The sequence below is a fragment of the Helianthus annuus genome, chromosome 17 (genome assembly GCF_002127325.2).
Source record: "Helianthus annuus cultivar XRQ/B chromosome 17, HanXRQr2.0-SUNRISE, whole genome shotgun sequence".
NCBI lineage: Eukaryota > Viridiplantae > Streptophyta > Magnoliopsida > Asterales > Asteraceae > Helianthus > Helianthus annuus.
The window spans coordinates 137,965,138-138,037,226 of NC_035449.2; the positions used below are offsets into that span (position 1 = coordinate 137,965,138).

At 39.6% G+C, this 72,089-nt stretch overlaps 2 protein-coding genes across 2 annotated transcripts; one reads left to right on the top strand and one right to left on the bottom strand.

Moving 5' to 3' along the window:
- Window positions 1-2,800: 2,800 nt before the first annotated feature.
- Window positions 2,801-4,150, bottom strand: LOC110924342. Its single transcript, XM_022168360.1, has 3 exons — window positions 4,035-4,150; window positions 3,483-3,676; window positions 2,801-3,333 (listed from the first exon to the last, which is right to left on the bottom strand). Exons 1-3 carry the CDS (start codon window positions 4,148-4,150, stop codon window positions 2,801-2,803), a joined length of 843 nt encoding a protein of 280 aa, XP_022024052.1.
- Window positions 4,151-18,868: 14,718 nt separating this feature from the next.
- LOC118488898 (vicilin-like seed storage protein At2g18540) lies at window positions 18,869-22,167 on the top strand. Its single transcript, XM_035986318.1, has 3 exons — window positions 18,869-19,147; window positions 19,469-20,278; window positions 22,078-22,167. The coding sequence occupies exons 1-3, from the start codon at window positions 18,869-18,871 to the stop codon at window positions 22,165-22,167; spliced, it is 1,179 nt and encodes a 392-aa protein (XP_035842211.1).
- The last annotated feature ends 49,922 nt before the right edge of the window (window positions 22,168-72,089 follow it).

Here is a 72,089-nt window from a genome sequence, read left to right on the forward strand (position 1 = left end):
TTTAACTGTTTTCAGTTTTACAACTTCGGGGGTGAAGTACATGTTACAAAATGTTTACAAACAATTACAGTTGGTATGTTTAGCTAAGGATTGCATAGTAGATCATGTGAATGGGTAGGCGCACTCCTAAGACCATTAATCCTCGTGTTAGGACCGAGGGGTATGAGTGATAGATCTATTTGGGTGTAGCGAGCCCACACCTATGTGGACCGGGGATTGGCCAATGAGGTGACTATGTCTTACAGCCGGAGGCCCGGTACAAAATCTGCTAGGTTTGAGCCTTCCTACGCCATTGCACGTATGTTAATGGCCATGCAAACCATTAATTGATCATTTTCCTTGTTTTGCTTTCATACCGGGATTTCCAAAACATACATACATACAATGTTTACAAGGTTTTATACATTCCCACAAACAAACACATGAACTCGCTCAACTTTTGTTATTGTTTTCAAAATACATGTATTTCAGGGAATTAAAAGTGGATCTGTCGGGCGTTGGATCTTTCAAGTTGCATTAAGAATAAAGGATGTCATCCGTTGTCTTAGGGTTTGGTTAGTGTGTCTTATCCTGGACAAGACACATCTACCAAAGCCTGATTTTATTTAGGGTCTTTTGATGAGTCCTTATGGAACTCTAAACAATTCGTATGGTTTGTAAAACTTGCATTTGAAGTCTATGTCTTAAACAATGATGATTGTGATGTTTTCTTTTAAATTTAATTAATGGATTACCATCTATGGTTTTATCATATATTTGTTGTTATGATTGAATGCAATGATATTAAGCAAGTCACACATAATCACGCTTTCGCAAAAGTCAGGGTGTGACAGATGCATAGGCTATCACTTTGTCCCTCTTCATAAGCACACATCCAAGGCCCAAACGTGATGCATCACGATATACAACGAAATCATCACTTCCCTCAGGAAGGGAAAGAATAGGTGCACCACACAACTTTTCCTTCAACAGCCGAAAAGCTTCCTCCTGCTTTTCCGTCCAATCAGACTTCCTTTCCTTCCGGGTCAATAGCGTCAACGGCTGCACTAATCTTGAGAAATTCTCAATGAATCTCCGGTAGTACCCAGCAAGTCCTAAGAATTGTCGCATCTCTAACGGAGTCTTTGGCGCTTCCCAATTACTGATCGCCTCAATCTTCAACGGATCCACGTGTATACCTTTCTCATTTATGACATGTCCGAGAAAATGAACTTCCCGAATCCAGAATTCACACTTAGAGAACTTGGCATACAACTTCTCTTCCTTTAGCAGCTCCAAAATCAACCTCAAATGATGCTCATGATCTTCTTTGGTTCGCGAATATATAAGTATATCATCGATGAATATTATAACGAATTTATCCAAATAAGGTTTGCATACCCTGTTCATGAGTTCCATAAACACTGCTGGCGCATTAGTTAAGCCAAAGGCATGACTATAAACTTGTAATGGCCATATCGTGTTTGAAAAGCAGTCTTCGGAATATCTTCCTCAGCAACCTTCATCTAATGATATCCTGAACGTAGGTCAATCTTCGAATAGTAACTGGATCCTTGTAGCTGATCAAACAAATCGTCAATCCTCGGTAAAGGATACTGATTCTTGATAGTCAACTTGTTCAGCTCTCTGTAATCAATACACATCCGGAAGGATCCATCCTTCTTCTTCACAAACAAAACAGGTGCACCCCAAGGCGAAAAGCTTGGTCGAATGAAACCTTTGTCTAGTAGCTCTTGAAGCTAATTCGACAATTCTTTCATCTCTGACGGTGCTAATCTATAAGGAGATTTTGCAATCGGTGCAACACCAGGTACCAGATCAATTTTGAATTCGATCTGTTTCGCAGGGGGTAATCCAGGTAAGTCTTCAGGAAAAACTTCTGGATAACCGCGGACAATAGGAATCTCCTCAATCTTCCTACCTTCAGCCTTCATATCCACCACGTTAACTAAGAATGCAGGATAACCCTTTCGCAACAACTTGAGCATCTTCATAACACTGACGAAACTCGATTCGATCGATCTCCGTGAACAACTATTGCTTCACCACCATCAGGATGAGGTATCCTCACTTGCTTCTCCAAGCAAATAATCTCAGCTTTGTTCTTGGATAGCCAATCCATCCCCATGACTACATCAAAACTCCCCTGCTCCCTGGTAACAAGTCGATACTAAAACTATGATCATCTTACTGAATACTACAACCGCGAACGACCTCGCTAGTCTCTATCAGTTTATCATTTGTTAGTTCTATCGAGTACTTCTTACTTAGCTTACTTGTTGGAGAACACAAAAATGTTTCAAAGTTTTTCGAAACAAAACTCAAGTCAGCTCCAGTATCAAAGAGTACGAACGCAGAATGGTTATTAATAAAAGACATACCCGTAACAACAGCAGGATCATCACGTGCCTTTCCAGTTTTTAGCTCGAACGCTCTACCCCTGACATTCTGACCCTTTGCTTTAGGACAATCTCTCTTGAAATGTCCCTGTTCACCGCACTGGAAGCATCCCTCTAGCTTCGCTCCCTCCGAAGTACTTTTAGCATAGCACTCGCAGTAACATGCCCAGTTCGACCACACCTGGCGCACCTTTTCTGCTCATCCTCGTGAGTCTTCCTCTCAGAACCACTCCTGCCGTCCCTGGCATTATCCCTTCTAGAGCTGCTAGAACTTGATACATACGCCTTCCCCGAACTGCGTTTCCTGTCACGCTTCTCATCGGTTTCCTTCCTCGAGCTCTCGGACTTGCGCTTCTTCGAATCTCCAAACTTAGACTCAGAACGCCCCGACCATTCAGATTTCACGTCTGCATTGGCCTTGCCCGTGACTTCCCGGTTTCCTTCTTCTTGTCAAGACTACCTTTGCGAGCAGCGTCATCCCCTAATGATTTCGCCAATGTAGTAGCCTCTAGGTAGGTAGTGGGTTTCGCTGATGTAACCATGCTGTGAATTCGTGGCGATAGCCCCCAAATGTAACTCTCTACCTTAACATACTCAGGAGTAACCATCCGTGGAACTAACCTTGCAAAATCGTTAAAACGAGAAGTGTAGGCTCTGGCATTCAGACCTTCCATGGTTAGGTTCCAGAAGTCGGTCTCGATTTTCTGTATCTCACTGCGCAGGCAGTATTCCTTCAGGAGCATCTCCTTAAGTTCGTTCCAGGTTAGACCATATGCAGCGTCTTCACCCAAAATTTGAACTTGCGAGTTCCACCAGGATAGTGCCTCATCAAGAAAAGAGCAAGAAGCGTACATAACCCGTTGATCAGCAGCACAACCATTGATTGCCATGACGGATTCCATCTTCTCAATCCACCTGGTGATATCTAAGGGTCCTTCAGCACCGGTAAATGATCATGGGTTACATCCGTGGAATGTTTTATAAGTACATATGTGCACTGTTCATAAAGTTAATGAAAATCAGGAATACGTTCTGATTATATCATAACATACGAACTACTAAACTTTCCGATCATTATTTTACCTGGAGGGTTTCCAATCTGTGCCCCACCAAAACCACGCCCATGAGCCCCACGTCCGCGTCCATGGCCATCACTATGGTTAGCATCACGCTGTTCCATGGCAGTATTAACGTGTTGGGCTATGAGTTGTGCCAACTCTTCCGGTGTGGTAGGTAGTCCAGAACCCTGTCTTGCTTTTGACGGCATTTCATCATTTCTATTATTACACCAATAATAATCAACATAAGAAGATAAAAAAATAATTCAATCATTAAATGCTAGTGGACCAAACATTGCGCATGCATAAAATCCACATATTAATGAGAACAATTTTTAAAACAAAGGTAATTCACTGATATTCATCATAGAAATTAACAAACTTGTTTTTAGTACACACTGACCACCTTTGGCATGTCTACGTCGACACCCAAAACAAGTTCAAACAAAATTTCTACATAATATCCCAAAACCTGGCACGCAGGCCCCAAATAGAGTGTATTAAAAAGAGACAAACATAACAACCAACGAAAACAAACAACATCAAACATCAACGCTTCAAACCCAGGAAATCTAACATCCTCCTGACAAGCTCCTCCAGATCCACTATCCTCCAGTGCATTTGGTCCATCGAACTGTCATCTAAATCCTTCAACTCATCGTACCAATCCATCTGTCCTTCAAGATCCTTCATCTTACCCTTAGCTAAGTCCAGATCTCCGCGTAGAGTGGCAAACTGTCGATCGCAGTGGCAACATTGGTCTATCCAAACCCCTTTCTACGTGTGACGTCGATGTGATCTAACATCCTCCTTCAAGATCCTTGGAAGCAGATGCCGTCTCAGCGTGTGACGTCGATGCGATCTCTTTAACAGGCCTAGTCCTCTTCTTACGACGATAATAAACCAAAAAAGGCATAGTAGGAGCGTGTGACTCAATAACTGGTAAAGATGACTCAGAAGAAACAGGTGGAGGGATCTCAGCGACAGGCTCGATCACAGCAGCAGGTAGAACGATTGATGGCTCTAACGGTCGAGCCGTGACAATAGTGGCGTCCACCACTGGTGCGATACTGAGAGATCCTCCGATCATAAGGACACCTCTAATCACATCATCGATAACTGGTACAGTGCTAGATGATTGTCCCGTCCCATGAATCGAGAGAGGAACATCATCGTCATCGTCTACCCACCCGTTGCTAGTGAAAGCGTATCGGGGGTCTACCTGGCTGGCAAAAGCAGCAGGGTCGACGTGGAATGATGAAGCAAACTCGGCCATACCAACCATCTGTGGAGTCGTGATAGGTATCTCTGGTAGAATGGATCTGGGTGAAGTCTCGAAATCTGGCTCGCTACCTGAGTTATGGATCTCGATGACCTCGTGTTCATGTGACATTCATGACACATATATAACCGTACAAGTAAGTGTGTGATCAAATGAATAATAACACATAAGGCCCAAATAAACTGAAATCACGTATGCGCATAAACATGCAATGGTTTTCATACATGATAAAATTTTCCATGTTTATTTAAAAATTTTGGCTTCGCGAATTTTGGACTTAAATCTCAAAATTCTTCGGTTGAAGTCTAGAGATTTCCCCGAAAACATCTAGTTCGCTAACAACCATTGGCTCTGATACTAACTTCGGTCACGCCCCAAAAACGTCACAACGGAATATAAAACATAGTGGTGACGGAAGTTGGTGCCCATTAATATCTTGTTGACGATGTGTCACACCCCGACCACGTAGGACAACAAACCGTGGCGGAAACGTCGGGGAGTGTTGTAACAGAAGCTATTGTTTCACAACCATGGATACACAAAGAGTTTCGTTTTATTGAAAATATTAACATTACATTGTCTTGACACATAACAAACACGTTAAATATCGACTATCATTGTTATTATGTCACTAAGGCCTTGTCTAGATCCTATGTGACGCATGCATCCTAGAAACCACATCAAGCAACAACACCTGAAACATATGTAAAAACTTAGTCAGCAAGGAAATGCTGGCGAGTACATAGGTTTTATAGGAGTGTCGGATTCATGCCTAGTTTAAATGTTGCAATACTTCATTTAAAAACTTTGTTTTGAAAAGAGTGTAATATTGCAACTTAATTAACCAACTCAAATCAAGCGGGTTATAGTTTATAAAATCTCGTAGCCATGATTCTTAACCCAAAAACATTTGTTTTAGTAAAGCAATTTGTAAAACATCTCGTATTAAATCGTTAACAAAATCTCGTTAATAAAACTCGTATTATTTCGAAAACCTCGTTTGTGTGATATCGTTCCAAAATCGTTTACCTAAGTGTACTAAATAACGCCACGGTACATAATATGTTGAAAACACTTATATATAAGAAGTACCAGCGGCGTATCTACCATGTTTTCACCACATTACACCCGTCCCGTTATCTAAACACTAGCCAAAAACCAATCGTTTACCCAGATTGTTTAACATCGTTTTCAAATCGTTTACTCGTTTAAATCGTCCTCGTTTTAATTGTGATAACTTATGTACGGTCGTCTCGTTAATAACATTCAAACCTTCGTGACTCGATCACCTCGTTTATCGCTTCTCGAGTTAACAAACCACCAAAGGGTAAGTTAACAAACATCAGATTCAGTCGCTACCCACAACCCCCACACATAACCATGGGTGTAGTAAAGTAACGGGATTTGTCAGATCCTATGGTACCATAACCTAATACTGGTCGGTTGGGCCAAAATTAATGAATGTCATTTGTTATGTAACTACAACCATCAAGTTTCGTTCACATTATTGAAATCGTTATTAGTTTAGTAAAAATCGTTTTAATCGTTTTTGAAATCATTGTTTAAACTTGAAAACATTTCGTACATATGAATCACCCCAAAACATTTAAAAACAGTAACATAGGGGAACTATGTACTCACATGGAGTGCAAAGTATCCTCAATCAATAGAACTTCAACAAACTCGAGCAAACCAGAGAAATCAAACAACACCTAGTAATCGAACCACTAGTCAAACAATAGACGCCTAAATCGGAAGATCGGACAGAATGAGGTCTTGTAAACCAAATGAGTGTTAGAACTCATATGATATGGTTTGACAAAGCCTACATTCTAAATCGGAACCTAACATAAGTGCTTTCGACCCATCGCGACCCATTAAGGTAGCTCATGCTGCTTTAACGCGTCGTGCGCGCAAAAGCGCTTTCGAGACGTCTAACTAGTCCTATGACAAGTATTATATGCCCATACATGTTTAATTATGTCACACAATCAGTTATGTGTCAAAAGTTTGGGTTACATATGCTTAATTACCAATTATGTATGAAAAGGGTATTTTGGTAATTTACCAAAGGCATATAACTATCTATCATGCGACTAATTAAACCTAAGTGACCATAAGGTATAACCTCAGAAGGTTATTCCCTATGCTACTATGGTCACTAAACATGTTTGGTCGGATCCTAACAATCGACCAAACAGGTCGTGTTCGAAAGTCAAAGCGGGTGTTTAGTCCGCTTGACTTACAACTCTATATAAGCACCAAACTAAGAGTGACGAGCTAAACATGCTAGAACATGTTTAGTTAAGTTAGAAAACAGGTTTTGATATCAAAACAAACAGTTTTGATATCCTAGAGTAGTTTGGTTACAAAATACGCATAAACACGCATTTTGACCGAAACTACGACTCGTCACTACGCCTAGTCAACGTGGTAATCAGTAAGTATAGTCACAAGGGACTATAACCATCGTGATTACGCTCACGTTGCAAAGTTCAACGGAACTTTGTGTTGACCATTGACTTGGTCAAAGCTGAAAGTCAAACTTGTTTGACCTTCATGCTTGAAATACAAGAACAAGCAAGAAGAGGACTTACAAAGGGTCCAAGATGGATGTTTGATCTAAAATAGCTTAGGTTTGAAGTGTAAACTCCCCCACTTAGAGCTGAATTCAGATCAAGTATGAAGAACCCAAATGAGGAAGCTTGCTATTTATAGGAAGTGGAGATCAATAGGATGATTCCAAGTGTTTAGAGGGTGTAATCTTGGCCATACATGTGGGTTAATGGTATTAGAATACAATGGGAGTCAAAAACCAGCTCCAGGTATTGCAAATATTACATTAAAACCCCTGAATTCAGCCCAGATTGCTGAATCTGAAGTTTCTGTCTGGCAAGGCCACGCGACCCGCGTAAGATACACCTTTGTCTTACGCGCCCCGCCAGGACTAGTTTGGCAGATTGTCAAAATTAGTCCCTGCAGCTTAGAAACTTGCGTTTCGGCCCATTTTTGACACGTTTAAGCCCCGTTAACCCCATTTCAAGGCTCTAAAATGAAGTTAAAGTATTGGGGACTCAAAACATGCTTAAAAACATCTCGGGTGTCGGTTCGTTTGGTCGTACGGTTGCGTTGTTCGGTTAATTACGACGGAAATCGTAACGAACGCAAAAATGATCCAAATTAAGCGACGAATGAAATTTTATAATGCCAAACACTAAAACATAATATTTTAATGATTACATGAATTTTTGGATGTCCGGATATATTCAGAACGTAAAATATGCGCGAAAATGCAAACTTGTGCACTTTTTGACGCTTTTAGTCCCTATTGGTCAATAAAGTTTATTTTAGCATACCGAACCCCTCAAAGCCTATTTCTAAGCTATGTAAAGGATATTTAGGGTATGTTTAACTTATGATCAAGTTCCGGAATGTCCGTTACTACACAAATCGGTATAGTTTCGCAGTTTGACACAAATAGTCCCTGCGATCGAACAAAGTTGATTTTAACACACCAAACCATCTAAAACTTATTTCTAAGTTATGTGGAGGTTTGTTAAGCCTATTTCACTATTCCGGAGTGTTTGTCGCGTTATACTGACTGCGTTTACGCACCAGTTCGCGTATAACTTTCCAGAAAGCGATTTAAAGCTTGAAATTGGAATCGAATCGAATTATAAAAATCACCAAACACAAATACACACAAAATAACACCAAAACACATATAATAACACCAAAGCACATTGTTTTATTAATAATCAACATTGTTTTACATCGTACAATGATTACAGAGCACAGTTGTCACAGTCTCCCCTACTTCAGGAAATTTCGTCCCGAAATTTTAACTAGAGGACGCTTGTGAAAACAAATGTGGATATTTGGTCATCATTTGGTCCTTACGTTCCCAAGTAAATTTTGGGCCACGTTTGGACTCCCAACGAACTTTAACCAAATGAATCCGTTTGTTCTTCAACTGCTTGAATGTACGGTCCGCTATCTCCACGGGTTTCTCGACAAAGTGCATCGTTTCATCGATTCGGATCTCGTCGAGAGGAATGTGAAGATCAGCGTCAACTAAACACTTTCGCAAATTGGACACGTGAAAAGTTGGATTAAGATTTCCAAGCTCTGGAGGTAGCTCTAGTCGATAGGCAACCTTCCCAATTCATTCCACAATCTTGAATGGTCCCACATATCGAGGTGCAAGTTTTCCTTTCTTTCCAAATCTCACGACTCCTTTCCAAGGTGAAACCTTGAGTAGGACACGATCTCCGACTTGAAATTCTAAGGGCTTGCGTCGTATATCCGCATAACTCTTTTGACGGCTTCGAGCTGTCATAAGATTATCGCGAATTTTCTTGATTTTGTCCGTTGTTTCCAGAACGAGCTCGGGTCCAGTACGCTGAGCTTCACCGGTCTCATTCCAACAGACAGGTGAACGACATTTTCGACCGTAGAGAGCTTCGAATGGTGTCATTTTAATGCTAGCATGATAACTATTGTTGTAAGAGAACTCGATCATTGGCAGATGAGAATCCCAATTACCACCAAAGTCTATCACGCATGCTCTAAGCATATCCTCCAAAGTTTGAATCGTCCTCTCGGATTGTCCATCTGTTTGGGGATTATAAGCAGTGCTTAGATTTAGTTGAGTTCCCATAGCAGATTGCATGGTCTTTCAGAAATGAGATGAAAATCGAGCATCACGATCGGAAATGATATCCAAAGGAACGCCATGTCGTGAAACAATCTCATCAACATAAATCTTTGCAAGTTTATCAGCAGATAGATCCTCGCGAATCGGAAGAAAATGAGCTGACTTCGTTAATCGATCGATAACAACCCAAATAGCATCGGGACCTTTAGATGTACGCGATCACTTAGTGATGAGATCCATCGCAAGGCTCTCCCACTTCCAAACCGGTATTTCTGGCTCTACAAGCAAACCAGAAGGTCGTTGATGTTCAGCCTTGACTTTAAGACAAGTTAGGCATTTCGATACATACAAGGCAACATCTTTCTTCATACCAGGCCACCAGAACTTAATGCGAAGATCCTTGTACATTTTATCAGCACCAGGATGGATAGAATATCGAGACTTGTGAGATTCGTCCATCACTAGGGTGCGAAGATCGTCTTGTTTCGGAATCCACAAACGATCCTTGAAGTAGAGTAAACCATCGCCTTTCCTTTCGAGTTTAAGCTCAAGTTGAAGCGGTAGCTCATCCTTCAATAAACCCTTGATCACATAGGATCGCTGAGCTTGAAGGACACGAGATTGGATATCGGATAGAGCTTGGACAAAGTGAAGCTTGACTCGCTCTTTTAGACTAAGCGCATCAGCTACGACATTCGCCTTACCAGGATGGTAGCGAATCTCGCAATCGTAATCGTTCAAGAGTTCAACCCAACGTCATTGCCTCATGTTCAGCTCTTTCTGATTAAGAATATGCTGGAGACTTTTGTGGTCTGTGAAAATCACACACTTCGTTCCATAGAGGTAGTGTCTCCAGATTTTAAGTGCGAAAACCACAGCTCCTAATTCAAGATCATGAGTCGTATAGTTCTTCTCGTGGATTTTCAATTGTCTAGATGCATATGCTATAACCATACCTCGTTGCATGAGGACGCAACCAAGGCCTAAGTTGGACGCATCGCAATAGACAACAAAATCATCGCTTCCCTCGGGCAGAGATAGAACAGGAGCATTACATAACTTCTGCTTCAGTGTTTGGAATGCTTCTTCTTGCTTGGGTCCCCACTCAAAAGGCTTATTCTTCTGAGTCAAAGCGGAGAGTGGAACTGCTATCTTTGAGAAGTTTGAAATGAATCGACGATAATAACCAGCAAGACCAAGAAAAGATCGAATCTCTGTAGGTGTCGTTAGTGTACTCCAATCCTTAATAGCAACAATCTTGGAAGGATCCACATGAATACCCTGCTCGTTGACTATATGACCCACAAACTGAACTTCTTTAAGCCAAAATTCACACTTGGAGAATTTAGCGAAAAGTTGTTCCTTCTTAAGGAGTTCCAATGTTAAGCGAAGGTGTTGTTCGTGATCGGCTCGAGTCTTCGAATAAATGAGGATATCGTCGATGAACACAATAATGAACTTGTCTAAATAAGGTTTACAGACCCTATTCATTAAGTCTATAAAGATAGCTGGAGCATTTGTCAAACCAAAGGGCATGACTGTGAACTCGTAATGCCCATATCTCGTGCGGAAAGCAGTTTTGGGAATATCTTCTTCGAGAACACGAAGTTGATGATACCCAGAACACAGATCGATTTTAGAAAAGCATGAAGCACCTTGCAGCTGGTCAAAGAGATAATCAATTCGAGGTAGGGGATATCGATTCTTGATGGTAAGCTTATTAAGCTCACGATAATCGATACACATTCGAAAAGACCAATCTTTCTTTTTCACGAAGAGGACAGGAGCTCCCCAAGGTGAATAACTCGGACGGATGAATCCTTTATCAGATAACTCTTGAAGCTATTTCGATAACTCTTGCATCTCTGATGGTGCAAGACGGTAAGGTGGTTTCGCAATCGGGTTGGCATTGGGTACAAGGTCGATATGAAACTCAACTTGACGAACTGGACGCAAACCAGGCAGTTCATCAGGAAACACCTCTGGATAATCCCGAACAATCGGAATATCCTGAATACTCTTACTTTCGCTTTTCTCCTCGGTGACATGTGCAAAGAAGGCAACGTATCCTTTTCGCAAATACCTTTGGGCTTCCATACATGACATAAGCTTTAATCCACCTGAAGGTTTCTCGCCACGAATCTCCAGAACATCGCCAGACGGAAGAGGAATACGAACAATCTTATCGAAACAAACCACCTTAGCGTGGTGTTTGGTTAACCAATCCATTCCAACGATAATGTCGAAGCTCCCAAGTTGCATTGGCGTGAGGTCAATAGGAAAAAGATGGTTATCAAGGTTCAACTGACAATCACGAATAACAGAGTCAAGGACAAGAGGTTTACCAGTAGCAACTTCGACAGATAAGGGTTTCCTCAATTTAGTTCTAGGTATCGCAAGCAAAGGTTCAAAAGACAACGAAACAAAACTTCGATCGGCACTAGAATCAAAAAATATAGATGCGGGTTGATTTTTTAACAAGAAACGTACCATTGACAACAAAGGTACCATTGACAATGAGGTTGTCAACTCTAGCCTAGTTTGTATTCAGATTGAATGCTCCTCCATGAGCGGGATCGACAATTGGAAAAACAAAAGAGGCATCGATAAAACACAAGAGAGGCGATCATTTGTTCGCTAAACAAATGACACGCAGTGACTAATCAAAGTAAATGAATCAAAATAATGCATCGCGAAGACATGCTCGCCTATAAGTGAACACTCACCCCAAGAGTTCCCAGGTAAGAGTGACTGGTCCGATTATGTGGATTTGTACGAACACTATAGCCTTAGACAGAAAACTCAGGGTACAGGCATTCACTCTTCCAGTTTGCACGTGTTCACATTATTTAAACCCAAACTTTGACGAGATTTTGAAAATTCAAAAGGCACTAAGCCAAATATGAATCAAACTGGAAGGGTTCAAAACCATATAACAGAGGGTTCAAAACCTAGTAATCAATCATCCTAGATCGGATGATTAATTTTCGAAGCAGATTCGGATTTGTGTTCTCGTTGTGGTTATCACCTAAGGATAGGTGACGGTATTGTTTTAAAATCTAAACACAAGTAAACTTGTGTTAGGGTCCTAAAGTTATAGTCTAGGTCAAAGCATTGCTAATAACCTAATTCCCTATAACCATTGGCTCTGATACCAACTTCTTCTGTCACACCCCGACCACGTAGGACAACAAACCGTGGCGGAAACGTCGGGGAGTGTTGTAACAGAAGCTATTGTTTCACAACCATGGATACACAAAGAGTTTCGTTTTATTGAAAATATTAACATCACATTGTCTTGACACATAACAAACACGTTAAATATCGACTATCATTGTTATTATGTCACTAAGGCCTTGTCCAGATCCTATGTGACGCATGCATCCTAGAAACCACATCAAGCAACAACACCTTAAACATATGTAAAAACTTAGTCAGCAAGGAAATGCTGGCGAGTACATAGGTTTTATAGGAGTGTCGGATTCATGGCTACTTTAAATGTTGCAATACTTCATTTAAAAAGTTTGTTTTGAAAAAAGTGTAATATTGCAACTTAATTAACCAACTCAAATCAAGCGGGTTATAGTTTATAAGATCTCGTAGCCATGATTCTTAACCCAAAAACATTTGTTTTAGTAAAGCAATTTGTAAAACATCTCATATTAAATCGTTAATAAAATCTCGTTAATAAAACTCGTATTATTTCGAAAACCTCGTTTGTGTGATATCATTCCAAAATCGTTTACCCAAGTGAACTAAATAACGCCACGGTATATAATATGTTGAAAACACTTATATATAAGAAGTACCAGCGGCGTATCTACCATGTTTTCACCACAATACACCCGTCCCGTTATCTAGACACTAGCCAAAAACTAATCGTTTACCCAGATTATTTAACATCGTTTCCAAATCGTTTCCAAATCGTTTCCAAATCGTTTACTCGTTTAAATCGTCCTCGTTTTAATTGTGATAACTTATGTATGGTCGTCTCGTTAATAACATTCAAACCTTCGTGACTCAATCACCTCGTTTATCGGTTCTCGAGTTAACAAACCACCAAAGGGTAAGTCAACAAACCACCAAAGGGTAAGTTAACAAACATCAGATTCAGTCGCTACCCACAACCCCCACACATAACCATGGGTGTAGTAAAGTAACGAGATTTGTCAGATCCTATGGTACCATAACCTAATACTGGTCGGTTGGGCCAAAATTAATGTATGTCATTTGTTATGTAACTACAACCATCAAGTTTCATTCACATTATTGAAATCGTTATTAGTTTAGTAAACATCGTTTTAATTGTTTTTGAAATCATCGTTTAAACCTTGAAAACATTTCGTACATATGAATCACCCCAAAACATTTAAAAACAGTAACATAGGGGAACTATGTACTCACATGGAGTGCAAAGTATCCTCAATCAATAGAACTTCAACAAACTCGAGCAAACCAGAGAAATCAAACATCACCTAGTAATCGAACCACTAGTCAAACAATAGACGCCTAAATCGGAAGATCGGACAGAATGAGGTCTTGTAAACCAAATGAGTGTTAGAACTCATATGATATGGTTTGACAAAGCCTACATTCTAAATCGGAACCTAACATAAGTGCTTTCGACCCATCGCGACCCATTAAGGTAGCTCATGCTGCTTTAACGCGCCGTGCGCGTAAAAGCGCGTTCGAGACGTCTAACTAGTCCCATGACAAGTATTATATGCCCATACATGTTTAATTATGTTACACAATCAGTTATGTGTCAAAAGTTTGGGTTACATATGCTTAATTACCAATTATGTATGAAAAGGGTATTTTGGTAATTTACCAAAGGCATATAACTACCTATCATGCGACTAATTAAACCTAAGTGACCATAAGGTATAACCTCGGAAGGTTATTCCCTATGCTACTATGGTCACTAAACATGTTTGGTCGGATCCTGACGATCGACCAAACGGGTCGTGTTCGAAAGTCTAAGCGGGTGTCTAGTCCGCTTGACTTACGACTCTATATAAGCACCAAACTAAGAGTGACGAGCTAAACATGCTAGAACATGTTTAGTTAAGTTAGAAAACAGGTTTTGATATCAAAACAAACGGTTTTAATACCCTAGAGTAGTTTGGTTACAAAATACGCATAAACACGCATTTTGGCCGAAACTACGACTCGTCACTACGCCTAGTCAACGTGGTAATCAATAGGTATAGTCACAAGGGACTATAACCATCGTGATTACGCTCATGTTGCAAAGTTCAACGGAACTTCGTGTTGACCATTGACTTGGTCAAAGCTAAAAGTCAAACTTGTTTGACCTTCATGCTTGAAATACAAGAACAAGCAAGAAGAGGACTTACAAAGGGTCCAAGATGGATGTTTGATCTAAAATAGCTCAGGTATGAAGTGTAAACACCCCAACTTAGAACTGAATTCAGATCAAGTATGAAGAACCAAATGAGGAAGCTTGCTATTTATAGGAAGTGGAGATCAATAGAATTATTCTAAGTGTTTAGAGGGTGTAATCTTGGCCATACATGTGGGTTAATGGTATTAGAATACAATGGGAGTCAAAAACCAGCTCCAGGTATTGCAAATATTACACTAAAACCCCTGAATTCAGCCCAGATTGCTGAATCTGAAGTTTCTGTCTGGCAAGGCCACGCGACCCGCGTAAGATACACCTTAGTCTTACGCGCCCCGCCTGGACTAGTTTGGCAGATTGTCAAAATTAGTCCCTGCAGCTTAGAAACTTGCGTTTCGGCCCATTTTTGACACGTTTAAGCCCCATTAACCCATTTCAAGGCTCTGAAATGAAGTTAAAGTATTGGGAACTCAAAACATGCTCAAAAACATCTCGGATGTCGGTTCGTTTGGTCGTACGGTTGCGTTGTTCGGTTAATTACGACGGAAGTCGTAACGAACGCAAAAACGATCCAAATTAAGCGACGAATGAAATTTTATCATGCCAAACACTAAAACATAATATTTTAATGATTACATGAATTTTTGATGTCCGGATATATTCAGAACGTAAAATATGCGCGAAAATGCAAACTTGTGCACTTTTTGACGCTTTTAGTCCCTATTGATCAATAAAATTTATTTTAGCATACCGAACCCCTCAAAGCCTATTTCTAAGCTATGTAAAGAATATTTAGGGTATGTTTAACTTATGATCAAGTTCCGGAATGTTCGTTACTACACAAATTGGTATAGTTTCGCAGTTTGACACAAATAGTCCCTGCGATCGAAAAAAGTTGATTTTAACACACCAAACCATCTAAAACTTATTTCTAAGTTATGTGGAGGTTATTTAAGGTATGTTAAGCCTATTTCACTATTCTGGAGTGTTTGTCGCGTTATACTGACTGCGTTTACGCACCAGTTCGCGTATAACTTTCTAGAAAGCGATTTAAAGCTTGAAATTGGAATCGAATCGAATTGTAAAAATCACCAAACACAAATACACACAAAATAACACCAAAACACATATAATAACACCAAAGCACATTATCTTGTTAATAATAAACATTGTTTTACATCGTACAATGATTACAGAGCACAGTTCTCACACGATGCATTTAATTGTTGGACATATTAACTTAATAAAACATAAGTTTTAAACATAAAGTTTCAAAACATGACACAACCATGACATAGTTAAGTTGTTTTGATCCTCACGGATCTTATTACATTCGTCCCAAATTGTTTTAAAAGTTTGTCTAACACATTTTCAAAACACACATGCATCAATAACCACAAGACACGCCTTAATTCTCGAAGCCGAACTCAAGTTCCTGAAGAACACGTTAAAATCAAGTGTCAACACAAAGGAAGGTGAGTTTACATATCCAAATTTAAATGATTTGATCCCAAGGAAAACGATTTCCAATTATGTGTTTATTTAAAAACATCCATATAATTTACGCAAGTCAGTTTATTTCCTTAATAAAAATCCAAGGGTCAGCCGTCGCAAGCGTTTCCCAGAAACCTTCGAACAAAGTATCTTCCGAAGTTTACATATTAAATTTATAGCATCAAATGTTCAGACTCGTAAGTTAGCTAGACATTACGAACTATATATTAACAATGAGGGTATAATCAAAGCTAGACAATAAACAAAATATCAATTCGTCGTTTGAGTTGACACGGAGCAACCCATCACGATGGGGTTGTGCTAGTGCATTTATGTCTATCGCCTCCGTCAATTCAAATCGTAGCTGAAACTGTTTAATTTTAGACTTTATGTTGTAATTAGTAGAGAAAAGGCAAGGTGGCAATATTGTAATTAATGAGTTTTCTCATTAAAGCCTTGGCCTATAAATAGGAGGCTTATGCCTTAGATTTAGAACTTTTTGCCATTTGGAGCTTTGGAAAGCTAGGATCTTGAGAGAGAAAGTCTTCTCCACGTGATTCAGGTGCTGTACGTTTTCAGATTCATCTATAGAATCACCGATTATATTACGTTCTTGTGTGTTCGGTCACGTTCGTGTACGGATTCCGCACGTCACACGTTTGGTTCGCAGTCGTTACGGAGTCAAAACCGGTCCTAACAAGTGGTACCAGAGCAGGAGCTCGATTGCAAGGATCAAAGACACTGATTCATACAAAATTTCATCAGATTTAGATCAAAAATCTCATCAGATTTGCTCAATTTCTTCATCTTTTTTATATCTTCACGTTTTCATCAGAAAATTGCCAAATTAAACGACTTTTTACGGTTAAAATCGGCTAATTTTTTGATATGTTGTGCGAAAACATCTGATCTACAAGCCCACAAATTTTCAGCTCTTAATTCTAAGCCGTTAGGGAGAAATCTAAAATCTTTTGATCGGAAAAGTTGGTAATATGTCTGCTGTTACTGTTATGATGATATTGGATGTCACCCGATCGGACTATAGTCCGAACGAGCAGTAGTCTGATCCAAAGCACCACACTTTACAATTTATTAAAGTAGATTGACCTTTTGACCGTCACTCGATCGGAGTACAGTCCGAACGGACAGTTGTTCGAATTCATTGTCCTACTTGTTTCATTTCCATCGTTCGAACATCAGCTCGTTCGGAGTACCACCCGATTCATTATACAGAATTTTCACGTGTGAACATTTGATTAATGTCAGCCCAAGTGACCTCATACCTTGTCTTGGCCCTATCATTTTATTAAAGTCCATAATAGCGGCCCAATAGAATTGAGTATTAGATTAAAATTGTCGCCCATTTTAATATTGATCTGATCTAAAAGTTGTGTGGTCCAATCAAGTTGATGAATATCACGTGATTCATAATTGTTCATCAAATATCGGTGGAATTGAATTAATTTGTGTGTGAAAGTGTATATCCTTGTGTATATGTTGTCAGTCTGCATGTGATATCATCTTGAAAGTCAAGTTCATTATTGAGGTAAAAGAGACAATCACCACCCGAACGGACAACATATTTGTCGTTTTGTGACATTCAATCGAGTAGTATGTCGTTCGGTTTACCACTTTATTCAAATATATTATGAATCGTTTGGACAGCAGCTCGAACAGACAAGCATTTTCAACTAATCGGACATCATTCCCACCCGATCGGACAACGTTGTCACCCGATTATTGTCAGTGTTGATTTTTGTAGACTCACTCGATTGGATACTCGTCTGATCAAGTTGTTTAATAGTGTTTGAACTGATCTTGTGTGTTCATGATTCAGGTAATTCGAGAAGTTCACGTCATGGCTGAAGAGTTCTATAACACATTCTACAAGGCGTTTACATCCGAATCGTCAGAAACTTCAACGGTCACACCAAAATCTATTACAAAAGCGATCAAAGAAAACATTAATCATGACAATTTTTATGGGACACATTCAAAACCGCGTAACTTGAAAGTATTGAAGACTATACTTGGTGGAAGGAGCGTTTCATCAACTGGGCAAAAGCTTACGTGCACGAGAGCTGGTTTTGTTTAGAGTTTGGATATGATAGACCTGCCAATGATAAAGGCGAAGAAATCCCACTCAAAAGCTTATCCACATATGACAAAAAGAACTTCTCATCTGAACAGAGTATGATTGCTTTAATCCAATCATCGATTAGAGATGACATGTTTGCTTTACTTCAACATGACGGGTCATCAAAATCTGTTTGGGAAGCTTTACGGGTTAAAGCTGAGGGGGGTAAACAAATCAAGAAAAATAAAATTGATTTATTAAAGAAAGAATTTGATTTGTTTGATGGCTTGAAAGGTGAATCAGTTCGACAAATGATAGAAAGATTTTGTCATTTGAAAATTGAACTTGATAGGTTTGGTATTGTTAAAACACGAGAGGAAATAATTGATAAAATCATAGAAGCGTTACCACGAGTTGATTAGTGGCAAACGTTTGTGTTTATTCTAAAAAATGATGTGCTATATGATACAATTTCTCTTGATGTTTTGATAGAAAAAATTGAAAGTCATGAACTGGAGCTACAAAAGCAAAGCAAGATGAGCAGTTCTTCACATCATCAGAATGTTGGTCTTTATTACAAAGGTAACATACCTTCGGTGAAAGCTGGTGATTCACCAAAGACAGCATTTAGTGGTGAGAAGACAAAGGAACCACAGAAAAGCTCATCAAGCTACAATCCAGGATATCACTTATCTTCTGCAAAAGCTAATCCTGAAGAATCAGAGGAAATACTGTGCAAAATTGCTCTTAAGCTAAAGAATTCTCCAGCTTTGAGCATCAACTCTGCTAAGAAGCAAATGAGCTTCCTTGCATCTGTTCTGGAATCATATGAAGGTCTAGTTACAGGCAAAATTGGAAACTCTGAATTGACCAAAGAAGACTACGACCAGATTGATCCGGAAGAAATGGAACTCATAGACATTCGCTGGTGTTTGGCAAGTTGCATCCGCAGAGCTCAGAGATACATGGAGAAAACTGGGAAACAGACAATCGGTGGTCCATCAACAAAGCTGGGATTTGATAAATCCAAAGTGACTTGATTCAAATGTAAGCAAAAAGGTCATTTCAAGAGAGAATGCAATAATTCTACAGTTGATGGAAATGCAAATCCCTTCAATGACAATTAATACCGTAAGGCAATTTACCACCGTAGCAAAGAAGAGCCGAAAATGATCGAAAATAATCCCAAAGAGAAGTCAAGAGCATGTGCAGTAATCCATGATGATGAAGGGTATGATTGGAGTGAGATTCTTCTAGAAGAAGATCGTGTTGATTATCAATTTAAAATTAGAACAAAGGAAGACGCTGAAATTCCTTATAGAAAACATGATCATTATGCTTTTGTTGCTGAAATCAAAGAGAAAACCAGAGAAGAGATTCTGAATGAGAAAACCTACAGAGAAAGATGCATTGTGGGATACAGAATCGAAGATATGGAAAGAGAGTATGGAGAAGCAATAAGCAACAAAAGATGGGATAAGAAGAGAGAATGTTATGTGAACAGGGATGGTGAACCGGTTGTTCATCCAAGTGAAATAGTTTTTGATGAAGTTCTTGCAGTAATTCCTTTATCCGGCGAGTACTACTCAAATGTTGAAAAAGACAAAAACTTCAAGAAAAGGCTGGATAAAATCATCAGAGATGCTATGACATCAAGTCTGAGGAAGAGGGATGAAGCAAGAATGAAGAAAAATGTGGAGTGTATGGTGGATGAGTTAAAGAAGGTGGTTGAAGAAGTAAAAGAAAAGGAAGAGAAGGTAGAAGAAAAAGTTGAAGAACCAGTTACTAAAGAACAGAAGGATGATGAGGAAGAAAAGAAGAAAGAAGAAGAAGAGCTGAAGAATGAGAGTTTGAATGTTGGTGATGATGTCGATGCTGGTGATAAGAAGAAGAGTGAAGTTTATCAGAAGCAGACAGAAGCGAAAGCCGGAGTGCCAATCACTGAGGTAAAACTCGATACTAAAACAGTGCAAGAAATGCATGGAAACATGTAGTGCTTGTACTGAAAAAGATGAAAAGTTCAGAACAAGAGATCTAGAATTCAATAAAATCGAAGAAGTTTTCAAAAATAAATGCAAAGAAATGTTAGAAAACGAAAAGATTTTGAAAGATAATGACGAAAAGCTCACACAAAAATGCAAGAATTTAGAAAAAGAAAATGAGATTTTGAAAGAAAAGGTTTCGAAAATGACAAAAGAGTGCTTACAAAAGGAAAATGCATGTCAAGAAATGAAAAAAGAATACGATTCAATAAAATTGGCTTATCACATTACTAAAAAGTCATATGAAGATGTGAAGAGTCAAATGAAACTTGTTCAATCTAGACTAAGATATTGTTCTGAAACAACTAATACGCTTAAGCGACAATATTCCATAAAACAACAAGTTGTCAATTCTTACATTGAGGATGTTGCTAAGCTAAAGCGTCAAATAGATGATTTAGAACAAGATAACAACAACTTAAAAAGCTATCATGCATCATCATATGTGCTTGAAAGAATTTTCAACATAAAACCGGGTGATGATGATTCTGAGAAAAACAAAAAGGGTATTGGTTCTGAGTTTCATCAAGTTCCTCCACCGGAAAAGTTTGCATTTTATGATGATGAGAAAGTCGAAAAAGCCTTCAACATGGTCGATCAATTGCTAGATAACATTGATGTAACCTATTCCAAATCTGATGAGTCAAGTGATTCAGAGGTGGTAGGTAAGGTCGTTGAAAGTGTGTTGAAAGAGAGTCGATTGAAACAGGTAAATCTGAATCACAGGATGAAAATGAAGGTAATTTTCATGAAGAATATCTGAAAAACTCAAAATCTAAGAAAAATTTGAATGATGATTCAAAAGGATTGGTTTATACCATGATTGGATTGAACAAATTATTTTTAGATATTGTATTCCCGATTCAGAATGTGATTTCAGAAAAGATTGATAAAGTTTTCAAAATGGTTGAAATTGAAAAATCTGAAATTCCAAAGTTTGCTAGAAAAGGTCACAAAACTTTTTATAACAAACCTGGTTACAAAAAGAAAAACATGAAGGTTGGGTTGGGTTATAAGAAGAAACAAAGTTGGAATAAAAATGAAATGCCAAATTATCAGACAAAGATGAATTTTGTTCATGGAACAAGTTCTGAAGAACAGAAAGAACTCCAATTTAGACGACAGTCTAATGAAGAGTTCTATACTCAGAAAAAGAAACAACAACAGGTCAAAGATGTGTCCAAGAGAACATGTTTCAAATGTGATCAAACTGGACATCTTGCACGCAAGTGTCCAAATCTGAAACCTGTTGGTGTTGAAACGAAAAAGAAGTCTGATGTTGTGAATCAGAAGTCAACCAAGTTTGATTCAAAGCAAACTTGGAAGCCGAAAATGTCAAAGGCTGACTCACAACAAACATGGAAACCAGTGACACCCAAATTAAGAACAACTCAAAGTTGGAAAACAATAGTTGATGCAACAAAACCAAACCAGTTTTGGAAACCAAAAGTTGATGTTCAAAATCAAAATGTTCGAAAAGATTCACATTTTTACAAAAGAGGGACTCCAAAAGGTCAAACATGGTCTGTTAAGAAACAAATTGCTTCGGTAAATGATGAAAAAGTTGAAGTCAAAATTGACAAAATCTTTGTACAAAATGACAAAGATTTTCGGAAGTTAAATGATGCATATTGTGCTGAAATGCCTGAGGTCAAAAAGACCTTGGCTAAATTGTTCAAGTGACTAAATAGTTGAATGTGCAGGTGCTCAAGAAATTTGAAGACTGTGATAATGGAAAACAGAGCGGCCTGGCACAAGGAGAGGAGAAGGTTGCTGATCTCTGCAACTGTTGAACAGGGAGCTTATGTTTCTGTACATGAATAAACAATATTTTTAAAAACCCTAAAATTGAAAATTTAAAAACGAAAAATATGTTTGTTTTTAAATTTGTCAAAAATTCAAAAGATTGAAAAACGGTTTTCAAACTGTCGAAAATCAATGGGTTGTAAATCATGGGGGTACATTATATTTTCTGCAAAACAGAGCATGTGAACCAGAAAATGGATGGCGAGGCAAAGGTATCTACATCGGGTTGTCAAATTTTCTTTAATGGTTTTGAATTTTAGGGGGAGTAAGAAATTGGCAGAAAATCCAAAAACATTAGAAAATTTGAAAAAGCCAAAAACATGATAAAATTCAAAATGAGTTTTTGTGTAAAAAGGGGAAATGATAGTACATCAGGTAGACAGTTGCTGTACGCTAAAGAAATGTAAAGTTTAAATGTGTTAAGCAGTCTCGCTGATGATATGTCGATAGGTTTTTACACATTTAGTAGGGTTGTTCGGGATACAAACCTAAATCATTTCTTGCTTACACGTGGGGAACATCTCTCGGATATATAGGTAACCCTTGAAATCCTGTTTGAAAGACTTTATTTCTGACATACTAGGTCTATGTGCGTAATGATATCTGGGGTATTATACCAGGACTTCTGATTTTGCGGAAGCAATAGCCTAGTCCTCGTATAATACTCTGCACTGCTTTATTCTTAAAGCTCACACTCAGCATAAAAAATGATGAAACATTGAAAAATGCTAATCATGTGTTGTTGAAGAAAAGATCCCTAAATGGGACACACCGAAACTCGAGCCATCATCTCTCTGTCTGAACGGAAGTTCTAACCTGAGCTCTCATGGCCCCGCATTACCCGTTTACAGATATCATTATTGTACGTTCACCTGTAAGACTGAATATAGAAAGTCTAGATACGGGAGTATATTCTGAGGTGGTACACGCGTATAAGTTAAGTCATTAAAACACTAATTCGTATCCTGAACAGATTGAAATTTGTGTGAAAATTTAAATTGGATCAGTATATCAGCAATCATTGTGAATTGTTTAATGCTTAGTATGTTATCAAGCTTAACGGTACTTGTAACTTGTCGGCAGCTGGTATGATCCCCTAACACGCTCACCCAAAATATGTTTGTAAATATTTTTAATTGCTTTATGTTTCAGAAAAATACAAAAAGATTTTGATCTCCCCTTTATTTTCGACAACCGATGTCTGAATGCTGAGTTTCAAAATCCAAGTTTGCTAATCGTGTTTCTGAAAATAAACAAGTTCATTAATTTGAAACTTGAAATTTTAAAATCAAAAATTCAATAACAGTTTGTGATATCTCCAAGGTCATTAGATTGGACTTGGATGATTAACTGTGAGGGAGTTGGATGCTTAGATTGTTAAAATCTTTTGCAACAGAGCCAGTGTTTGATTTTGGATTCTTAATACTGCCAAATCAATGAAAATTGTTGATAGGGGGAGAGATTCAAGAAATCCTGGATGTATTCATATTATTATATCTTAAAGCCAGGATCTTGATTAAAAGTTTATAAGTGCCAGGTCATGATTCCTGGACAATCGATTCCAGATTACGATCCCGATAGCCGAGTCTAAGGGGGAGTCTGAAGACGAGCTCAACGCAAGGGTAACTATCCTAAAAGAGCTTGTAACCAGAAAGCCATGTGTTTATCCCTAAAGCACTAAAGCTTGACAAAAGGGGGAGCCTGAAGAGTCTACTGAAAGGGGGAGCTGAAGCTGAAGGCAGATCCACAGGGATTCTGTTCAAGAAAGAGGGAGTCTGTGTTTGCTGAAGTCGACAAACCTTCAAGAAGACTCAAGAGAGAGAGAAAGACAAGACGCTATGAGATTGACTGCGACAATATCCAAGGGGGAGTCTGTTAGTGCATTTATGTCTATCGCCTCCGTCAATTCAGATCGTAGCTGAAACTGTTTAATTTTAGACTTTATGTTGTAATTAGTAGGAAGAGGCAAGGTGGCAATATTGTAATTAATGAGTTTTCTCATTAAAGCCTTGTACTATAAATAGGAGGCTTATGCCTTAGATTTAGAACTTTTTGCCATTTGGAGCTTTGGAGAGCTAGGATATAGAGAGAGAAAGTCTAGAGAGAGAAAGTGTTCTCCACGTGATTCAGGTGCTGTACGTTTTCAGATTCATCTATAGAATCACCGATTATATTACATTCTCGTGTGTTCGGTCACGTTCTATACGGATTCCGCACGTCACACGTTCGGTTCGCAATCGTTACGGAGTCAAAACCGGTCCTAACAGGTTGTCAACCCAATAGATCTACCAACAATTCCTCGCGTGCAATACTTAAATGATTAAACGACATCACTTGCGCATGGCCCATATCAAGGCCATCTATGATGCCTGCCTCATGTACAATATATATATATATATATATATATATATATATATATATATATATATATATATATATATATATATATATATATATATATATATATATATATATATATATATATATATATCCTACTAATATGACAAATATAATATAAACCGTTGTACGAATTTACTGAAATCCCTGGGACCAAGTAAATCTGTCCCAACAACATGGTTGTTTTCTATGAAACACCGTACAAATCCCCGTTTCTCCTCGAAACATATATCCAACAAGACCGTTTCATCCCGAAATATATATTTTCACCAAAACCGTTTCATCCCGAAACATATATTTTCACCAAAACCGTTTCTCCCCGAAACAATTGAAAATATATAACTTATATCAAAAGGTATGTTTTATTCCAAAACATATACAAAACAGTAAAAAGAGGGGGTTTAAACCCTTTTTAGGCATGTTCTTCCCCCAAAACATATACAAAACAGTAAAAAGAGGGGGTTTAGTGACACTGATCTTTGGGTGCGTATTTTTAAATAGCGCAATCCCACAGATTGATTTTTACACGTCCTATTATGCGTAGGAACGATTTTATCGATCAACATATCACAAAAATTCCTAAGTTTCTCCGTTTCTTAGAATTTTCACATAACTTTGAGATTTTCTCAAAAAGTTATCTGTTGGCACGCTAATATATATATATATATATATATATATACATGTAAATCTGTTAACACACTCGTTTATACGTAATATTTCTACGATTTGCGCGTCGTAATATATATACATAAACGTACATATAAATCAACAACGTCACACGCTTAATCTCGTTAACATATTTATTTGGTCATTTTTAAGGCATGCCTACATAAAATAACTCATATGTATCAATTTTCATGCTCGACAAATAAGTTACACATTTAACGCGATTTTACCGATTCTATCGTTCTAAACGCACAAGTGTACATGCATAGTCTAAATTCCCCGCAATCATGTCAACACTTAACATATTATCATATTCACATGTTTAAATCACATAACACATTTTAACACATAAGGTTCACCAAAAAATAACCCATACTAGTGTTCATTGTAAAACGCGTATTTTAGTGATTCGGTAACATTTTCGGGCGTCGGAAGTCACGTATGACCAACCAAACACCAAGTAAACTTAAAATTAGTGAAAACGTATTTTTAATATCAGTTTACTTACTGATCTAAACCAGTTTCATAAAAATCGTTCGAAAAGCCGATTTTTGACTGTTTTACCGCATAATTTTGCGTTAAACGTTACTATAAACATCCCAACCCGGAATGACTTGATATTATAAAAAAAATACTTGTTATTTACTGATTAAAATGATGGTTATAATCAGATTGGTGCAGTTTTTGTGTAAGTCACATAAATTATGCGATTTCACGTATTTTACAACTTCTAAAGCACCAAGTACAACATGCAAGACTAGTAAACTTTATGACAAAGTTTTATATCATTTAACACTTTAAAATAATCATATTAGTGTTTATAATTTGATCAAAAATTATTTTTATCAAATCATGTTTAAATCATCATTTCATGATTACATATCATCATGCATGTTCATGTATGTGCATCTAATGCACTTATACATCATCATCATCATTATACATGATTTAATATACCCAAGAACACATTAACTCCATGTTCTTACAAAACACAACATATATCATCATGATCATCCAATCATTCATACATAAATGCTAGTATTCTTATATTTATGAATATGTGACAAACATTTACATGCATGCAGACACATATACATACATATACACACCCACATGAACTTCCAAAAGTTCACTTTTTTATCAAGTCCCTTTCAAGTCATGAAACCCTTTTAGAACATTCTTTATGACAACTTTTGATTCTTGTATGCAATCTACCATTCAAGTAACATGTTATTCAAGAATCATTCAATCAAAAATCAAAACACAATCACATACACACACTCATATATTCACGGCCATACATACATTCATATACACATCCATTTTCATTTTGTTTAAAATCTCATCCTTTATCATTTTCAAGTTCATATTTAATTCCAAGTTCAAGAGAAACTTTCCATCATCTCTATCATCATTAAAAATCAAGAATGTAACTTCAAAAATAAATTTATACCTTTCAAGTTTTTAGTGGGTTTGTCTAGATTTTGGTGTTTGGAAGCTTGTTTCACCTAGAAACTTCCTTTGGATCCTTAAAACACCTTGAAACCTTCATGGATTTAGTTTTAATCTTCAAGAACAAGTTAGAATTTTTGAAAATGGATTAGAGATTGGGTGATCGGCCGAGATTAGTAGAGAGAGAGTGAAAATGAAGTTGTTTGATCTTTGAATTTGATATATGGAGGGTTGTAAAGGTGCTAATGATTATGTTTAGACATAATATTACACATGGCACAAGATTGCAATTTCAAGAAAGGTGGGCACCCCCCAAGCCGCCACCTCTCTCTCTTCTCACATAGATACACGCACAAATACATATACATATATATATATGTATTATTGAGTAATAAACTGGTATTTCACTGGATACCGGATATTTTATCTAGCGTTTTAATCCCGTTTAATTGCGTTTTAAATTATTTTTATCATTCTATAAAAATATTCCCACTAAATATTACTAAAATAATTATCAGTTGCCTTGACTGGCTGTGTTGACAGTATTTTGTCAAATACGCGCAGTATCGCGCGGTACGCGCTCAAACGCGAAAAATAGAGTTTCCTAGCGTTTTAATATATTTTTCCTTACAGACATGATTAAAGTTACCATTCTAGTCATAACAGACTATTTTTTAGGAATTTAACACTGATCGGGTGGTCAACGACGTTCGTTTCGCATTTTATTCATTACGCGATAAGCGTTTATCTTATCGTTGCCAACATAATTTTTGTCAAAGTTTGGATTCACCAACACATTAAATATCACATATAAACATAAATATCAGTCACATACAACCTTTTTTTATTCATGACACGTGTTACATTTGTACGGTACGGCCTGAAAAAGCCGGGTGTCACTGGTTTGGCCCTTTTTCTTGTAACTCGAATCCTAGCCCGGTATATCCCATTTTAGTTTTACACCATTGTGTACCTTACGCCTTTTTTACGCTCTGATCGAGGTTCTCGACATTGAAAAATCTTCGTAAACTAAATCACACGTGTATATGTTGATATTTAAGAGATATACAGTTAAGAAAATCATGAGCAACGGTGATCTATATGCGGAATAGACACTAGAAAATAAACACTCAAAAAATGGCTACAATTTAAGTAATGTGTTTAGTGACGGTATCAGATTCCTAATTGATGGAGAAAGGTCTGGTGGCAAAAAAAGCTGCTTCCAGGAGGTTGTCAAGTGTCTTCGCTCGATGATTCCATTCTTGGGTGGTTGGTTTGGCCCTTGTTCCTGTAACTCGAATCCTAACCCGGTATATCCCATTTTAGTTTTACACCATTGTGAACCTTACGCCTTTTTTACTCTCTGATTGAGGTTCTCGGCATTGAAAAATCTTCGTAAAATAAATCACACGTGTATATGTTGACATTTATGAGATATATAATCAAGAAAATCAAGAGCAATGGTGATATATATATGGATTAGAAACTAAAAAATAAACACTAAAAAATGGCTACAATTTAAGGAATGTGTTTAGTGACGGCATCAGATTACTAATTGATGGAGAAAGGTCTGGTGGGAAGAAAAGCTGCTTCCAGGAGGTTGTCAAGTGTTTTCGCTCGACGATTCCGTTCTTGGGTGGTTGGTTTGGCCCTTGTTCCTATAACTCGAATCCTAGCCCGGTATATCCCATTTTAGTTTTACACCATTGTGAACCTTACGCTATTTTTACTCTCTGATCGAGGTTCTCGGCATTGAAAAATCTTCGTAAACTAAATCACACGTGTATATGATGACATTTAAGAGATATACAGTCAAGAAAATCAAGAGCAATGGTGATATATATATGGATTAGAAACCAAAAAATAAACACTCAAAAATGGCTACAATTTAAGGAATGTGTTTAGTGACGGCATCAGATTACTAATTGATGGAGAAAGGTCTGGTTGGAAGAAAAGCTGCTTCCAGGAGGTTGTCAAGTGTTTTCGCTCGACGATTCCGTTCTTGGGTGGTTGGTTTGGCCCTTGTTCCTATAACTCGAATCCTAGCCCGGTATATCCCATTTTAGTTTTACACCATTGTGAACCTTACGCCATTTTTACTCTCTGATCGAGGTTCTCGGCATTGAAAAATCTTCGTAAAGTAAATCACACGTGTATATGTTGACATTTAAGAGATATACAGTCAAGAAAATCAAGAGCAATCGTGATATATATGCGGACTAGACACCAAAAAAATAAACACTCAAAAAATGGTTACAATATAAGGAATGTGTTTAGTGATGGCATCAGATTCCTAATTGATGGAGAAAGGTCTGGTGGCAAGAAAAGCTGCTTCCAGGAGGTTGTTAACTATTTTCGCTCGACGATTCCATTCTTGGGTGGTTGGTTTGGCCCTTGTTCATGTAACTCGAATTCTAGCCCGGTATACCCCATTTTAGTTTTACACCATTGTGAACCTTACGCATTTTTTACTCTCTGATCGAGGTTCTCGGCATTGAAAAATCTTCGTAAACTAAATCACACGTGTATATGTTGACATTTAAGAGATATACAGTCAAGAAAAGCAAGAGCAATGGTGATATATATGCGGATTAGACACCAAAAATAAACACTTAATAAATGGCTACAATATAAGGAATGTGTTTAGTGACGGCATCAGATTCCTAATTGATGGAGAAAGGTCTTGTGGCATGAAAAGCTGCTTCCAGGTGGTTGTCAACTGTTTTCCCTCGACGATTCCATTCTTGGGTGGTTGGTTTGGCCCTTGTTCACGTAACTCGAATTCTAGCCCGGTATATCCCATTTTAGTTTTACACCAATGTGAACCTTACGCCTTTTTTACTCTCTGATCGAGGTTCTCGGCATTGAAAAACCTTCGTAAACTAAATCACACGTGTATATGTTGACATTTAAGAGATATACAGTCAAGAAAATCAAGAGCGATGGTGATATATATGCGGATTAGACACCAAAAAATAAACACTCAAAAAATGGCTACAATATATGGAATGTGTTTAGTGACGGCATCAGATTCCAAATTGATGGAGAAAGGTTTGGTGGCAAGAAAAGCTGCTTCCAGGAGGTTGTCAACTATTTTCGCTCGACGATTCCATTATAGGGTGGTTGGTTTGGCCCTTGTTCATGTAACTCGAATTCTAGCCCGGTATATCCCACTTTAGTTTTACATCATTGTGAACCTTACGTGTTAGTGCACTGATGTCTGTTAACTTCATCTTTATAGAGTCTTGTATTGTACTTGATAGATCAGGGCACGCAAAACGAGAAAACAGTATTTTGGGTAATTCCGCACGAAATTACAAAGGAGTAATTTCGCACGGAATTAAGTGTTTCACACGAAATTACTAATTCCGTATGGAATTAGTAATATCGCTTGAACATGTAATTTCGCATTGGTTAGTTTCGTGCGGAATTAAGACCTCTATAAATACTTAACAGTCCTGATTCATTTCATACGGAATTACTGTGTGAGAGCTGAGGTGCTGCTGGATTTTTGTCAGGATTGTTTATAAAAGCTCAGGAAATCAATATAAAGAGAAAATTAAAGGATAACAAGCTGTTTGACATCATTTACATTGATTTCGCCTTTGTATTTGATGATGAACTACTTAGATTGACTGTTTAGGGTCACACGTCGATCCAACAAGTGGTATCAGAGCTCAGGACGAGGACTTCATACCAATTCAGCTTGATTTCACCGGATTCTTTTTCTTCTACTTTTTCTTTTCTGATTTGAACAAAGTTTAATGGTTGAAATGGCTTAAAACTCACATATTTTAAGTAAAACACAGTTTATCCTTGAAAGTTTTGGACCTTAATTCGAACAAAATCAGATAAAAACTTTAATTCCGCATGAAATCAGTATCGAAAATGCTGACGTCACTCTAATCTCGTTTGAACAGAATCTTTAATTCCGCATGGAATTAGCCAACAAATCTTAATTTCGCTTGAATCATTCAAACGGAATTACTAATTCCGCACCAAGAGATTAATTTCGTTTGAAGTTGATCTAATTCCGCACGGAATTAGACATTACTTGGTAATTTCGTTTGAAGTGTGGTAATTTCGTTTCGAAACCTATTTCCGTGTGAACGTAATCTCGTTTGAAGGCTAATTTCGTTTGAAGTTCACAATTCCGTGTGAACTAATTTCGTTTGAAACAAAGTTTTTCAAAATTCCAAAAATTTTTCTATGTGTTTGTTGACTGTTTCAGGTACGTGAAGATGGACGAGTTCATGAATCTTTTCAGTGATATGTTTGCCTTTGCTGGAAACACCGGAGATGATACTTCAAGCAACACCAATGAGAACACTCCGAGTGCGAAGAAAACTTTGTCGGATGCTTTAAGCGTGGAGAGTGCATACGACACGTATAACAAACCTCCAAAGTTGATGGCGATTTAAGAGTACAATCGGTGGGCCAAGAAATTTGAAGAGTGGTTAAAGGCGTTTGCATATCAAAGCTGGAAAAGTTTAAAGAATGGATACGATGATGGAGGACAACATGGTGAAAATCTGACACAAACTGAAGATATAGAAAATTTTGTTGCTGAACAAAAGTGCATCGCATTGCTGCATCAGTCTGTCAGAGAAGACATAATATCTTTGATAGAGTACAAAAATGCTACAGATCTTTGAGAAAAGTTAAAGGTGAAATGCGTGGGTAGTGCTGAAGTAGTAAAAAACAAAAAGAAACTGCTAAGAAAAGAGTTTGATTTATTTGGTTGTTTAAAAAATGAATCTGTTTCTAAGATGATTGAGAGGTTTGGGCACTTGAAGTTGGAGCTGGCAAGACACGGGATTGTATATTCTCGAGAAGAATTAGTTGACAAATTGTTTGACTCGTTGCCAGATGAGATGGATTGGCAATACTTTGCGTTGATGTTGAAGAATACGATCGAGTCGGAGAAACTGACGGTTGATCTGTTGATTGAAAGACTGGAGAGTCATGAGCTAGAGATAAAGAAATCAAACAAAGTCAATCATTCTTCATATCAGCAGAATGTGGAGCTGTACTATCCAAGAAGTATGATTCCCAAAAATATGTCTCCTAAGACAGCTTTCTCTGCTGAAAATTCTAACACATCAAGTAAAGAGAGTTCAAGCAGTGGTTTTCACAGTGGTTCTTCGTCAACTTCAAGCCAATCAGCTTCAAAGAACTTATTTCAATGCAATATTGTTGTGGATTTAAAGAACGCTCAAAACTTCAGCGAGGAATCAGCAATGCAGCAGATGGTGTTCTTAGCCTTTGTGCTAGAGACGTATGAGAGCCTTGTGGCAGGCAAGATAGGCAACACCAACCTAACAAAGGAAGACTACAATCAGATCGATCCGGAAGAGATGTAGTTGATCGATATAAGGTGGTGCCTGGCCAGTGCAGTGAGAAGAGCGCAACGTTTCATAGAGATTACAGGAAGATAGTCTATTGGTGGACCTTCTACCAAGTTAGGCTTTGACAAGTCAAAAGTGACATGTTTCAAGTGTAAACAGAAAGGTCACTTTAAGCGTGAATGCAGAAATACTTACACTTATGATACTGCAAATCCGTTTCGAGAAGATTACTACAAAAGAGCAATCTATCATCAGAACAAATCAGAACCGCCAAGAATGAAGCAGCTTGAGGATACCTCCAAAGAGAAATCCAGAGCTCTTGTTGTGATTCATGATGACGAAGGTTTTGATTGGAGCGAATTACTACCTAAAGAGGATGCGGTAGGATATGCGTTTGTGGCAAAATCTGTTCAGCCTGTTCCTTTTAAAGATAGCAGAAATGAAAAAGAGAAGTATGTCAACAGAAAGATGAAAGCTCAAGCCAGGATGATCAGAATATCTTCAATATTCACTGAAGCTAAAAGGGCAAAGAGATGGGATGCAGACAGAGAATGTTATCTTGACTCCATGGGAAATATTGCCGTTGATCCAAAGACCATTAGTCTTGATACCATGATTCAACAAATTGCTGAAGAAGAAGAGGGTTGGCAAATATTATGGTGGGGAGGAGGAGAAACTGATGAGAAAGAAAAAGAAAAAGAGAAAGAGCAGCAGTCAAAGAAGATTGATGATGGGATCATTGATACTTCACAGGAATTTAACGCTGAAAACTTGAAGAAGGTGGCTGATAAAGTTCTTGCTGCAAAAGAACTTGAGGTAGATTCTGGTACTGGAACTGAGTCAAAAGATAAGGTCAGTCAAAGTGATACACACGAGTCAGGTAAGAAAATTAAATCTGAGAACAACTGCAAAAATTGTATGAAAGAATGCAAAGTTTGTAGTACAATCACTTACCTCAGTGGTAAGAAGTTGAAGATCTGACTGGTAGAGTCAGAAGTGTTGAAGATCAGATCTTAAACCGTGATAAATTGTTGAAAGCTTCGAATGACAGATTAAAAGAATTAACTGAGAAAATTGAAAATGATAAAAATGATATAGAAAGAGTTAGGAAAGAAAACGAAAAGTTAGTTCTTGAAAATCGTCAAATTTCAGAAAAGTTTGAGAAGCTAAAACGTACGGTTAAAGATTCTGATGAAAGAAATACGATTGATTGGTATGCTTCTTACACGATCCTTGTAAAATTTTAAAGAAAAACTGACAATCATATTACACGAATCCTTCACATGTGGATAAAGCCACAGAGGTTTGCTTCTTACACGAATCCTTTTTAATTCTGAAAAACTGACAAATCGAATCCTATCCCGGTATATCCCATTTTAATTTTACACCATTTAAGGAATGTGTTTAGTGACGGCATCAGATTCCTAATTGATGGAGAAAGGTCTGGTGGCAAGAAAAACTGCTTCTAGGAGGTTGTCAAGTGTTTTCGTTCGACGATTCCATTCTTGGGTGGTTGGTTTGTCCCTTGTTCCTGTAACTCGAATCCTAGCCCGGTATACCCCATTTTAATTTTACACCATTGTGAACCTTACGCCTTTTTTGCTCTCTGATCGAGGTTCTCGGCATTGAAAAATCTTCGTAAACTAAATCACACGTGTATATGTTGACATTTAAGAGATATACAGTCAAGAAAATCAAGGGCAATGGTGATATATATGCGGATGAGACACCAAAAAAACACTCAACAAATGGCTACAATTTTAGGAATGTGTTTAGTGACGGCATCAGATTCCTAATTGATGGAGAAAGGTCTGGTGGCAAGAAAAGCTGCTTCTAGGAGGTTGTCAAGTGTTTTCGCTCGACAATTCCATTCTTGTGTGGTTAGTTTGGCCCTTGTTCCTGTAACTCAAATCCTAGCCCGGTATATCCCATTTTAATTTTACACGATTGTGAACCTTACGCCTTTTTTACTCTCTGATCGAGGTTCTCGGCATTGAAAAATCTTCGTAAACTAAATCACACGTGTATATGTTGACATTTAAGAGATATACAGTCAAGAAAATCAAGGGCAATGGTGATATATATGCGGATTAGACACCAAAAAAGAAACTCAACAAATGGATACAATTTAAGGAATGTGTTTAGTGACGGCATCAGATTCCAAAAAAACACTCAACAAATGGCTGCTTTCTGTTCGTCCCACGTCAAAGCATACGCAGCTGTCTCGCCCATTTTCTGAACATGGAGGTTCCACCATGACAGAGTCCCATCTACAAATAGTCCAGCTATGTATGTGACCTGATGTTCTGGGGCACATTTGCTCAATCATAAGACAGAATCCATTTTCTCAACCCAGCGCACGAAGGCTAAGGCACCCCCAGTGCCGTCGAATTCTCGAGGTTTGTGGTCCAAGAACTGCTTGTAGGTGCAGCCTTTGCTGTGTTCGGAGCGAAGGGCCTCGAGCTGTGTAATGGCCTGTGAGATGCGCTCTTGTAGTTCTGCCGCTGTTGTTGACGGAGGATTGTTGGTAGCGATGTTCCCTTGTATCGACATCTTCTAAGAAGAAGACTGGTTAGGTCAGGTTATATTTGTTCAGGGGATGCATATAGTTGTTTCGAGGTCATATGTACATACATGTATTTGGTTTTTATATCAGCTAATCAAGCAATAGCATAATTATAGCATAACCAAGTAATTTGGTAATTACGTTTAATGAGAGCATAGTAAGCAAGCACGTAGCATTATAATTCCAGCACACATATATGGATCAACAATCGTGCTTAACAAAGACATAGCATGTTTTAATGGTGATTGGCCTTTCATTGGTCATTGGCCACAAAGTATTGTCGCATGTTTTAATGGTGATTGGCCTTTCATTATTTTCCGACCACAACTGTATCGTCTTTCAAAATGTATCACTTCAAGAGGGACACAGGGTCACCCTACCCTTGCCCAACAAGTATATCAGTGTCTCAAAATCACATAGTCTGAAGTGGTCTTTAAAAGTCTCCACAATCCCGGCTTATCATCAGTGTCTTTACCCAAATGTAATGCAATCCGCATAATCCAGAAACCAACCATACTCGTGACTGAGGTGGAGGAGGAAAGAAAAGTAATTGTTAACATGCGTGAATTCCTCCTCGAGCTTGTATATACGTCGAAGTAATTAACTGGTCTGCCGCTCGATAGTAAAGAAATGAGCATTAGAAACCTGGGAGAGGCGTAATAGCAGCAGGCGAGAGTGCAAAAGGAATCTTTGATAAACGTGGAGGATCAAAGTATACAGGCAATATACAGGGTGGAGGACGTGGTGTCAGCTCAAGCTCCAAAACTCTGTGACTCGTACCTTCAACTGTAGCTGAACTTACAGGAGCACTCATCCCGTGTGTAGCCTCCATAATGTGAGGGATGGTAAAGGTCTAAAATCAGCATAGCGTATTATAGGAATCATCGAAACGGTTCGTTCAGCAATGTAGAGGTGAATGTAGCAAACGGTGTGGCCGGTGAGGTCGTAGAAAATGCTGCAGCAGCAATAGGGATCGTTACGTGGGTGCCGACCTGGAGTACCTTTCCGGGGTGCAGGTAAGTCCTAAGAGGAAGCGATAGGCATGCCAGTGCAATGGACGTCGGTCTTCATAGGAGAGAAGGAGCAACATCAGCGGCTGCGGGTGTAAAAACAGACGTCTCAACCAATGAGGAGATCATCAGGTGCAGGTACTGGGTCAGATATAAGGGGTGCAATGTCTGGTAAACCAAAAAGAAACAGGGTCATGATCAATCAAGGGTGCAGGATCAGTAGGTGCAGCATCAAGCTGACCCAAAAGGAACAAGAGCTGGCTCAGGAGCAGGCTCTGGGTCGAGTAATGGTGTGTGCCTCGAGCAGGTGATAGTGCAGCAGTCATGTCGTCGTCGTCTGAGTCAGTAGTAGAGAGCTGTAATCCGGCCGTCTGTAAAGCTGCAGATGTCACAGACTTAAAGGAGTATGAAATCGAGTGTATGCTAGAATCCGAGGATAGCTTGATAACAGGGGTCTCAAAAAGTGAAATTAGTAACAACATTTTTGTCTACCTTCCCATCATCATGGGCGTTATCAGGAGGACCATCAATAATACGTCAAAGTCATCATCAATTATTCGTCGAGTAGCCAACCTTCGGAAGGAATGTCCACAGGAGGCGCATTGTCGAGGATCGGAGCCATGGTGTGTTTATCATCGGGATGACCAGTGATAAAGTGGTCATGAACTGAAACAAGAGTGACAGGAGGATTCCTGTCAGAGAAGCCATCAGCAAGGGTAAATCGTCACCAAAATCGAGTAGCGCGGACTATTGAAAATCGTCCTCGTCCTTGGTCAGCATATCAGGATCATTCTCAACGTCTGACGTGAATATCTCCGGTACAGATGTAATCCCATTGTCTGCGGCAGCGGTCATAGGGTTATCAATGTCTGACAACTCGCTTTCTAATCAAGGTGACATGTGTGCCGGTCCCTAATAGTCATAGCATGTATATCCATAGTAATCACTAACAATTAGTGTATGCAAACAAAAGTAATTTATCATGTAGTCATGTATTCGCATTATTCCTCATGGAACTTTCTATCCTTGCTAGTCTCCCAGACTAACCCAACCAGTACCCCAGACTAAACACCCGGTCTCTAAGACCATACACCCAGTCTCTCAGACTAAAACACCCAGTTTCTAAGACTAGACACCCAGTCTCTAAGACTGAACCTCCCTCAGCCTCTAAGACTGAACCTCCCTCAGTCCCTAAGACTGAACCTCCCTGGTCTTTAAGACTCAATTCCCTCAGTCTCTAAGACTGAACTCCCTCAGTCTCTAAGATTGAACCTCCCTCAGTCTCTAAGACTGAACCTCCCTGGTCTTTAAGACTCAATTCCCTCAGTCTCTAAGACTGAACTCTCTTAGTCTCTAAGACTGAACCTCCCTCAGTCTCTAAGACTGAACTCCCTCAGTCTCTAAGACTGAACTCCCTCAGTCTCTAAGACTGAATTATAAACACAACCCTTTGAAATGTGTTATTGTGCCTTTTGTTTGTTAAAATGTTTGTTCCCTGGATCTGGACGTTTTGTGTATGCAAGGAAAACATGTTTGTGAAAACATTTTTGTGAGAGCCCTAATGATCGTAGTCTAGACTCGAGAAAGAATCCTAGTTCACTACGACTGAAGCTCTGATACCAAGCTGTCACACCCTGACTTTTGCGTAAGCGTGATTATGGTGTGACTTTCTTAATATCATTGCATTCAATCAGAACGTCAACTATATGATGAAACCATAAGTTTGTCATCCATTACATAAGTCTAAAACATAACAACATCGTTTTAAAACGTAGACTCCAAATTCAAGTTTTACAAATCATACAAATTGTTTATGAGCTTATTAAAGACTCGTCAAAAGGTAATGATTAACACCAAGGTTTGGAAGACGTGTCTCGTCCTAGAATAAGACACACTAACCAAACTCAAGACCATGGATGACATCTTTATTCTTAACACAGCATAAAAACTTCCAATGCCCGACAGATCCATTAAAATTTCCTGAAATACATGTAGTTTGAAAAACATCAACAAAAGTTGAGCGAGTTCATGTGTTTGTTTGTGTGTATGTATAAACCTTTGAAACGTTGTAAGTATGTATGTATGTATGTATGTAAGTCCCTGGTATGTAGCAATAAGTAAAAAGAGATCACCAATGGTTTGCAAGGCCATTGATATGTGTGAAGTGATGCAGGAAGACTTAAACCTAGCAGATTTCGCACCGGGCTTCCGGCTGTAAGACATAGTCACCACGTGGTCCACTCAGCGACTCAGGGGTGGGGTTCGCTACACCCAAATAGATCTATCACTCATGTCCCTCGGTCCTACAACGAGGATTAATGGCCTTAAGTATCCGCCTACCCACTCACATGATCTAAGTAGTAACCTTCCTTAAGCTAACCACACCATGTATAAAATGTCTGTAATAATTGTAACATGTATTTCACCCCCGAAGTTATAAAACTGAAACAGTTATGAGAAAAAGGGGACATGAACTCACTGTTTTGCGTCTTATGTGCTTGTAACTCAAGTCTCCTTAGCAAATACGACTCCTACAATGTACTATGGTCTATTAGACAAACGGGTCGTGCCTTGCCTTTGTATTTACGTTTTTGAGTTACGTTTCAAAGTGTCTTCAATATTTTAGTAATAATACGTCTAAAGTATTGTTATTCGTATTTCCTTCCCAAGGATGGGAGTACCTCAGACTTGTATTCGTATATATTGCCACGTATTGGCGTCGTATTCCGATTTGTATGTATTTTCTTAATAAGTATCCCATATATATTTCCAAAACAATATATTTTCAAATCTCGTTTAGAGAATATATACACTTATCTTGTCCAAAAATACTGTATCTCCCGAAAATATATATTTTCCCAAAAATCATATATCTTCTAAATAACCCAAGAAAATATATTTTTATCTCCCAAAAATAACATATTTTCTCCTTGTCCAACAATATGATACATTTTGAAATAAAGTCATTCTTTCATGTCCAAAATAATATTCACCAAAAATGATAGTTGTACGAGTATTTTCTGGAACATTACATAAGTTACGTTTTATCGTTTGGCTTCACAATATTAAGTGTGTAACTTAAATATTTCTTCCATGAGATTTTTGGTATTGTTTTGGAGTTGTAATTCTCATGGTATTTTGTTAAGATATATTATTTTACCTTAAAATAATATAACTAGTCCACAATTCGTACAAATATTCGCACAAGCATCTCATTATAAAATACATATTCTAAATATATATTTATCCATTTTTATTTACGAAAACCGACCTCCGACACTTTGTATTTTTTTTGTAACAAAACCTATGGCGAGTTTTATTTGGAGAAACAAAGTTTAAAACAGATTTGTAACCACTTGTTAGAAAATAATTTCTAAGTGTTGAAATTTTTAGAAAATTTTGCCATAGTTTCCCCTAAAAACAGAGGTGTCCATGCTATTAAGCATATCCTTTTCTTTACGAAATCAATCAATAATCAATCCTTAAACAATTTTACATCACCAAGAGTAAAACCGCATGCGTTACATATTAATCATGAACTTGATATATTCCGAAAACGCGTAGTAACTTGGTAAAGCTTTTAGTGGACTTAGTTACCTTCCAAAGTGTAATTATTTCTTTAAAAATCATTTTCTTAAAAGAGTTTAGTGTTTACAACTTGTAAACAATTTTTACAAAAATTAACCTTTCGAACTCTTCTTGTAAATAAAATGTTTTCACACTTGTTTTATTTCCAAAAATGGTGCAAGGGTATGTAAAAGTCATGATTTTCCAAAAACCGACTCTCTAACTTGGTTTATTTAGAAAAGTCTTTGGTAAAACTTGGATCTACATGATCCTCAACTTACTTTGTTCACTTATATTTCAAGAAAATCGTTTTCTTTCAAGTTCATGCTTAGACTTAGAAGATGATTACTCTATGTATCATATAATCACCTTCTAGTCTTGTTAAATCATATTTATAAATATCATTTAACAAGATCCATATGGTGATTAACACCACATAACCAAGAATCAATAAGAAATCAACAATATATTCATAACAACATCCTACTACTACATTTCATCATGTACTCTTCATGTAAAGCTTTATGCTCATGTTTTTAGTTCTTGTTCTTTAGTGTTTTAGATATACTTATCATACTACAACTTTAATCATAAAAATAGGATGAGCAAGAGTTAAACAAGAACTTACCACTAGCACCAAGGCTAGGGATGATCTCTAGTAAAAAGATGATGAAATATGGTTTGAAAAAGCAAGAAAGGAAGCTCCTTGATGATCCACAAGCTACAATCTTCACAAAGCATCTATTAACACATGTATGGAGCTTGAAAATGGAAGAAGATGGTGGTGTTAAGGCGGTGATGGTGACGGTTATGGTGAGGGCTGAGAGGGAGAAGGAGAGATGTGAGAAGATGGTGTGATCTTGTGAATGTGAGAGATCGATATGGAAATCTAGTGTGCCATACTTATATTCTTCCTTTCAATATTTTGTCTAAACATACAAGCAACAATCTAATATAAAATAAAACAAATCTAGGAAGTATGTCGGTGAATTTTGTGGGTCCCTTTTGGTGACCGTAAATGGGTAATGGGGGGGGGGGGGTTAGATGTAATATTTTGATGATATTTGGTAAATATTAGTTCAAGTTCAAGTAATAAGTTACATGTATTAGTTAGTAGGTTTCTAGCGGGTGTTATGGTGTTCGGGGATCATGACTAGCCAAGAAATAATAAAACAATGTATTTGGCAAAATTTTGGTGCTCTGGGTAATGTCCGGTTGTTCGGTTAGATACCGTTCCGTTAAAGTGCTTAATTATTCGGAAAAGTGTCTTCTATATATATTTTTGTGTCACATTTAATTCCCGACACTTAGGAAAGCATACGGGACCATTCTGCCAAAATTTTGCACATTACTAGCATGTTAAATGCTGAATTTCTGATAAATAATGCAGAATTCTGCATTATTAGCGGGTTTTAGGCACTTCCCGGTACTTTAACTATCACCTAGTGACGCAGTTTTATGGTCCTCACCTCCCTACACTCCATACTAGTGTAGTACCCTGTCTCTGGCTCATACTGGCCCCAAAAACATTGTTTGTCTATGTGCTGGCATTGTCAGCATGTTTCTGACTTATCCGTTCAGTGTGCTAATTGTGCTTTGTGCATCAACTATGTCACTAAAGTTTGTGTGTAGTGAATGGAGTGACTGCATGAAATATGATGCATGTGTATGCATGATACAAAAATCATAAGGCAGTTTAAATTGTCAGTTATAATCAAGCACAGTCATTACGCACATAATTATAATTAATTAATTTCCGGATGCATGCAAATTTGACGGTTGTCACAGTTGATTTGGCCCTTGTTCATGTAACTCGAATCATTTCCCGGTATATCCATTTTAATTTTACACCATTGTAAACCTTACGCCTTTTTTACTCTCTGATCGAGGTTCTCAGCATTTAAAAATCTTCGTAAACTAAATCACACGTGTATATGTTGACATTTAAGAGATATACAGTCAAGAAAATCAAGGGCAATGGTGATATATATGCGGATTAGACACCAAAAAAAACTCCACAAATGGCTACAATTTAAGGAATGTGTTTAGTGACGGCATGAGATTCCTAATTGATGGAGAAAGGTCTGGTGGAAAGAAAAGCTACTTCTAGGAGGTTGTCAAGTGTTTTCGCTCGACGATTCCATTCTTGGGTGGTTGGTTTGGCCCTTGTTCCTGTAACTCGAATCCTAGCCTGGTATAATGAAAGCTCAATCGTCATGTTCTCATTAAACATGTTGTTGATTTACATGTTTGTGCTATGATTGTGATGTTATATGCTTGCTTGCTATGATAAATGCTATTATATATATACACGTACTATTTACTATTTAACAAATAAGCCTGACCTATCCGATCTTCTTCTTAGAAGATGCCTCCTCGAAGGAACACTCAGTTGCCCACAACCGAGGCAGAATTACAGGAACGCATTTCACAGGCAATCGCACAACATGAGGCCCTTCGCTCCAAACACAACGGAGGCACCTCAGGGAATAACCCACCTAACGGTAATGTTTAAGTCACTTAAGACACATTACAATACGTTTAGACATTTCCAAGTGCGTTTTGCTAATGCTTTCTGTGAATGATATTGCTTGTACAGGCTGTACTTAAAAGCAGTTTCTGGACTGCAAGCCTTTGAACTTTGACGGCACTGGAGGCGCCGTAGCTTTCATGAGATGGGTTGAGAAGACAGATTCTGTGCTGCGGATGAGTAAGTGTGCGCCAGAGCATGAAGTCACTTACATTTCTGGACTATTCCTCGATGGAGCTCTGTCATGGTGGAACCTTCAGGTTCAAACTTTGGGTGAAGTTATAGCGTATGCGTTGTCATGGGACGAGTTGAAAGAGTTGATGCGTAAGAAGTACTATTCAAGGGCAGAAATTCAGAAATTGGAAACTGAATTTTGGAATCTGAAGATGGAAGGTCCCAAAGTAGCTGAATACGTGCAAAGATTCCATGATTTGTCTCGTGTTGTCCCTTACTTGGTAGAACCGGAGTTCAAGCGTGTTGAACGTTTCATTTGGGGATTGGCACCCCAAATCCTGAGCATGGTAACTGCGTCCAAGCCACCAACGATTACTGAAGCCATCGACTTGAGTGTGGCACTGACTGAAGAAGGAATCAGATTGAGCAAGTTTTCGATTTCCGAGACCAAGAAGAAAGAGACTCATGTAGTGTCGTCTGGAGAAAACAAGAGGAAGTTTTCGAATTTCAAGAAAGGTACCCAAGAAAACAACAACAATGCTAACAAGTGTAGAGACACTAACCCGCCAGTTGAGGCACAGCCTGGTGCTACGAGTACTGAGAATAGAGGAAAAGGGTATATGGGCACCCTGCCCAAATGTGAGGTATGCCAGTTTCATCATGCTGGTCGATGCAGAGTTGGAAAATGTGAAACCTGTGGAAACGTTGGTCATTCTAAGGAGACATGTTGGTATAGAACCGGTTCTGGAAATGGTAGACAAGGCGGTAACGGCAATGGTAACCGTGGTGGGAATGGTAATGGGAATAGAAACCAGGGACGAAACAATAACCAGGGAGGTAATGGAAAGCGAAATGGAAATGGAAACCAGGCGAGAAATGGAAACCGCAGAGGAAATAATGACAACAATCAAGGTGGAAATGGGAATGGGCGCAGCCAAGGTTGTTTTGGTTGCGGTGATGTAGGGCACTTCAAGCGGGATTGCCCAAAGAATAACCAAGCTCAGGGAAGAGTATTCAACATTTGAGCTAGGGAAGCTCATCAGGATCCGAATGTAGTCACTGGTACGTTCCCTATCAATCAACATTTTGCATCTGTGCTTTTGATACCGGTGCCGATTATAGCTTCGTATCTCTAGAGTTTAAGAATATACTTAGTTTAGTAGCAAGTAAGTTAGATATCCTGTACTCGATAGAACTAGCTAATGGGAAGCTAGTGGAAGCTAACGAAGTGATTAGAAGCTATGTGATAGAGCTTGGAGAGCGTGAGTTCTCGATAGACCTTCTGCCAGTTGAGTTGGGAAGCTTCGACGTAGTAGATGGGATGAATTGATTGTCGATAATCGAGCTGAGATTGTTTGCCATGAGAAGATTATCCTCATCCCGATGGCGAATGAAGAGACGATCGTGATTCATGGAGAGAAGCAGGATACACCTCTACGGATTATTAGTTGTTTGAAGGCACGGAAGTTTTTGCGTAAAGGATGTGTTGCCTTCTTGGCTCACGTCGTTGATAAAGAAGCCGAAGAACCGAAGCTCGAAGATATCCCTGTGGTAAGAGAATATCCTGAAGTCTTTCCCGAAGACTTGCCAGGATTACCTCCTCATCGACAAGTCGAGTTCTGCATTGACTTGGTTCTAGGCGTCGCGCCTGTAGCCAAGGCACCTTATTGACTTGCGCCTTCAGAGATGCAAGAGTTGTCGATGCAGCTTTAGGAGTTGCTAGATAAGGGATTCATAAGACCAAGCTTCTCGCCTTGGGGAGCTCCAGTACTGTTCGTCAAGAAGAAGGACGGTAGTTTTCGTATGTGCATTGACTACCGAGAGCTGAACAAGTTAACCATCAAGAATCGGTATCCCTTGCTGAGGATTGATGATTTATTCGACAAACTTCAGGGTTTAAGTTACTATTCCAACATCGATCTTCGATCAGGTTATCACCAGCTGCGGATTCAGGAAGAGAGTATACCGAAGACTGCCTTCAGAACTCGTTATGGACATTTCGAGTTTCTAGTGATGCCGTTTGGGTTGATGAATGCACCGGCAGTGTTTATGGATTTGATGAATCGGGTTCGCAATCCATATCACGATAAATTCGTGATTGTGTTTATCGATGATATTTTGATTTATTCGCGGACAAAGGAAGATCATGAGCAGCACCTTAGAGCCATCTTAGAGCTACCTAAGAAGGAGAAGCTCTATGCTAAGTTCTCGAAGTGCGAGTTTTGGTTACACGAAGTGCAATTCCTCGGCCACGTGGTAAACAAGGATGGTATTCATGTGGATCCCACCAAGATTGAGGCGATTAAGAATTGGGAAACTCCGAAGACGCCAACCGAGATCCGACAGTTTTTGGGTTTAGTAGGGTACTGTCGCAGATTCATTGAGGATTTCTCCAAGATTGCTCAACCGCTGACCTCCCTTACTCAAAAGGATAAGAAGTATTAATGGGGAGACAAACAAGAAGAAGCATTTCAGCTTCTTAAGAATAAGCTTTGCGATGCACCTATATTATCCCTACTCGAAGGCATCGACGACTTCGTGGTATACTGCGACGCCTCGCGTCAGGGATTGGGCTGTGTGCTAATGCAGCGACAAAAGGTTATCGCTTATGCTTCGCGCTAATTGAAGATCCATGAGAAGAACTACACCACGCACGATTTGGAGTTAGGCGCAGTGGTGTTTACTTTGAAGATTTGGCGACATTATTTGTATGGTACCCGATGTACGATCTTTACAAATCACAAGAGTCTTTAGCGCATATTTGATCAGAAAGAGCTTAACATGAGACAACAACGATGGGTTGAGTTGTTAAACGATTATGACTGTGAGATTAAGTATCATCCAAGAAAGGCGAATGTGGTGGCAAACGCCTTAAGTCGAAAAGAAAGGATTAAGCCCATAAGGGTTAGGGCTTTAGAGATGATTATTCAGACAGATCTCTCGTTGCGTATTCGTGCGGCAGAAAGAGAAGCTCTTAAGAAGGAGAACCTTAAGGATGAATATCTCCGTGGGATGGAGAAAAAGTTGGTACCCAACGAGGAAGGAACCTTGTATTTTATGGGACGTATTTGGGTTCCGCTCTTTGGAGGTCTTAGAGAGGTTATTTTCGATGAAGCTCATAAATCAAGGTACTCGATCCATCCAGGGTCGGACAAGATGTACCAAGATTTGAAGGATTATTACTGGTGGCCAAGACTTAAAGGTGATGTTGCTACTTACGTTGGAAAGTGTTTGACTTGTGCCAAGGTGAAGGCCGAGTATCAGAAGCCTTCAGGTCTTCTGCAACAGCCAGAAATACCCATGTGGAAATGGGAGCAGATTTCTATGGATTTCATAACCAAGTTGCCCAAGACTCCCAAAGGTCATGATACGATTTGGATAATCGTGGACCGACTGACAAAGTTTACGCACTTCTTGTCGATTAGAGAGAAGGATAACACTGGTAAGCTAGCTGAGCTATACCTAAGGGAGATAGTAGCACGTCATGGACTGCCTATCTCGATTATATCGGACAAAGATGGACGGTTTGTGTCAAGGATTTGGCAATCCTAGCAAGAAGCTCTTGGTTCTCAGTTGAATCTGAGTACAGCTTTTCACCCGCAGACGGACGGTCAAAGCGAGAGAAGGATTCAGACACTAAGATATGCTACGTGCTTGTGTAATGGATTTAGGGGGCAGTTGGGATACTCATTTGCCTTTGGTTGAGTTCTCCTATAACAACAGCTACCATACAAGCATCCAAGCTGCACCGTTCGAGGCTCTTTACGGACGCAAGTGTCAATAGCCGTTATGCTAGGCAGATACAGGTGACAGACAGATGGTTGGTCCCGAACTGGTCCAAGAGACAATTGATAAGATCATGCAGATCCGAGAGCGCATCAAGGCGGCTCGTGATCCACAGAAGAGTTATGCGGACCAAAGACGAAAACCCTTGGAATTTGAAGTGGGTGATATGGTTCTGTTAAAAGTTGCACCTTGGAAAGGTGTGGCACGCTTTCGGAAGCGTGGTAAGTTAAACCCACGATTTATCAGACCGTTTAGAATTTTGGAAAGGGTTGGTTCTGTAGCATACAAGTTGGAGCTACCAGCAGAACTTAATGGTGTTCAGGATACATTTCATGTATCTAATCTGAAGAAGAGTCTAACACAAGAGATAGTGGTCATCCCTGCGGATGAAGTGCACATTGACGACACACTCCACTTTACCGAAGAACCTGTTGAGGTTACAGATTGGAAGGTTAACAAGACTCGGAGGAGTAGTGTTAAGCTTGTCAAAGTTCGATGGAATGCGCGTCACGGCCCAGAGTTCACCTGGGAGCGTGAAGATCGTATGAAAGCTAAGTACCCACATTTGTTCCCTAACTCCCCTGCAGCTAGTAGTAAATCTTAAAATTTTGGGACGAAATTTTCTTAACAGGGGGAGAATGTGAAAACTGTCAAAATTCCCGGTATCCGTACAATTATTAAACAATGATTAGTGCTTAATGACTGTGCTGAATTACAATTAATGACTTGAATTTCTTTCTGATTATTGTTATCATACATACATGTGCATCCAATATTACAAATGACATATCATTATTGCATGCAAAATTTGTCGATTCAAATGATGAACGAATCAAATGTAGCACAGTTATCAGACAAATCAGAAAAATGCTGACGGAGTTCAGTGTATAGACAGACAAGGTAATGAGACACAGAATGAGCCAGAAACTAAGAATTGCACTAGTATAGCGTGTAGGAAAGTAAGGATCACAAAACTGCCTTCCTAGTGATAGTTTAAGTGCCGGGAAGTGCCTAAAACTCACATAAACTGCAGAAATCAGTAAAATTCAGCATTTAAACACTTTAATATCATGCAGAAATATGGTTAAATGGTCCAGAATGCTTCCCTAAGTGTTGGGAATCAAAACCGTCACAAAAGGTAACATAAAGCACCCTAAATTGCATAGTTTAGCACCTTAACAAACCGGTAACCAACCAAACAAGCGGACACTACCCGAAACACCAAATTTTCACTAGAAGCATTGTTTTAACATTACCAAGCTAGTTATGGTCCCTGAACATCATAACACACTATATAACATCTAGTAACTAAATAACCTAACTAAACACTTGAAATCTAACCATAATCTAACTATTTAGTTACAACCTAGCCTAAGACCACCCCCCACCTATAATCGGCCAACACACATGGCCCACTCAAGATTTTATTTGCATTTTATATTGGATCATGTTTATTCTTCACTAAACACATAAACTATTAGATAATCTAATGTTGGAGTATTATAAGAAAACCTCAAGGATCTTAACCTCTCATTCTTTCACACACCACAACACTTGAAACTTTCTTCTCCTCCTTCCCCCATTCTCGGCTGTAACCCACTCCCACACAACACCATTTTTCAATCATCTTCCATCCATTCTACATATATACAAAGGTGTAAGAAGGTGTATAAGGAAGCTTGGAGCTTTTGGAAGTTGAAGGACCACTCACACAAGCTTTTATCCACCTCATTTTCATCTAGTGATCATCCATATCCTTGAGCTAGTAGTAAGATCATTCTACTCTTCATTTTACATCTTTTTTTGGTGGTTAAAGAATGATACAAGTTGTTAATCATAAAGAACACTATGAACCTTGAACATGAAACTATAACATAAGACTAAAATCATAAGAAAACAAGTTGTTTAAGTGTTGTTGTGCTTATTGGTTGATTGATTGCTCATGTTTATGATGTTAAACATCATGTGAATCTTGCTAGACGGTGATTAAAGACATAATCTAGCAAGATAAGAGGATGATTATGTTAAGATCAAAGTAATCATCCATATGTAAATCATGAACTTGAAGAGTAAATTGTTTTTCTTGTAAAGTGATGATCAAAGTGAATGTAAAGTCTTGTGAATCTATGATTTCAAGAATGATTGTTTAAGAAACCAAGTTAAAAATACAAGATTTACTTAACCTTGGTTCTTAAAGGAATTAACCACATTTTTAGTAGTTAATCAAGTGTAGAAATATATATGTAACAAGAAAAACTCAAGAAGAAACATTTTTAGAAAATTTAATTACAAGTTGTAAAGAACTAACTTCTTCAAAAATGAAGTTTTTAAATAAACAGTCACACTTTAAAGGGTAACTAAGCTTACTAAACACACTAGTAAGTTACTACAAATTTTTGTAAATTTTCAAGTTCATGAAGTGGTAAATTATGCACGATTTTGGCAAATTGGTAAGTATTGGTTGATTTATTGATGATTGTGTTGATTTATAAAAGAAAATGATATGCTTTGAAAGCATGGAAACCTCTATTTTTAAGGGAAAACTATGGCAAAATTTTTCTAAAAATTAAACACTTAGAAAAATATTTTTAAACAAATATTTACAAGTATATTTTAAACCATGAATTTTCATATAAAGTTTGCCATAATTTTTGTTATAAAAATTACAAAATATTGGAGGTTGATTTTGTAAATAAAAGTGACTAAATATGTATTTAGGGACATATATATTTAGATGTCACCGTGTGTGTGATTATTTGTATACTATGTGTATTAGTTATATTATTTTAGGACTTGAAATAATATAACACACCAAAATACCAAGAAAATTACAATCCAAATTATTACTAAAATTCCAAGAGAAATGAATACATAATTTATACCTAAAATATTGAAGAAACCGAACAAAGGAATATAACTCACAAAAATATTCCGGAATCTAATTCATAAGTGTATTTTGGTAATTAGTATTTTGGACACCAAGAAAACAAAAATATGATTTTTACAATTATTACAAAGATATATCATATTTTTGACAAGAGGAAAATATATTATTTTTGGTAAATAAAAATATATATATTTTCTTGAAATTATTAGAAGATATATTATTTTTGAATAAAATATATATTTTCTTGAATAAACATGAAATACATTATTTTTGGGTGAAAAATAAATTTATATATATTTTTTGTAACATCCCGAAAATACAAATACTTAAATTAAAAAAAAATCGTGTCGTGAATGGTCACCACAAGGGTGACACACCTTTGTCCTTGTTGATTATTTTAATCCTTGTGTCTAATATCTACTAAACATATTATATGATGGGTAAATGAGATGAATGGTCTATAAATAAGAACAAGGGGTAATCATCTTAATTCACAAACCACACTTCAAAAACTTTGCTTTCTCTCCCTCCCTTGGAGACTCTCGGCCGAACACAACCATCATTACCACCACTACCTTCAAGTCTTGATCAACCATTTCTCACATACTCAAAGGTGTTGAAGATCACATAAGGAAGCTCGGTGCTTACGAAATCACAAGGACCTCTCTACAACCATCATCACCACCACTACCTTCAAGTCTTGATTTCTTCCCTAGCCTTGAGCTAGTTGTAAGTGCTTCTAATCACCCTCTTGATCTTGTCTAAAGTGGTTAATAAGAAGTTTATCGGATAAAAATCATGAACATGAGAAAACAAAGTTTAAAGTCTTGTAAAAATGACAAACAAAGTGGTTAAAGAGTAAAGAATAGTGTAAAACTTATGAAACTTGTTTTGTTATGATTATTTTATGTTGTTTGATGCTAGTAGTAGAACGGATCGTCATCTAACCGGGCTAGGTCATGTTCATGAAACATGAACTAGTGTTATGTTAAAGTGAGAAAATGATTAGATGATGAACTCTACTACTTATGAACATGAACTTGTGTAAAAATAGTTTTTCTTGTAAAATGAGGTTCTAAACTAGTAGATCTAAAGATCTACAAGTGGTATTTTCGAAGAACCAAGTGTAAGATGCAAACCATGTTTTAAACCCGGATCTTACATAAACCAAAGGCATTTTTGTGAACAAACAAGTGTGTAGACACTTGTGTAACGAAAGGATTTAACAAAGAAATATTTTTGTAATTTTTGACCAAGAAGTTGTAAAGATGCATTTTCTTTAAACATAAAGCTTTCAAGAAACCGATTTCATTTTTAAGGATAGAAAGATCTACTAAAAATGATGGAAGGTTACTACATACTTTTACACAACTTACAAGTTCATGTGGTTGCGATTTATGTATATTTTTGACTAGTTTAGTGTTTGAATATTGTTTGTTGATGTTGGAAAAATTGTTGATTGAATTTTGAAAAGAAAATGATACGCTTGTAAGCGTGGCCACCTCCAGTTACAGAGGAAACTCTGGCGAAAATTTTCCAGAAATATAACACTTGGAAAATATTTTTACAACAAGTGTTATGAATATATTTTTAACTTGTTTTACCAGATAAAATTAGCCATGGATTTTATTACAAAACTTCCAAGTGTCGGAGGTGGGATTTTTATAAATAAAACTTGCTAAAATATATATTTAGAATATATATTTTTCATAATAGCACTTGTGTGAATTTTATGATTATTTTGTGAACTACATAAATATTATTTTTAGGGTAAAAATAATATTACTGGAATACACTAAACAGTAACGACTCCAAAATAATACCAACGCCTTCACAATAAATATTTGAGTTACACAGGTATTATTATTACCGCACGAACTTTAAATGTAACTTATGTATTTTCAGAACTCTTAAATGTGTATTTTGATAAAAGTATTATTTTGGAGAAATTATGTGGAATTAAAATATAATATTTTAGGAAAAATATTTATATTTTGGAGATAGAATGTTTTGGACGAATGAATCAAAGTATAATTTATTAAGTGGGACTTAATAATGAAGTCTTGTAATTATATAAACGCACATGTATTAAAACCCCCATCCTTGGGAAGGAATATAATTAATACATAATTAAGAAGTGTAAACACGAAATAGTTGTCTAACTATTTCCTAAAAAACTTAAACCTTAAGCTAAGGCACGGTCGTCCGTCTAATAGAAGTTAGCACGTGTAGGTCGTTACGCAGCAGGTTGACCGGGAGATACTATTTCGAGACGCACTTCAGTGAGTTCATGTCCCCCTTTTCTCTTAACTGTTTTCAGTTTTTAAACTGCGGGGGTGAAATACATGTTACTATGATTACGAGTACTTTTTACATGGCATGGTTAGCATAAGGAGGGTTACTACTTAGATCATGTGAGTGAGTAGGCGGGAACTGAAGGCCATTAATCCTCAGTGTAGGACCGAGGGTCAGTAGCGGTAGATCTATCTGGGTGTAGCGAGCCCAGCCCCAGGCCCAACAGAACGGACCTTGGGGTGACTTTGAGCCCGACACAAAAATCTGCTAGGTTTGAGTCTTCCTACTGCACTTCACGCATATCAATGGCCTTGCAAACCATTGGTGATCTCTTTATTTCCTTATTGCTACATACCAGGGTTTTTATACTTACAAAGGTTTTACATACTCACTACACATGAACTCGCTCAACATTTTTGTTGATTTTTCCAACTTACATGTATTTCACGCTGCGTAAGAGTTATGGGATCATCCAAGTTTAGGAGTTGTGGCTTTTACCTGGACGAGTCACAGTTCTTAAACTACGTCTATTTTATGTTTATGGTTATGTCTTCTGAACAATGTTTTTATATTACTAGGTTGTAATTCCTGTTGCATGTGTCAACGCTTTAAAACAATGTTGTGGTACTTTTATTTTAAAACTTAAATCAATGGATGATCTGCATGGTTTTATTTTCATATAGCTTGTTGTGATTAAGCTATGGTATTAAGAAGTCACACCAAATTAACCCACGCTTCCGCAAAGCCAGGGTGTGACAGCTTGGTATCAGAGCTTTGATCATAGCGAACTAGGATTCCTTCTCGAGTCTAGACTATGATCACTAGGGCTCTCACGAAAACATTTTTACATTGCATACACTAAGTCCAGATCCAGGTCACAAAACGTTTTTACACACAAAAGTTGAGCACTTTTCCTTCCTAAAATTTATGGTTCAGTCGGGGAGACTGAGGGGTTCAGTCGGGGAGACTGAGGGGTTCAGTCAGGGAGACTGAAGGGTTCAGTCGGGGAGACTGAGGGATTCAGTCGGGGAGACTGAGGGAATTAGTCGGGGAGACTGAGAGCTTTAGTCGGGGAGACTGAGGGAATTACTCGGGGAGACTAGGAGATTAGGTCGGGGAGACTGAGGGAATTAGTCGGAGAGACTAGGAGATTCAGTCGGGGAGACTGGGAGGTAGTCTAGTGGGACTAGGAGAACTATTTGATTGCTTATTGGTGACTAACGTGTTTATATGATTATATGATTGATTATTTGTGCATGTGTGTGTGTTTCTGTTACGGACATCAAGCCGTCATCCGGTACTGGAGAGTCGGACACCACAGACCCCATGCCTATAGTTTCAGACGACATAGTCTCATCAGAGCACGAGGTGTATACCTCAGATACTACCAGCATGGACGATGATGATTTCCAGCCATTTGCGCTGTCCGATGTCATTGTTGAGCCCGCTGATGGCCCTATCGCTGGGGACTTGCCACTCATGGTGATCCCTGCCCCTGTGCCTCTTGCTGCTTACCCTATTGTCGATATGCCCCTCGACGTAGTCGCTGACGACGACGTCGACTTGTTTGACTAGGACCCACTCGAGGATGATTTTGAGGGCGAGGCCCACATTGTTGCTGGTGATCTCCTACTTCTTGCTGATGCTCCTGCTGAGGAGGCACCCGTTCATTCACCAGTCCCATACTCCTTTGAGTCTGTGGCATCTGCACCATCACACGCGCAGGGAGTGCAGCACCATTCCATGACACAGACCCTGATAGAGCGTCATCCGCTGCACCTTCACCTGCCCCTAGTTTTGCGTTCGATCATGATATTGATGATGATTCAGATCCTGTTTTCCCTCCTGGTTTTGATCCAGATCATGATATTGAGTTTATTCATTTAGATCAGCCCATGGAGGATCCCGTAGCCCCTGTTGACCCTATGTTTGTTGATCCCGCTGATTTTGAGATGGAGTTTGATGATTCGGAGCCTGCTGTGACCCCCCGAGCTAGTTGTTGCTCCACCGTTAGTGGACGATCATGTTGCTGATATACCCGCTGATCCTGTTGTTGCCCCTCTTCCGGATCCCGTGTCTGTGTAGTTTGATCATGCACCTTTTGCGACCCATGTTGATCCTCGATATGCGCACACCCGAAATGGGTGGATAGACAATGATGATGATTACCCGCCTTTCGTAGTACCTGTTACACCTACTTCAGCACCTGCTTCAGTTCCTATTGATGCACCCTTGTTTCCCACACACGTCACTGATGCGCATCGCGTAGACCTTCCGGTTACATTTCTCCAGGACATCCCTCTGCCACGTCCTGGAGAAGGTTCATCTCGTCAGCCATTTCGTCATGTACATTTCATGTCAGGAGGAGATCAGTTTGTACCTCCGATTTCTCATCATACTTTTGTTCCCCCTGTTGCATCATCTGCTATACCATCCTTCGCTCCATCTAGTGAGCCGTTCCTCTGGACTTCGCCACCCATCATGCCACCATCTGATCCTTATCATCCTTATCACATGGGTTATTCTACAGAGGATATTCTTAGATCTTTCATGATACAGCAGGAGGCGCTGACTCGTCGTGTGCAGTTGCTCGAGAGAGCTCAGCAACTCCCGTGCCAGTGCCAGACTCCACCTGCAGTATCTCATCCTCCACGTCCACTTTCACCAGATTCTGCCGCTCGCTTTTGGACTCCTGAGCAGCAGATAGCTTACTTGTTGCGCTCTCATCGATCTATGGAGGAGGATTGGCTTCACATGCGACGTTTGCTCTTTTCTCATTTTCCCCCTCCTCCACCGCCATCAGCTTAGGGCCATTTTGTACGACACGGGTAGACTTTTGATGAGAGGATGGCGATTGTGCAGACTTTACAGCCTTTTTGGAGACCGCATTTTGGATGATTTTGACTTTTGATGATTTGTATATTGGATGTATTGACCCTGATTTGATAGTTTTGGACTAGGGCGATGTGGCCCTTAGTCATGGATGTTGTATGATACAGTTGTGTACTTGTAAACCTTACATTGTGGTCTCGATTTATGACAGTGCAATCGCAGTATTCTCATCATATGTGATGTTTTGATTGATTGTTTATGTTCTATAACATGAGATGTTATGTGTTTGATTTATTTATAACATGAGGTGTTATGTGTTGATATTGTTGCTATATACGTATGATCCTTCTATTTATTACGAGCTGACCAACGTGAACACATCTTTTAGAAGATGCCACCAAGACGCCAGACACGTATGCCTACCAACGAGGCAGAACTCCAACAAGTCATTGCTGCCGCCATTGCGCAATATGCCTCTTCGTAGGCGAAAACCAGTGGGAATATCTCCCAAAACAACGGCAATAACAATCCGCCTCATGGTAATATTAAGTCATTAAGACATACCACGATACATTTGGATATCTCTAGCAAGTTTGCTAATGCCATTTGTATATATTCTAACGTATGTGCAGGGTGCACTTACAAGCAGTTCCTAGACTGCAAACCTGTAAACTTTGACGGCACTGGAGGTGCTGTTGCTTTTGTCAGATGGGCCGAAAAGACAAAGTCTGTCCTCCGAATGAGCAAGTGCGCTCCAGGCCAACAAGTGACTTACATTTCTGGGCTATTTTTGGACGGAGCCCTATCATGGTGGAACTTACAAGTACAAACTCTTGGCGAAGCCGCTGCATATGCAATGACATGGACTGAGCTGAAAGAGCTCATGCGAAGAAAGATTGTTCACGCGCTGAAATTCAAAAGTTGGAGACTGAGTTTTGGCATCTCAAGATGGAAGGACCCAAAATCACGGAATATGTTCAGAGATTCCACGACTTGTCACATGTGGTACCCTCTATGGTTACACCGGAATTCAAGAGAATCGAGCGCTTTATTTGGGGTTTAGCTCCACGGATCATGAGTATGGTCACTACTTCAAAGCCTGCGACAATCACAGATGCCATTGATCTGAGCGTGGCCCTCACTGAGGAAGCCATCCGCTTAAACAAGTTTTCAGATGTTGAGCCAAAGAAGAAGGAGACTCATGTAGAGTCATCTGGCGAGAACAAAAGGAAGTTCTCGAACTTCAAACAAGGAACAAGTGGTGTTGGTAAGAAAGGAGAATCAAGCACACCGGTCCAAGCTACAATCGGTGTTGGGAAGAAGGGAAAGGGATATATGGGTACGCATCCCAAGTGCAACACCTGCCAGCGTCACCATTCTGGCCGGTGTGGGTCAAAAGTATGTGAAGCATGTGGAAAGGTTGGCCACTCGAAGGATTCTTGTTGGGCTATTGCTGGCCGGGGAGGCCAAGGAGGCTTTGGAAATAGAAATAATAATCGTGGAGGCAATGGAAATCGTGCACAAGGAAACAATGGAGGAAATGGAAATCGAGGCAACAATGCAAATCAGGCTGGTAATGCAACCGAAACAACAATAATCAAGCTGGGAGTGGAGGTGGAAACGGGCAAAAACTTGGTTGTTTTAACTGTGGTGACATTGGGCATATTAAGAGAAACTGCCCGGAATTGAACCAAGCACGAGGAAGAGTTTTTTAACATCGAAGCGAGGGAAGCACGCCAAGACCCCAATGTTGTTACTGGTACGTTCCTTATAAACCAACGCTTTGCATCCGTTTTGTTTGATACTGGTGCCGATAATAGCTTCGTATCATTAGAATTTAAGAATATGCTTGGGTTAGCCGCTAGTAAATTAGATATCCCGTACTCGATTGAATTGCCTAATGGAAAGCTGGTTGAAGCTAATGAAGTTGTCAGAGGTTGTGTAATCGAGTTGGGAGAGCGTGAGTTTGCTTTGGATCTACTGCCAGTCAAGTTGGGAAGCTTCGACGTGGTAGTAGGGATGGATTGGTTATCGAGTAACAAGGCTAAGATTATTTGTCGCGAAAAGATCATTCGCATCCCAACCGATGATGGTGAAACAATTGTGGTTCATGGTGAGAAGCGAGATACGCCTCTAAGAATCATCAGCTGCCTGAAAGCCCGAAAGTGTTTACAAAAGGGATGTGCTGCCTTCCTGGCACACATCGTGGATAAGAAAGCTGCAGAACCGAAGATCGAAGACATCCCTGTCGTGAGGAAATATCCTGAAGTCTTTCCAGAGGACTTGCCAGGATTGCCACCCCAAAGGCAAGTGGAATTCCATATTGACTTGGTTCCAGGCGCCGCGCCTGTGGCTAAGGCACCATACAGACTTGCACCCTCGGAAATGCAAGAGTTGTCGACACAACTTCAAGAGTTGCTAGACAAAGGATTTATCCGACCAAGCTTCTCACCTTGGGGAGCTCCGGTCCTGTTTGTCAAAAAGAAGGATGGTAGTTTTCGTATGTGTATCGACTACCGGGAGTTGAATAAGCTGACGATCAAGAATAGGTATCCTCTGCCAAGGATCGATGATCTATTTGACCATCTGCAAGGTTCAAGCTTTTACTCGAAGATCGATTTGCGATCAGGCTACCATCAGTTAAGGATACAAGAGGAAAGTATCCCGAAGACAGCCTTTAGGACTCGTTATGGACACTACGAATTCCTAGTTATGCCGTTTGCATTGACAAACGCACCTGCAGTCTTTATGGATTTGATGAACCGAGTCTGCAAACCGTATCTAGACAAGTTCGTGGTTATCGACGACATTTTGATTTATTCAAAGACGAAGGCTGAACACGAACAGCACCCAAGAGCTATTTTGGAATTGCTGAAAAAGGAACAGTTGTATGCCAAATTCTCTAAGTGCGAGTTTTGGCTACGTGAGGTCTGATTCCTTGGACATGTGGTAAATGGAGATGGGATTCATGTGGACCCCACCAAGATTGAGGCGATAAAGAATTGGGAGACCCCAAGGACGCCAACCGAGATTCGACAATTCTTAGGTTTGGCTGGCTACTATCGAAGGTTCATTGAGGATTTTTCAAAAATCGCTCAACCACTGACACTCCTCACACAGAAAGATAAAAAGTTTGATTGGGGAATCAAACAGGAAGAAGCGTTTCAGCTGTTAAAAGACAAGCTCTGCAATGCGCCGATCTTAGCGCTACCGGAAGGAATAGAAGATTTTGTGGTATATTGTGATGCTTCACGACAAGGCTTGGGTTGCGTGTTGATGCAACGCCAGAAAGTTATAGCGTACGCTTCGCGCAAATTGAAGGTTCATGAAAAGAACTATGCCACGCATGACTTGGAATTAGGCGTAGTGATATTTGCGTTAAAGATCTGGAGACATTATCTATATGGTACGAAATGTACAATTTTCACAGATCATAAGAGCCTACAACATATATTCGACCAGAAAGAGCTGAATATGAGACAAAGACGTTGGGTTGAGTTGTTGAACGATTACGACTGCGAGATCAAGTATCACCCAGGGAAGGAGAATGTGGTCGTCGATGCCCTAAGTCGAAAAGAGAGGATCAAGCCCATAAGGGTTAGGGACTTAGGGCTTTGGAGATGATTTTCCAAACAGATCTTTCCTTCCGCATACGTGCCGCGCAGAAAGAAGCTCTTAAAGAAAGGAACATTGAAGAGGAATAGCTCCATGGGATGGAGAAGCAATTAATACCAAACAAGGAAGGGACGTTATGTTTTATGAAAAGGATTTGGGTTCGTCTGTTTGGTGGTTTGAGAAAAGTTATTTTTGATGAAGCTCACAAATCGCGGTACTCTATCCATCCAGGAGCGGATAAGATGTACCAAGATCTTAAAGATTATTATTGGTGGCCTAGGATAAAAGGCGACGTTGTTGTTTATGTGAGCAAATGTTTGACGTGCGCCAAGGTTAAAGCGGAATACCAGAAGCCTTCGGGACTTCTACAACAACCTGAGATTCCCAAGTGGAAGTGGGAACAAATTTCCATGGATTTTATAACAAAGTTGCCAAGAACGCCAAGGGGTCATGACACTATTTGGGTAATAGTGGACCGGCTAACGAAATCAGCGCACTTCTTACCCATCAGAGAGAAGGATAACACGAGTGAGTTGGCTGAAATTTACATGAGAGAAATCGTTGCACGTCATGGAGTGCCTCTCTCGATCATCTCTGATAGAGACGGAAGGTTTGTGTCAAGGATATGGCAATCCTTCCAAGAAGCTTTTGGCTCACTATTGAATCTGAGCACTGCATTTCACCCACAGACCGACAGACAAAGTGAACGGACTATTCAGACGTTGGAAGATATGCTGAGAGCATGTGTTATGGATTTGGGCGGTAGCTGGGATAAACATTTAACTTTGGTCGAATTTTCATATAACAACAGCTACCACACCAGTATTGGTGCCGCGCCATTTGAAGCTCTATATGGCCGCAAGTGCAGATCACCGCTTTGTTGGTCTGATGCAGGTGATAAACAATTGGTTGGTCCTGATGTGGTCCAGGAAACCACAGATAAGATTGCACAGATCCGAGATCGCATCAAGGCGGCTTGTGATCGTCTGAAATGCTATGCGGATTGAAGAAGGAAACCTCTAGAGTTTGAGGTAGGCGACATGGTATTGTTAAAGGTATCACCCTGGAAGGGTGTGGCACGCTTCAGGAAGCGTGGAAAGTTGAATCCGTGGTATATTGGCCCATTCAAGATTCTGGAAAGAATTGGGTAAGTAGCATACAAACTGGACTTACCCGCCGAGCTGAACGGTGTTCACGATACATTTCATGTATCAAAATGGAAGAAAAGTCCAACGCAAGATACTGCTGTCATTCCCGCAGACGAGATTCATATTGATGACATGCTCCATTTTGTCGAAGAACCGGTTGAGGTTACAGATTGGAAGATCAACAAAACCCGCCGGAGCAGTGTCAAGCTCGTCAAGGTTCGATGGAACGCAAGACATGGTCCTGAATACACCAGGGAACGTGAGGACCGAATGAAAGAAAAATACCCCCATTTATTTCCCAAGACCCCTGCAACTAGAAGCAGAACTTAAAATTTCAGGACGAAATTTTTATAACGGGGGGAGAATGTGACAAGCCTCACCAAACCAGGCATCCTTACAAATTAATTAATATTTAATTAAAGCTTAATTACTGGGCTTGCTTACAATTGTGGATAAACTGCTACTTGAATTCTGTTACATACACGTACATGCATCATACTTTATTTACTGTCACTCCATTATTTACACAAAACTATAGTGACAAGCTTGATGCAAAAAAAGCACAGTAGCACAATAAACGGATAACCCATTAAACATGCTGATATAGCCAGCATCAGACAAATATTGTCTCTAAGGCCAGTATGAGCCGGGAATAGTTTACTACACTAGTAGGAAGTGTAGGGAGGTGAGGATTGTGGAACCGCGTCACTAGATATTAGATACAGTGACCGGATGTGACTAAAACATGCTCTAACTACAAAATTCTGCACTTTACCACTAAATTCAGCTTTTAAGCTAACTACTAGAGTGCAAAAACATGGGAAAATAATACTAGACACATTCCAAAGTATCGGGAATTCATTGTGTCACTAAAAATAATATTAAAGGCACTTTAAACTTCCAAGTGTCGGAGGTGGGATTTTCATAAATAAAACTTGCTAAAATATATATTTTGAATATATATTTTTCATAATAGCACTTGTGTGAATTTTATGATTATTTTGTGAACTACATAAATATTATTTTTAGGGTAAAAATAATATTACTGGAATACACTAAACAGTAACGACTCCAAAATAATACCAACGCCTTCACAATAAATATTTGAGTTACACAGGTATTATTATTACCGCCCGAACTTTAAATGTAACTTATGTATTTTCAGAAAATACTCTTAAATGTGTATTTTGATAAAAGTATAATTTTGGAAAAATTATGTGGAATAAAAATATAATATTTTGGGAAAATATTTATATTTTGGAGATGGAATCTTTTGGACGAATGAATCAAAGTATAATTTATTAAGTGGGACTTAATAATGAAGTCTTGGAATTATATAAACGCACATGTATTAAAACCCCCATCCTTGGGAAGGAATATAATTAATACATAATTAAGAAGTGTAAACACGAAATAGTTGTCTAACTATTTCCCAAAAACTTAAACCTTAAGCTAAGGCACGGTCGTCCGTCTAATAAAAGTTAGTACGTGTAGGTCGTTACGCAGCAGGTTGACCGGGAGATACTATTTCGAGACGCACTTCAGTGAGTTCATGTCCCCCTTTTCTCTTAACTGTTTTTAGTTTTTAAACTGCGGGGGTGAAATACATGTTACTATGATTACGAGTACTTTTTACATGGTATGGTTAGCATAAGGAGGGTTACTACTTAGATCATGTGAGTGAGTAGGCGGGAACTGAAGGGCATTAATCCTCAGTGTAGGACCGAGGGTCAGTAACGGTAGATCTATCTGGGTGTAGCGAGCCCAGCCCCAGGCCCAACAGAACGGACCTCGGGGTGACTTTGAGCCCGACGCAAAATTCTGCTTGGTTTAAGTCTTCCTACTGCACTTCACACATATCAATGGCCTTGCAAACCATTGGTGATCTCTTTATTTCCTTATTTGCTACATACCAGGGTTTTTATACTTACAAAGGTTTTACATACTCACTACACATGAACTCGCTCAACATTTTTGTTGATTTTTCCAACTTACATGTATTTCAGGGAATTAAGGATCTGGCACAGTATGCTACGTTTTCACGCTGCGTAAGAGTTATGGGATCATCCAAGTTTAGGGGTTGTGGCTTTTACCTGGACGAGTCACAGTTCTTAAACTACGTCTATTTTATGTTTATGGTTATTTCTTCTGAACAATGTTTTTATATTACTAGGTTGTAATTCCCGTTGCATGTGTCAACGCTTTAAAACAATGTTGTGGTACTCTTATTTTAAAACTTAAATCAATGGATGATCTGCATGGTTTTATTTTCATATAGCTTGTTGTGATTAAGCTATGGTATTAAGAAGTCACACCAAATTAACCCACGCTTCCGCAAAGCCAGGGTGTGACAGAAGGAGGAGAAGTTCATTTGGGGTGTTGAACAAGAGAGGGCGTTTCGGACACTAAAAGAGAAGTTAACTCAAGCTCCGGTGTTAACATTGCCGGACGGAGTTGAGGACTTAGTGGTTTACTCAGATGCGTCATTGTCAGTGCTCGGGTGTGTTTTGATGCAACGGGGCAAAGAAATATCCCACGCATGATCTTGAATTGGCTATGGTGGTATTTGCATTAAAAATATGGAGGCACTATTTATATGGGGTAAAGTGCACCATATTTACCGACCACAAAAGCTTAAAGTACTTATTCGATCAGAAGGAGTTAAATATGCGTCAAAGACGATGGTTGGAAACGGTGAAGGATTTCGATTGCGAAATACACTACCACCCCGGAAAGGCGAATATGGTGGCGGATGCTTTGAGCCGAAAAGCGGACTATGTCCCAATACGAGTAAGATCAATGCAACTCGTGGTGACCTCGGGTATACTTGAACGTATCCGAGAGGCGCAAGTAGAAGCAGTGAAAGAGGAGAACTGGAAAAAGGAAAGGATTGTTGGACAAGTTAAGGATCTCGAAGTAGGCAACCATGGTTTAAAAACACGTGTCAATAGAATTTGGGTTCCAAACACATGTGGAGTTAAAAGCTTTTACTTAATGAAGCTCACAAGTCCCGTTGTTCCATCCATCCGGGGGCGACCAAGATGTATAATGATTTAAAACAAAACTATTGGTGGCCCGGAATGAAAACAGATGTCGTAAAGTACGTAGAAAAATGCTTGACATGTCTACAGGTCAAGGCGGAGCACCAAAAACCATACGGTAAACTCCAACCGTTGGAAATCCCGGTTTGGAAATGGGAAAATATTACAATGGACCTATTAACCAAACTACAAAAGACGAACCGAGGTTTCGATGCTATATGGGTAGTGGTGGATAGATTGATGAAAAGTGCTCACTTCATTCCGATTCGTGAGACTTATACGTCAGAAAAGATGTCAGAAGTTTACACTAATGAGATAATAGCACGCCATGGAGTACCGGTATACATCGTGTCTGATAGGGATACCCGGTTCACTTCAAAATTTTGGCGAGATTTCCAAGAGCAAATGGGGACCAAATTGTTCATCAGCACCGCCTACGATCCTCAGACGGATGGACAGAGCGAAAGAACGATACAGACGCTAGAGGATATGCTACGGGCATGTATCATTGACTTCGGTGGAAGTTGGGATGTTTATCTACCTTTGCCGAATTTTCATATAACAATAGTTACCATTTGAGTATCGGCATGGCACCTTACGAGATGCTATATGGTAGAAAATGTAGAACCTCGGTGTGTTGGGGTGAGGTGGGACCACGCGAATTGGCCCATATAGATATAATTCAGGCCACTAATGAGAAGATTGAAGTGGTACGAGCTCATTTGAAAGCAGCCCAAGATAGACAGAAGTCTTATGCCGACAAAAGACGAAGACCGATTGAATTTCAGATAGGCGATATGGTTATGCTAAAAGTTTCCCCATGGAAGGGCGTAATGATATTAAGAAAAAGGGGGAAACTAAGTCCGAGGTTTATCGGGCCATTTAGAATCATCGAACGGGTCGGTAAGGTGGCTTATCGCCTCGAACTACCTGAAGAGTTGAGGGGGATACATGGCACATTCCATGTGTCGCAACTGCGGAAGTGTCTAGCGGAGGAAATATCTTACATCCATTACGATGATATCGAGGTGGATGACAGACTGAATTAGGCGGTAAGGCCATTGGAGGCTTTAGATCGAAAGGTTAAGCACTTGCGAAATAAACAAATCGATCAAGTCAAGATCAAGTGGGAGCATAAGAAAGGTTCGGACACTACGTGGGAGTCCGAAGAAGAGATGAGACGTCTCTACCCTACATTGTTCGGTACGTACCTTGGTTTCGGGGACGAAACCCTTTTAATGTGACAACCCTCACCAAATCAGGTATCCGTACGACTTAATTAATAATTAATTACTGCCTAATTACTGTGCTTGATTGAAACTATGGATAAATTGCTACTTGAAATACTGATACGTGTACATACTTGCATCATACTCTATTTGCTGTCACTCCATTATTTACATACTGAACTCTAGTGACAACCTTGATGCACAAAAGCACAGTAGCACTATGAACGGATAACCTATTAAACATGCTGATATAGCCAGCATCAGGCAGACACTGCCTCTAAGGCCTGTATGAGCCTGAGATATTTTACTACATTAGAAGATAGTGTAGGGATATAAGGGTTGTAGTACTGTGTCACTAGGAATAAGTTACAGTGACCGGATGTGCCTAAAACGTACTCTAAGTACAAAATTCAGCACTTTAACTAAAAATTCAGCATTTGGTTAACTAATAAAGTGCCAAGACATGAGAAAAATATTACTAGACACTTTCCAAAGTGTCGGGAATAAGTTGTGTCACTAAAAATAGTAATAACGACACTTTAAAGCTTTGTTAAGCACTTTAACGGATCACTATCCAACCGAACAACCGGACTTTACCCGGAACATAAAAATATTGCCATTAACATTGTTTATCTTTTTCTGAGCCAGTTAGGGTCCCTGAATACCCTAACACCCACTGTAATGCACAACACACTAGTAACCGAGTTAACCTCCACTTAACTTAACTTTATCTTAACACCTAGTTGGAATGGAACCGGATTACCCCCCCCCCCCCAACCCCAACCGAGTTCGGTCACTATGTGACCCCCATTGTACTTCACTTGATTATTTTATTCACTCTTGCCTAATATCTAGGCTACACTTAAACCATTGGTTAATGAACTTGAAATTTGCCTATAAGATCAAGCACTTGCACATCATAACCCTCACTTAACAACTCACAACACACACTCTCTCCCTCTCCTTGCTCCATCTCGGCCGAGATCAACAACAACCATCCATCCATCGTCGAGCTTTGATCAAGCAATTCCAAGTAACTACAAGTCTCAAGGATCACATACGAGGAAGCTTGGTGCATTCGGAACGTGAAGGACCTCTTCTCATTGCTTTTATCCACCCAATCTTCGACTAGATTCTTCCCTAGCCTCGAGCTAGTAGTAAGTTGCTACATACGCCCTCTCGATCTATTTTAAAGTGGTTAAAATGAAATGTGGCAGTTAAAACTCATGAACTTACAAGATGATATGTAAAAGCCTACTAAAAATGTTAAAGATGTTGGTTAAAAGCTATGATGTTGTGTAAATCTTGTAAAACTTGTCTTGTGGTGATTATTTAGTGCCGATCTATATTGTGGTAGCTCGGATCATCATCTAACCCGGGTTAGTCATGTTCATGAAACATGACATAGAGTATGTTCAAGGATGAAAGAGGTTAAATGATGAAACTCTACCACACACTAAACATGAACTTGTGTAAAATCGATTTTACTTATGAAATAGTGTTCAAAACTAGTAGATCTACGGATCTACAAACGGTATTTTCAAAGGACCAAGTGTCAAAGAAATCATATTTTCTAAAACCGGATCTTACACGAACAAGAATGATTTTTAAACACACAAGGGTGAAGACACTTGTGTAACACTAAAATCCGACAAAGAACTAGTTTTGTCAAATTTTACAAGAAGTTGTAACGATGGAATTTCTTTAAAAACGAGACTTTCAAGAAACGAAGTTGATTTATATAAAGATCCACTAAAAGTAATGGGATCTACTTCATATTCCGGACAAACTACGAGTTCATGTAATTTTTGCGATTTACATATATATTGACCAGTTTGATGCTTTGGAAAATTGTTTTGGTTGAATGAGAAAATTGTTGAATTGAATTTTAAAAGAAAATGATACGCTTGAAAGGGTGGCCACCTCCAGTTTCAGGGGAAACTCTGTCGAAATTTTTCCAAAAACCTAACACTTAGAAATATTTTCACTACAAGTGTTATAAATGTATTTCTGACTTGTTTTCAAAGTGTAAATTTCGCCACGACTTTATTTACAAAATATCGGAGGTGGGATTTTCACAAAATAAAACGGGGTAAATATATATTTGATATATATATTTTTCATAGTGTCACTTGTATAAATGTTTATGATTATTTTGTGAAATATACAAATATTATTTTTAGGGTAAAAATAATATTACCAATTGTAACGGCTCCAAAATAATACGAACGCCTTCACAATAATTATTTAAGTTACACCGGTAATTATTATTACCACTCGATCTTTAAAACGTAACTTACGCATTTTAAGAAATATTTTTGAACGCGTATTTTGTCAAGGTATTATTTTGGGAAAATTATATGTATTAAAATATAATATTTTTGGGAAAAATATTTATATTTTGGAGTTAGAAATAAAATATATTTTAAGTGAGACTTAATAATATATTTCGAAGTTATACGAACGCACATGTATTAAATCCCCCATCCTTGGGAAGGAAAATAATTACCAAGTATTTACAAAATGTAAACACGAAATAGTTGTCTAACTATTTCCCAAAAACTTAAACCATGAAGCTAAGGCACGGCCGTCCGTCCGTCTAATAGAGTTAGTACGTGTAGGTCGTCGCACAGCTGCTTGATCAGGAGATATACTTGGTAGAGACGCACCACTGTGAGTTCATGTCCCCCTTTTCTCTTAACTGTTTTCAGTTTTCTAAACTGCGGGGGTGAAATACATGTTACTATATTTATGAGTACTTTATACATGGTATGGTTAGCGTAAGGAGGTTTACTACTTAGATCATGTGAGTGGGTAGGCGGAAACTTGAGGCCATTAATCCTCAGGGTAGGACCGAGGGACAGGAGCGCTAGATCTATCTGGGTGTAGCAAGCCCAGCCCCAGGCCCAACAGTACGGACCTCGGGGTGACTTTGTGCCCAACGCATAAATCCGCTAGGTTTGAGTCTTCCTACTTGCACTTCACACATATCAATGGCCTTGCAAACCATTGGTGTTCTCTTTTTCCTTATTTGCTACATACCAGGATTTTATACATACAAAGGTTTTACTTACTCACTTACACATGAACTCGCTCAACATTATTGTTGATTTTTCCACTTACATGTATTTCAGGGAATTAAAGATCTGGCGCGGTATGTTATGTTTTCCCACTGCAAGGTGTTACGAGGTCATCCGGGTTTAGGGGATGTGACTTTTTCCTGGACGAGTCACAGTCCTTAAACTGTGTTTGTTTCATGTTGATGTTTGTGTTTTCTGAACAATGATATATGTTATCAGGTTGTAGTTTCAGTTGCTTGAGTCAACGTCCTAAGACAATGTTGTTGTATTTGGTTTTTAAAACTTAATCCTATGGATGATCTTGCATGGCTTTTATTTCATATAGCTTTGTTATGATTAAGCTATGGTATTAAGAAGTCACACCAAAATTAACCACGCTTCCGCAAAGCCAGGGTGTGACAGCTTGGTATCAGAGCTCTGATCATAGCGAACTAGGATTCCTTCTCGAGTCTAGACTATGATCACTAGGGCTCTCACCAAAACATTTTTACACTGCATACCACTTAAGTCCAGATCCAAAACGTTTTTACAAACAAATGTTGAGCCTTAATTATTATTTTTAGGCTCAGTCTTGGAGGCCGAGGTAGTTGGCTAGTGGGACTAGGGAGTCAGTCTGGGAGGCTGGGAGAATTGGCTAGTGGGACTAGGGAGTCAGTCTGAGAGGCTGGGAGAATTGGCTAGTGGGACTAGGAAGAGCAGTCTGGGAGGCTGGGAGGCTAGTGGGACTAGGAAGATCAGTCTGGGAGGCTGGGAGGCTAGTGGGACTAGGAGAACTATTTGATTATTTAATTGGTGACTAATGTGTTTATCTGATTGTATGATTGATTATTTGTGCATATCTGTGTTTGTGTTACAGACACCATGGACTCGTCCGGCACTGGTGATTCGGACACCACGGGCCCTAGACCCATTATATCAGACGACTTAGAGTCTTCGGAGCACGAGGTTCACACATCAGACGTTACCAGCACAGACGAGGATGACTTCCAGCCCTTTGCGTTACCTGATGATGCTGTTGAGCTCGCTGATGGCCCTGTTGCTGGGGACCTACCGCTAGTGGAGATCCCTGCCCCGATACCACTTGCTTCATACCCTGCTCTTGATATACTCCTCGACGCCGACGCTGATGACGACGTCGATCTATTTGATGATGAGCCCCTAGAGGATGATGTTCAGGGCGAGGCCCTTCTAGCTGCTGGTGATCTTTTGTTACTCGCAGATGCTCCCGCTGAGGAGTCACCTGCACACTCACCGGTCCCAGACTCTTTCGAGTCTGTGGCTTCCGCACCATCGCATACGCAGAGTGTGCAACACTTTTCTCACGGTTCAGATCCTGATATGGCATCCTCTGTTGCCCCTGCCCCGAGCTTTGCTTTCGATCACGATGTTGAGGAGGATTCCGATCCTGTCTTTCCCCCTGGGTTCGACCCAGATCAGGACATAGAGTTTATACCACTGGATCAGCCTATGGAGGACCCCGTTGACCCAGTTGACCCGGTTGATCCCATTGACCCTGCTTTTGATTTTGAGATGGCATTTGATGACCCCGAGCCTGCCATGGCCCCCGAGCCGGTGGCCGCTTTAGACCCTGCGTTTGAGCATGACCCTGTTCATGCTGGTATACCCGTCGTTGATCCTGTGATTGCTGACCCACCCATTGATGATCACCCGGTTGATGCTCCACTATTAGAGGGTGACCATGTTGTTGCTGCTGACCATGTTGATGCCCCTTTCATCGTTGATGCACTCATTGACCCTATTGTTGCTCCCCTACCTGATCCTGTTCCCCTGGAGCCCGAGCATGCACTATTCGCAACCCACATTGATCCCAGGTATGCGCACATCCAGAATGGGTGGATTGACACTGATGATGAGCTCCCACCTGTTCCCCCACATACCACCGATGCACGTCACATTGATACCTCTTTTTCGTTCCCTCAGTTCACACCTCCAGCTCGACCTGGAGCGGGTTCTTCGGCTCATCCCTTTGGACATGTACCGGTACCTATCTCAGTTACACCATAGTTTTCTACTGCTATTCCCCCTGTTCCACCATTCTCCGTGCCCCCTTTCGATCCAGCCAGTGAGCCATTACTCTGGACGTCACCACCTGTTATGCCACCGACCGACCCCTACCATCCTTTCCATATGGGGTATTCTATTGAGGACGTTCTGATGTCATTTGTTGTCCAGCACGAGGCACTCACACGGCGCATTCAGGAGCTTGAGAGAGCTCAGCCACCGCCATGCCAGTGTCAGGGTCAGACCCACCCTGCTTCTTCGCAGCACCCTCGACCGTTGTTACCTGACTATGCTGCACGCCTTTTGGCACTAGAGCAGCAGGTTGCTTCTTGGTTGCGTACCCAAAGAGCCATGGAGGAGGACTGGCTCCATTTGCGTCGTTTGTTCTACACCCATTTTCCCCCTCCTCCACCGCCATCAGTGTAGAGCTCTTCAGTACCGTACGGGTGGACGTTGGTGAAGACGGCGATTGCTTTGACCGCACAGCATTTTTGGAGACTACATTCGGATTCTGACTTTTGTTGACATGTATATGGATGTATTGACACTGATTTGATATTCTTTTGGACTGGGGTGATGTAGCCCTTAGTCGATGATGATGTATGACACTATTATGTACCTGCACACTTTACTATGTGGTTTCGATATATGGCAATCGCAGTATTCTCATCATATATGATGTTTGATATGATTCTAACATGGGATGTTGTGTGATTGATATGATTGTAACATGGGATGTTGTGTGATTGATATGATTGTAACATGGGATGTTGTGTGATTGATATGACTGTAACATGGGATGTTATGTGATTGGTGTGTTTATAACATGAGATGTTATGTACTATTACTATCACTATATACGTACGCTTTACTATGACCCGATCTACGTAAACTCATCTTTTAGAAGATGCCGCCGAGACGTCAAACGCCGATACCTACCAATGAGGCAGAGCTACAGCAAGTCATCGCTGCTGCCATCGCACAGTACGCCGCCTCTCTAGGAGGGACTAGTGGAAGTAATTCTGGCAATACTGGCAACAACAATCCACCTCATGGTAATACTAAGTCATTAAGACATACCATGACCTAATTGGATATCTCTAGCAAGATTGCTAATGCCATTCACATGTTGTAACGTATGTGCAGGGTGCACCTACAAGCAGTTTCTAGACTGCAAACCAGTCAACTTTGATGGCACCGGAGGTGCTGTCGCTTTCGTTCGTTGGGCCGAGAAGACTGAATCTGTTCTCCGCATGAGCAAATGTGCACCAGACCAGCAAGTCACCTACATTTCTGGGCTATTTTTGGATGGAGCCCTGTCATGGTGGAATTTGCAAGTGCAGACTCTTGGAGAAGCTGCTGCCTACGCACTAACCTGGACTGAACTGAAGGAACTTATGCGCAAAAAGTATTGCTCTCGCGCTGAAATCCAAAGATTGGAAACCGAGTTCTGGCATTTGAAGATGGAAGGTCCGAAGATCGCAGAGTATGTTCAGAGGTTTCACGACCTGTCGCATGTGGTACCTTATATGGTCACTCCAGAATTCAAGCGGATTGAACGCTTCATTTGGGGATTAGCTCCTCAAATCATAAGTATGGTGACCTCATCCAAGCCTGCGACAATCACTGAGGCAATTGATCTGAGCGTGGCTCTCACTGAGGAGGCTATCCGCCTAAACAAGTTCGATGATGTCGAGCCAAAGAAAAAGGAGACTCACGTCGAGTCATCAGGAGGTAACAAACGGAAGTTCTCGAACTTCAAGCAAGGCACTAGTGGGGTTGTTAAGAAAGGAGAGTCAAGCGCGCCAGCTCAGGTTACAGCTGGTAGTGGAAAGAAAGGAAAAGGATATATGGGCACCCAACCCAAGTGCAACACCTGCCAGCGTCACCATTCTGGCCGGTGTGGTTTGAAAGTATGTGAAGCGTGTGGGAAACCTGGCCACTTGAAGGATTCTTGTTGGGCCACTGTTGGCCAGGGAGGCCAGGGTGGATTTGGAAACAGAAACAATAACCGGGGTGGAAATGGAAATCGCCCACAAGGAAACAATGGAGGTAATGGAAATCGAGGCAACAATGCGAATCAAGCGGGCGCTGTGAATCGTAACCAAAGGAATAATCAAGCTAGAAATGGTGGTGGAAACGGGCAAAGACCTGGATGCTTTAACTGTGTGATGTTGGGCACTACAAGAGGAACTGCCCGGAATTGAACCAAGCCCGTGGAAGGGTGTTCAATATTGAAGCAAGGGAAGCATGCCAGGATCCCAATGTCGTTACTGGTATGTTCCCTGTAAACCAACGCTATGCATCCGTTTTATTTGATACTGGTGCCGATTATAGCTTCGTATCATTAGAGTTTAAGAATATGCTTGGGTTAGCCGCTAGTAACTTAGATATTCCCTACTCGATCGAATTGGCTAATGGGAAGTTAGTAGAAGCCAATGAAGTCGTCAGAGGTTGTGTAATCGAATTGGGAGAGCGTGAGTTTGCTCTGGATCTACTACCAGTCCAGTTGGGAAGCTTCGACGTGGTGGTAGGAATGGATTGGTTATCAGGAAACAAGGCTGAGATAGTTTGTCACGAAAAGGTCGTTCGTATCCCGACCGAAGATGGTGAAACAATTGTGGTTCATGGAGAGAAGCGTGATACGCCGTTAAGAATTATCAGCTGCCTGAAAGCGCAAAAGTGTTTGCAGAAGGGATGTGCTGCCTTTCTGGCACACATTGTAGATAAGAAAGCTGCAGAACCAAAGATCGAAGACATCCCTGTCGTGAGGGAATATCCAGAAGTCTTCCCAGAGGACTTGCCTGGATTGCCACCTCAGAGGCAAGTAGAATTTCACATCGACTTAGTTCCAGGCGCCGCGCCTGTGGCTAAGGCACCCTATAGACTTGCCCCGTTTGAGATGCAAGAATTGTCGACACAACTTCAAGAGTTGTTACAAGGGATTTATCCGACCAAGCTTCTCGCCTTGGGGAGCTCCGGTCCTGTTTGTCAAGAAGAAGGACGGTATTTTCCGTATGTGTATTGACTACCGGGAGTTGAACAAGTTGACGATCAAGAATAGATACCCTCTGCCAAGAATCGATGATCTATTCGACCAACTGCAAGGTTCAAGCTTTTACTCAAAGATCGATTTACGATCAGGCTACCATCAGTTAAGGATACAAGAGGAAAGTATCCCGAAGACAGCCTTTAGAACTCGCTATGGGCACTATGAGTTCCTAGTTATGCCGTTTGGGTTGACAACGCACCTGCAGTCTTCATGGATTTGATGAATAGAGTTTGCAAGCCTTACTTGGATAAGTTCATGATTGTGTTTATCGACGACATTTTGATTTATTCAAAGACGAAGGCTGAGCACGAACAGCATATAAGAGCAATTCTAGAACTGCTGAAGAAGGAGCAGCTGTACGCCAAATTCTCGAAGTGCAAGTTTTGGCTACGTGAAGTCCAGTTTCTTGGACATGTGGTAAATGGAGATGGAATTCATGTAGATCCCACCAAGATCGAAGCGATCAAGAATTGGGAAACGCCAAAGACGCCAACCGAGATTCGGCAATTCTTGGGTTTGGCTGGCTACTATCGAAGGTTTATTGAGGATTTTTCAAAAATCGCTCAACCATTGACGCTCCTCACGCAGAAGGATAAGAAGTTTGATTGGGGAATCAAACAGGAAGAAGCGTTCCAGATATTGAAAGATAAGCTTTGTAATGCGCCGATCTTAGCACTACCGGAAGGTACTGACGATTTTGTGGTATACTGTGACGCCTCACATCAAGGATTGGGTTGCGTGTTGATGCAACGCCAAAAAGTTATAGCTTACACATCGTGTCAACTGAAAGTGTACGAAAAGAACTATACCACGCACGATTTGGAACTTGGCGCAGTGGTATTTGCTTTAAAGATCTGGAGACACTACCTTTATGGTACGAAATGTACAATCTTCACAGATCACAAGAGCCTACAGCACATATTCAACCAGAAGGAGTTGAATATGAGACAAAGACGATGGATTGAGTTTTTGAATGATTACGACTGCGAGATAAAGTACCATCCAGGGAAGGCGAATGTGGTCGCCGATGCCCTAAGTCGAAAAGAAAGGATCAAGCCCATAAGGGTTAGGGCTTTGGAGATGATTATTCAAACCGATCTTTCCTTGCGCATTCGTGCCGCGCAGAAAGAAGCTCTCAAGGAAAGAAACCTTGAAGACGAATATCTCCGTGGGATGGAGAAGCAATTGGTGCCAAACGAGGAAGGAACGTTA

Excerpts from the sequence above, each read along its gene's own strand:
- LOC118488898 (XM_035986318.1), top strand. The coding sequence starts at position 18,869 with ATGAGCAGTTCTTCACATCATCAGAATGTTGGTCTTTATTACAAAGGT. Across the intron at positions 19,148-19,468 it reads AAATGAGCTTCCTTGCATCT|GCAATTTACCACCGTAGCAA; the intron begins GTTCTGGAATCA and ends TAATACCGTAAG. Across the intron at positions 20,279-22,077 it reads CCGGAGTGCCAATCACTGAG|GTGCTCAAGAAATTTGAAGA; the intron begins GTAAAACTCGAT and ends TTGAATGTGCAG.
- LOC110924342 (XM_022168360.1), bottom strand. The coding sequence starts at position 4,150 with ATGAAGGATCTTGAAGGACAGATGGATTGGTACGATGAGTTGAAGGAT. Across the intron at positions 3,677-4,034 it reads GAGGAGCTTGTCAGGAGGAT|AAATGATGAAATGCCGTCAA; the intron begins GTTAGATTTCCT and ends GTGTAATAATAG. Across the intron at positions 3,334-3,482 it reads ACAGATTGGAAACCCTCCAG|GACCCTTAGATATCACCAGG; the intron begins GTAAAATAATGA and ends CCGGTGCTGAAG.